Source organism: Salvelinus namaycush, chromosome 8 (genome assembly GCF_016432855.1).
Source record: "Salvelinus namaycush isolate Seneca chromosome 8, SaNama_1.0, whole genome shotgun sequence".
Taxonomy (NCBI): domain Eukaryota; kingdom Metazoa; phylum Chordata; class Actinopteri; order Salmoniformes; family Salmonidae; genus Salvelinus; species Salvelinus namaycush.
In genome coordinates this window covers 28,131,242-28,192,189 of record NC_052314.1, presented here as the reverse complement: position 1 = coordinate 28,192,189, position 60,948 = coordinate 28,131,242, and the positions used below count along the sequence as shown (strand labels likewise).

Sequence of the window (60,948 nt, the reverse complement as noted above, 5' to 3'; positions counted from 1 at the left end):
GGTTGTTAACACGTTTTTTTATATATACATAAATAAATGTGGGACACAAAACAAGGTAGTGTAGAACACCATTGCGCGAAATGCATTGCTCCAATAACTTTCAAAACAATGTTCTGAAGTTTGCCTCCCAAAAATGTGTTTTCCTGTTAATTAAGTCACACAAAAACTTGTGTATTTTCACACAAATTAAGCCGCACAAAAATGCACAAAAAGCATGAAATCAGCTGAAATACTTTTTGTACATAATTGCACGAATTGAGTGGGAGATTGTGTTACATAACCCAAAGTTCCTTCCCTATAGATCTAGCCTTTGACCCTAATTATTTGGGTGGATTTATCCAAGTTTCTTTGAAACAGGTCAGTTAAACTGAGAGATAACGGACCGGGGGCTGAGGAGATGGGGACGCTTGCTCCTCCCTTGCGTTGTCTCACTCCTCTTTCTCCCTCCTCTTTCCGCTACAGCGCGTTTCCACTGCCCGTTCCTATCTGCGCTCCATCCTTCCTCAGAGCGACCCATCAACTCCGCCAAACTGTTGAGCACGACTCACTGTCAGACTGTAGCCTAGTTGCACTGCTGTGAAATAGGATTATTTATTTTATTCAGTTCATTGTGTTTTTGGATCAGCATTTTCTAACATTGTCCAGTGGAATAGACAAATATCGTCAGTGTGCATGAAGAGGTGATGAACGGATAGGATAGCCTTGGATTACTTTCTGGAGTGAACTTTGCGTATTGCGTGTTCATGCGGGGACAATCCATCTCTATTGTCGACGATGGCAAAGGCATTCTCCGTCATTACTTTATATTTCGTGGCCAATCTTCTGGGAGCCAGCAGGGTGATTGGTAAGATGAAACAGAAAGAATATTGATCAAAATGATTACGTTTAATATGTTCAGAAAACATTGGGATCTTAGGCTACCTTTTATGTGTTTCAATTGTGGTTTATTTTGACTTTACTTAAACTAACAACTGTATTTAGATGTTTATAAGAACTTAAAATAATTGTAGGGATTTTTTTGTTTGGTATAAAAGTCTGAACTCGAAAATATTGGTTCTATCTCACTAGGGCAGTAGACAATATAATAGAACATAGTTGAATGATTGACCATCAATTAGTAGAAATTGTGTAATAATTGGTAACATCAACAAGTGCAGTTGCCAAGTATAAAATGTGACGCATTACATAATTACAATGTGTTAACAGTGGCTTTGATTATTCTTATGTGCATAGGGCAGTTACAATTCCTTTTGGCCCCACATTCAGTTGTGGCCCTCATTACTCCTGGCCCTCGGCCCTCAATCCTTTTAACAATCCATTTTGAAAATTCATTTGTGGCAGTACAGCAAATGACCATTGAGACAACACATGTTCCTCTCCTCAATACTCCGGTGCTACACTTCATTTTCATATTCTTTGGATCAGTATGCTAATCAAAGACATAAGTAATATTGAACTGTTCCATAAATGTTGGATAATTTGGGGCTAAATATTCCACATTTCTGAATGTATAGTATGTGTCCATTCCCTCTCTGGGAGGCCGTATCCTCTGGAACAGGAACCCCACCTTAGGCGACACAGAGCTGGGCTATTCAGCCTGACCCGTCCCATCTGCCCTGGCTTCCTGTTTTGACACAGCTCCGCTCCGCCATTTGCTACAGGAGTGGAAAAATAGCGACAGAGTCCAGAGTCCACGCCATGGATGCAAAACATTTCTCCCATCTGTGCGATCCACTGTTGGAATGATTCATGAAACTTCATTTTATCATTGATTTACAAATGTGTTATGATGTGTTCTAGCTATCAGTATTCTAGTTGCAGAGAATAAACTAGTGTGTTGGAGGAGTCTGGTGTGGATTCTGAGAGAGCATAACCATAGTTGGGATAGGAACCATTACCCATCTGATTTCATGTTCAGACATCACTCGCACTCTACACTCCGGGAGTCTCCCAGTCTACATGTTTCTATAAACATGATTTAAGGTTGGTTTGACATGAGAGTGAGCAGTCTCATATTGATCTCCACTGTGTGCTAATGCTGACCGAACTGTTGAGATAAGTCAATCATCAGGGTGATTGACTGACTGTTTACCTCTCCATTCCTACAGCATTAGAACTCCGGTTCATGCCTGACCCGCCAACACTGAGCATCCAGGAGAAAGTCCTCAGGATCAACACCTCAGACACACTGGCGATCACCTGCAGGTGAGACATACTGGAACCTGATGGGCCTCTCTTCTCCAGAAGCCTGGCAAATATGGCCGCAAACATAACTATAAATGGTCTTAAAACTGATATCAACTACCTCTGATACCTCACATAATGAATCTCCATATAAGTCATCCATCCATCCATCCATCCATCCATCCATCAACATTTTCCCCAACATCATTCTCACTCTGTTCTTTTGATCTGCAGTGGCCGTCAGAACCTGGTATGGACCACATCCTATAATCTCAGCCGTGCTGGCAGTCGTCTCTCCATAGTAGACTGCAGTGGGTCAGGATTCTTCTGCATCAAATTACACATTTCCTCGGCCACCGTCAATGAGACTGGGAAGTATCAGTGCTCCTACAGAGACCTGGCGGTGGAGGATAGAAAAACCTCTGTAGCCGTTTATGTCTATATCCAAGGTGTGCATCATCATTACCTCACTTTGGAATGACAAGTAGGCTTACCGAATCCCTCAAGCGTGACCCAATGGGTAATCTTTACTATCTGACCCAAGAGCTGCTTAGAGCTGCCCTAATAATGAGCCTACCTGATCTGATGAATGTACAGTATGGATTACATACAGTGTATGCTGTTGACTCTCATGATGTCTCATGACTCCGTTATGTATTTGTGTTTTATTTCAGACTATAAAGTACCATTTGTGCCCTCTGACAAGGACATTGACGTTGTGTTCATCCGTGAGGGAGTGCAGGTGGTCATCCCATGCCGTGGGTCCGTGGAAAATCTCAATGTCACGCTACATACCGTAAGGACAGATCCACTGACTTTATTGCAGACAACACCATTATGTATACTTCTGGCCCTTCAGCTCTCGCTGCTGGTGATTCTTTGATCCACCTCTACGCAGACCACACCATTCTGTATACCTCTGGCCCTTCTTTGGACACTGTGTTAACTAACCTCCAGATGAGGTTCAATGCCATACAACTCTCCTTCCGTGGCCTCCAATTGCTCTTAAATACAGGTAAAACTAAATGCATGCTCTTTAACCGATCGCTGCCTGCACCTGCCCGCCCGTCCAACATCACTACTCTGGACGGTTCTGACTTAGAATATGTGGATGACTACAAATACCTAGGTGTCTGGTTAGACTGTAAACTCTCCTTCCAGACTCACATCAAACATCTCCAATCCAAAGTTAAATCTAGAATTGGCTTCCTATTTCGCAACAAAGCATCCTTCACTCATGCTGCCAAACATACCCTTGTAAAACTGACCATCCTACCGATCCTCGACTTCGGCGATGTCATTTACAAAATAGCCTCCAATACCCTACTCAATAAATTGGATGCAGTCTATCACAGTGCCATCCGTTTTGTCACCAAAGCCCCATATACTACCCACCACTGCGACCTGTACGCTCTCGTTGGCTGGCCCTCGCTTCATACTCGTCGCCAAACCAACTGGCTCCAGGTCATCTACAAAACCCTGCTAGGTAAAGTCCCCCCTTATCTCAGCTCGTTGGTCACCATAGCAGCACCCACCTGTAGCATGCGCTCCAGCAGGTATATCTCTCTGGTCACCCCCAAAGCCAATTCTTCCTTTGGCCGCCTCTTCTTCCAGTTCTCTGCTGCCAATGACTGGAACGAACTACAAAAATCTCTGAAACTGGAAACACTTATCTTCCTCACTAGCTTCAAGCACCAGCTGTCAGAGCAGCTCACAGATTACTGCACCTGTACATAGCCCATCTATAATTTAGCCCAAACAACTACCTCTCCCCCTACTGTATTTATTTATTTATTTTGCTCCTTTGCACCCCATTATTTCTATCTCTACTTTGCACATTCTTCCACTGCAAATCTACCATTCCAGTGTTTTACTTGCTATATTGTATTTACTTCGCCACCATGGCCTTTTTTTGCCTTTACCTCCCTTATCTCACCTCATTTGCTCACATTGTATATAGACTTATTTTTCTACTGTATTATTGACTGTATGTTTGTTTTACTCCATGTGTAACTCTGTGTTGTTGTATGTGTCGAACTGCTTTGCTTTATCTTGGCCAGGTCACAATTGTAAATGAGAACTTGTTCTCAACTTGCCTACCTGGTTAAATAAAGGTGAAATAAATAAATAAATGAAATTGTTCATTTGGGCGGACATTTTAAGGCATACTAAAGTAGACCTCACCAGCCAAAAGTGGCCCCCAAAAATTGCTCGCTGTGTCACATACTGTATTCGCAGATATGTGCCCTACATCATTGCTCTCTCTCGCTCTGCTGTGTGTGCATCTTGCTAGCTGTCACTCAAATGGCAGGGACTGAAGCTCATTGGTTAGAACTAAAAAATGCTAGGGGGCTTACCCAAGTGGGGGAAAATGTAGGGAAAATTGCACAGCACAGCTTCCAGAAAAACAGTCGCTTTAGGGATTCCGTGGCTAATTGAGGCAAGACAGTAATTCTGCTAATAGATTATGCATGTATGAACTACACATTGACATATCCAGCCCAAAGAGGCAGGTTTAAAAACGATTTAGTAGTTGCCAATGTTCTGGAGAATGTCTTTAAAGACATTAAAACACAGAACAGTATGTACAGTATGGGATACATGCAATATATTCTGTTCAGAATGGAGTCAAAATTCCAGAAGTTATTCTATCGTGTCTTATTTTGTCTAAAGTTGACAACTACGACTGCTTCACCTCATACCTGCCTTTCCTCTAGTCTAACTACATGAAATGGCCTACATTTGTGCTTCTACTCTGTCAACAAAGCCAGTTGGTAAAGACCTTGCTCTCTCAGGTATGTTTTGTTAGACTGCAGGCTTTGTGGGCGGCAGATAATGTCAGTTGAGATTCTGAGTCTGTTGCATTGTTTTCATGTCAGTTCAAGGGAACACTAAACTGAGTTTCCATTTCCTGTCTGGGTTGTCCCCACCTTCAGTCAGTATTACAACTCTGGGACCTCGTATATGGTCTGTATGGTTCATAGGACATTTTACTGAAAATGAGTGTTGGAAAAACCACAATGCCCTCTGACCTAGCCAGTGCTGATCAAATGGTAAAACATCACTCATCATTTCCATGTGAGGGTTGGTCGGACAGCACCACTAGCAGAGAACCTGCTTTACTCCGTTTTGTCAAGTCGATGCAATGTTGTGATGTATCTGTAATTAGTTTTTCTTCTTTTATTCTGTGTCCTTTTTCGTCAGAACTATCCCACGAAAGAACTTTATCCGAACGGGAAGGATATTTTTTGGGATAGCATGAAGGGTGTCTCAGTCCCCAGTCACCTGATCAGCTACGCTGGATTGATCTTCTGTCAGACACGCATACACAATGAGACCTACAGGTCACCTCTCTACATTCTTACAGTTGTTGGTAAGTGGGTTAGGTTTTAGTTTAGTGTATGAATCCTATTTGATCCACTGTATGTATGACTTACCAAGGTGTCATTGAAACTGTCAATCTAAGTTTGTGTTCATTTAACTTAAAAACTTCTTCTGGCTGCAAGCCCGAGGTCGGTACACTTATGACAACAGCCAGCTCAAGTGCAGGGCGCAAAATTCAAAATATATTTTTTAGAAATATTTAACTTTCACACATTAACAAGTCCAATACAGCATTTGAAAGATAAACATCTTGTGAATCCAGCCAACATGTCCGATTTTTAAAATGTTTTACAGCGAAAACACCACGTATATTTATGTTAGCTCACCACCAAATACAAAAAAGGACAGACATTTTTCACAGCACAGGTAGCATGCACAAAACCAACCTAACTAACCAAGAACCAACCAAACTAACCAAGAAACAACTTCATCAGATGACAGTCTTATAACATGTTATTCAATAAATCTATGTTTTGTTCGAAAAATGTGCATATTTGAGCTATAAATCAGTTTTACATTGCAGCTACCATCACAGCTACTGTCAGAAATAGCACCGAAGCAGCCAGAGTAATTACAGACACCAACGTCAAATACCTAAATACTCATCATAAAACATTTCTGAAAAATACATGGTGTACAGCAAATGAAAGACAGGCATCTTGTGATTCCAGCCAATATTTCCGATTTCTTAAGTGTTTTACAGCGAAAACACAATATAGCATTATATTAGCTTACCACAATAGCCAGAAACACAAGCCATTCCCCAGCAGCAAAAGTTAGCGATCGTAACAAACCAGCAAAAGATATATAATTTTTGACTAACCTTGATAAGCTTCATCAGATGACAGTCCTATAACATCAGGTTATACATACACTTATGTTTTGTTCGAAAATGTGCATATTTAGAGCTGAAATCAGTGGTTATACATTGTGCTAACGTAGCATCTTTTTCCCACAACGTCCGGATATTTTTCTGACACTCACATATTCTGACCAAATAACTATTCATAAACATAACTAAAAAATACATGTTGTATAGGAAATGATAGATACACTAGTTCTTAATGCAATCGCCGTGTTAGAATTCTAAAAATAACTTCATTACGATATGCAGTTTACGTTATGGCGAGAGCATGCCCAAAACCTGGCCGCAAACTACTAGTACACATGTACGACAGATATATGAAATAACATCATAAAATGGGTCCTACTTTTGATGATCTTCCATCAGAATGTTGTACAAGGGGTCCTTTGTCCAGAACAATCGTTGTTTGGATTTAGAATGTCCTCTTCTCCAGTCAATTAGCACGGAAAGCTAGCAAAGTGGCGCGAAGCTCTCCTTCCTGAACATACGCAGACAAAGCAACACGCCTAACGTCCCGAAAAATTTTCAATAATCTAATAAAACTATATTGAAAAAACATACTTTACGATGATATTGTCACATGTATCAAATAAAAACAAAGCCGGAGATATTAGTCTTCTATAACGACAGCTTTACAGAAGGCAATACCAGGTCCCTTCTCGCGCGCTCCAGAAAACAGGAAACTGGTGACACGTCATACAAAGAGCTTTTATTCGACCCCAGATCAAGTTATACACTCCATTTCTTCTCTCACTGCCTGTCGACATCTAGTGGAAGACGTATGAAGTGCATGTATACTGATATATATCAAGGACATTTATAGGCAGGCCCTAGAACAGAGCATCGATTTCAGATTTTCCACTTCCTATCAGGAAGTTTGCTGCAAAATGAGTTCTGTTTTACTCACAGATATAATTCAAACGGTTTTAGAAACTAGAGAGTGTTTTCTATCCAATAGTAATAATAATATGCATATTATACGAGCAAGAATTGAGTACGAGGCCGTTTGAAATGGGCACCTTTTATCCAGGCTACTCAATACTGCCCCTGCAGCCCAAACAGGTTAAATGCATGTGTGTGTGTTTGTGAGTCTCAGGAGAACAATAGCCTGCTCACCACACCGCTGTGTCTCCCCTCCCTTTTCCGCAGGATATAAGATCTATGACCTCACCCTGACCCCGGCACATGAGAGGCTGTCTGTGGGAGAGAAATTGGTGCTAAACTGCACTGCCTACACAGAGCTCAGCGTGGCCATCGACTTCACCTGGACACACCCGATCAGCCTGGTCAGTACCCTGCATGGCCCACTCTTATAGACAGACTGTGATTACTAAATGCACGTGAAATCACTGACTCAGGCTTTATTGACTGACATGTTACTCATCACATTCCACCAAACACGGAACTCATAGACATGGTGATGATATTGACACTAAACTGACTCACCATAGACATATTCCATTCAAGAGAGAGATACCATATGATATATCCCTTCCTCTTCCTCCCAAGGTTTCCTCCTTACTTCCTGCTTTCAGGAATGTTTTTAAACACGACTTCAGTTCAATGCTGCCCTTATATAATTTATGGTGTTGTCTTCTCACTTATACCAGTCTTTAGGTTGATTTACAGGGCTTTTATCCCCTCACTCTTCTTTCTGCCCCACTTGCAGGCCCCAGTGAATGGCTCTGGTCGGACCTACACCACGTCACACAAGAAGAAGCTGTGGAGCTCTCTGGAACTGTCCGACACACTCACAGTGGAGAACGTGACCGGCAACTACACAGGAAAGTATACCTGCACAGCCTCCAGTGGAAAAATGGTCAAAACTGCATCTGCATCTCTTGTGGTCTTTGGTAGGTACACTGTGGTTTAAGCCACATCTATTGTCCAAGGTACATAGTTTGGAGGTTTTTACACTTTTTTGCAGATATCCTATTATTGTCTTATATTAATAATGACCCCTGGTCTGGATTTATTGCACAATAATCCGTTATGTTGTGACATTGAATTGTTTTGATGACAATGGTAGCTGACAATGTTTATGTTGTTTTTGTTGTCATTAGAAAAGCCTTTTATTGATTTTGATGACCACAAGTGGGTTAAGGTTCTGGGGGTGAACGCTAGTGCCCAGAACATTAAGATCCCAGTCAAGTTCGACGCCTACCCAGAACCTACAGTCAGATGGTATGTTGATCATGTACAGTAATGATATACTGTATATGCTTGCAGTAGTTTGTATTGTATTCTATGTAGACTAGGTATTTGTGTAAATATAACCTGTCCTTATTTCTACAGGTATAAGAATGGCCGGCCTATTTATAAGGATGACTATAGATTTAAACCTGCCAGGGACTCTCTCATGATCCTTGGCCTAGCTGAAAAGGATGCTGGGAATTACACCGTGGTCTTGATCAATAAGATAACAAAAGAAGAGCAGAGACGCTCCGTCCAGCTCTTGGTCAATGGTATGTACCTCCTCCCCTCCTCTCTCCAGTCTTCTCCTCCTCTCCCCTCTTGCTCCTCCCTCCAATTTGTCTTATAATTCCCCCCTTTCTCTTTCTCCTTTATGCTGTACCTCTGTTTTAGACTTAAACTGTGATGTGACCATTGCCGCGTTCACACTGCACTTAGCCTAGGCCAAATGGAGTTTGCACCTGTCAAGTCATGGTTCATGTCTCCTCAGTCCCTCCCCATATCATTGAGAAGGAGGTTGCCGTGGACACTGATGTTCACATGTACGGCAGCAGCCCCACCCTCAGGTGCACTGCCCGTGGAATCCCCACCCCTACACGCATCCAATGGCAGTGGATGTCCAGAGAGGACTGCCCACTCCTCTTTCAGTAAGTCTCACGTTCACTATGCGTGTGTGTGTGCGTACGTGCGTGCGTGTCTGCATGATGCATGCGCATGTGTGTGTAACCTCACCCTGCTGCTCCTCAGACGGTCATTGTTAACAGGTTGTTGAATCTGTGGAGGAACATCAGCATTCTGGATGTTGATGAAAGCATTAACAGAGACAATGAGTGTGCCCTGTGACCTGCATCAGATTGTAGGATGTGATTCATACTTCTCACAATAAGTTGCGTGCATAATTTAAAAACACCAGGGAGCTTTAGACTGAGAAAACATGAAGACCAATCTTATCTTTGTATGGTTTTGTATGGATTTTTATATGATCCCAGTATTCTCTATGGATTATGGCCTTGTATTCCAGAGAACTTTGATGATTGAGTCTCTTAGGAAAATTGTGATTGGGTAGAGCTGGTGCTTCATAATGGGTTGTGATTAGTGAATGGGCCCCTCAGGTATGCAGTAATGTGGGGATTGTTGATAGAGTGGTTGGAGTGTATGGTCCAGTCTACTGTACAGACCAACAGTAAGGTCTTATCTTCACCCTGCACATCCTAGCACTTCCTCAGCCCTGGTCAGGGTTTCCTGTTGTTCCCAGTGCACTACTCTGTCTAAAGGCTTCTTCCTGTGCAACCCTGTCTCTACCTCCTTGTCTTCCCTCCATCCTTCACTACCACCATCACTCCATTCATCTCTGGCTCCCCATTTCACAGATCATTTTTGTGTTCTCTCTCTCTCTCTCTCTCTCTCTCTCTCTCTCTCTCTCTCTCTCTCTCTCTCTCTCTCTCTCTCTCTCTCTCTCTCTCTCGATCTGTCTATTTCTATGCGTCTCTGTTCTCTTGCTTTCCTGTTTGAGTTCTGGTCTCTACTGTAGTGGTGTGTCTTTGTTGACAATCCCACCCACTCCAGTCTGTAAACAAATGACGTAACCTCTCCTGAAATCACCATTTCCCAGCTGAGAACAGGGACCAATAGATCAGGGACATGTTGTATTTATAAAGGTCATAGTCTTCTATTTATATTTGTGTGTGCGTGTGTATGTTTATTTGTTTTTGTGTATCTACGGTGATGTGCTTATATGGATTTTTTTGTGTCTGACAATAGCAGTGTGTCAATGGAGTGATTTTGGTTTTGTCCTGCAGGTCAGGAGTGGTGAGCTCTGGGGTCAAGTTGGAGGACTGTACCAAATGGAGGGACATCAGCAATTCCACAGGGCCAAATCCTATCACCCAAAGTAGCAGTGACACAGGTCATTTACACAAGGTAAAGACCATTCCTTCCTCTCTAAATGATCTCAGTCATTTATTATATCAATGAATTGGTAAAATAATAGTCAAGATAATTTTTGTCTGCAGACTGTGAGTTCTCTGAAGATCCAGAAAGCCAAGGTCCACACCCTCTACAAATGCCTGACTTCTAACAAAGCGGGACAAGATTCACGCATTATCGTCTTCCATGTGACACGTAAGCTTCTTTTTATGCTTCTTCTGTTCTTTCTGTTTGTGTTCATTGGTGCATCGTCCATGAGAACACCTCATGATTAAGTGTGTGTGTGTGTGTGATTGTCTACTCTACAGGTGGTCTGGAGCTGAGTGTGTCTCCGTCCCGTGAGCCCATTGAGCAGGACCAGGTGGTTCTGAGGTGTAAGGCAGACAGGCTGATCTATGGAAATCTGGCCTGGTTCCGTGTGGAGAATAAGTTTGACCCAGAGCAGGTCCCTGCCGTGCAGTCCTGTCGAGGCCTGTCCCTGTCCAAGCAGCCCTTGTCCCAGGCTGTCCTCTCTGGGCTGCAGGGCACCAACGTTACCCTGGAGCTGCCCCTGACCAACGTGTCTCGGGGGGACCAGGGGGTGTACGCCTGCCAGGTGGAGAACATCAAGACTGGGGAGAGGACCTGTCTCCTCCGACACCTCACCCTCAGAGGTACAAATCTGTACCTGGACCATATTTATCTGTTATCTCCACAATCACTTGGGCCACTCTCACAGGTCTTTAACCAAGGTCCTCTCATGGGTACCGCAGGTTTCTAGATCTAGTCTAGTGTTTGGCAAAATATTTAGAGTCCTGTCTTCTTGTTTTTTTTTTAGCACTTGAAGCCGCGAGGATCTTGAACAATTTGACAGACCAGAGAGTGAACGTCAGTGCGACGACCATGCTAATATGTGAGGTGACCGGTACACCCACCCCGACCGTGATGTGGACCAAACACAACCAAACAGTGGTGGAGGGCTCTGGTAATGGCATGACCCAATGGTTACTAATACACTTCTGCTGCTACCATTTCTACTTTATGTTACATACAGTACAATATTGGTATTAATGCCATGGACTTTTTTTGCCACAGGTGTGATTCTGAGCCGATTGAACCAGACCCTGACAATCCAGCGTGTGAAGAAGGAGGACGGTGGTCTGTATACCTGTACTGCCTGTAACAGCCGGGGCTGCGACACATCTCAGAGCAACCTTATCACTGAAGGTCAGTCTCTCCCACTACGGGAAACTGGACCACTGCATAGGAAACAGCAAGCACTAATCACGCTACAGACATAATGCAGTATGACAAAATGCCTGTATTTCCTGTTCTCTGGTGGTGTATCCATAAACAAAAGAAGGTACAGGCATAACCAAAGAGGGATTCATACCACAATGAATTTGTTCAGTTTTACTCATGATATCTTACCCATAAACTACCATATAGACCATTCATTCATTTATAGATTTTTTTTTATAGCTGGCCTCAAGGTTCCCCTGATTCACCTCCCACTTAAGACATTCTGCTATATCAAAGATGAAGTGTATAAATAACTGTTCCCCCACGGAGCAGGAAGCGGGCCCTGTTAGAGCACATCCTCCTGGGAGTTTCAGAATACCAAACAATAAGAAGCCCAGCAAGGACAAAGGGAGAGGCCGGCCTAGAACACTGAGACACAGCAACAAACAAACAAACAGACGTACAGAGAGTGACCAGTTACAGATGTAGGATCTTAATTTGATCACTCTTTTGTTGCTAAGAATTTCCTGGCACAGCAGAAAATGCAAACTTGCTGTGTTTAATTTCTACTTTAAAATGTCAGACTCGATTTGCCCTAACAAAAAATGTATCAACCCTTACAAAAAATGTCCATTAATTATAATCCACACAATAATTCACATTTAATGTTGCTCCAGAATTATTTTCCTTCTGTAGAAAACTGTCTCAAATTAAGATCCTGCATCTGTAGGGCCTACGTGACCCAGCCCCCATCACAGGCCTCTGGCCACCGGCCCGTCACCCAGTTAGAGCTCAGGGTCTCTCAGGCGCCAGTGAGCCTCACTAACGAGGCAGGACAGAGGACAGAGGCTGCCTCAGCTCACTAACGAGAAGTTCCTCTTATATGTGGGCGGAGGACAAGAGAGGGATATTGGGAAAAAGAGAGAAAAGGGGATATAGATGGAAAGAGAGAGAAGGAGTAGGGTGGAAACATTAACGATGAGGGTAGATCAATAGGGTCCCACAGCTTGTAGTCACAGACTTATGGTGTGATGGCAGTTTTTTTCCAGGTTGACTTTGGCCAGAGTGATGCTGACCCCAGAACATTTGTTATGACTAGATAGAATATCAGGTCTGCTCACAGCCTGAATTCCAACAGTGCCCTTCCTCCAATACAAACACACACACACACACACACACACACACACACACAGGTTTCCTGAAACCGTGTTCCTCCTAGCTTGGTACTGATTTATAGCCAAAGCACATTGTAATTGGCAAATTCCAAACTGACAGAGAAAATCTATTTCAAATTATTTTTTTGTTTATTTAACAGAAGAGATTTGATGTGTGCAAAAATATGTGAACCCCTTGTGTCATCTCCATCAGCAGCGATAACTTGGGAGTAAACGTCTCCTATAGCCAGTAATCAGTCTCTGACATCTGTTTTGAGGGATTTTTGCCCACTCCTCCTTACAGAACTCAGCCAATTGAGTGAAGTTTGAGGGGTGTCTGGCATGAACTGCCCGCTTCAGGTCCTGCCACAGCGTCTTGATTGGATTTAGGTCAGGACTTTGACTTGGCCAATTCAAAACGCAAATCTTCTTTCTCCTGAGCCATTCTTTGGTAGATTTGCTTGAATGCTTTGGGTCATTGTCTTGTTGGAAGACCCATTTTAAGGCCAGCTTTAGCTCCTTGACCGATGGCCTGACGTTCTGTTTAAGAATCTCCTGGTACACCTCAGAATTCATGGTTCCCTTAATGATGTGGAGTCGTCCAGGTCCAGAGAAGGAAAAGTAGCCCCAGATCTTGACATTCCCACCACCAAGCTGACTTTTCTGATAAGGATATTTTGGTGGTAGGCAGTGTTGGGTTTTCGCCAAACATAGCAGTGTTGATTGTGACCAAAAAGGTCAATTCTGGACTCCTCGGTCCAGAGAATGGACTTCCAGAAACCTTCAGGTTTGTCCAGGTGGTCTCTGGCAAAGTTAAGACGGGCAGTTTGGTTCTTTTTTGACAGCAGAGGCTTCACCCTAGCAAACCTCCCATGAATGTCATTTCGATTCAGTGTTCATCTTATTGTTGAAGCATGCAGTCACCTGAGATGCAGCAAGGAAGGTCTGCAAATCTCTAGATGTTATGTTAGGGTTGGCTTTCACCTGATTTCTAGTGGCTCTTGGGGATATTTTGGAAGGGCGTCTACTTCTAGGCTGAGTTGCTGTCATGTTAAATGCTCTCCATTTGTAAGTTATTTGCCTCACAGTGGACTGATGGAGCTCAAATCTTCTTGAGATGATTTTATAGCCTTCCCCAGGCTGACGTGCTCTCACTACCCTCGTCCTGATGTCCTCTGAGATCTCCTTTCCTCTTGGCATGGTGCGCTTTGCATTCACCTGGATGGGTAACACCAAACTGACCAGGTTTCTTATCTCTATTTATCAGAGTCCCGCCCAAACTCTTTCCTAACGATCTCTCCTTTGATTGGTTAATTTGGTACCCAATTATTTACCCACCTGATTCTACTTACCTACTTGATTTAACCAATGCAACTTGGCTTTCACTTATTTTTGCACCTGCACTAATTCCTTTTTAATTTTGTTTTTCTACTATACGCATGATTTTCTCTACACCAACATACGGTATTGGTAAATATAAACCTGCTATGTCAGATCAAAACGACTGGTTCTGATCCAATTAAGATTTCATGGTAAAAACTAAAACAATCTGTAATTTCAACAAGGGGTTCACATACTTTCAAGCAGCACTGTATAATGATTGAGAAATGAAGAGGTAAATACCCTTGTACAGTTTACTGTAGTTCATACTACTTCATACTCACTCTGGTTATTGTTTTGGTTGTAGGAGCAGAGGAGAAGACTAATGTAGAGCTGATTGTTCCTATTGGCTCTGTAGTCATCGCCATGTTCTTCTGGCTACTCATCGTCTTCGTCATCCGCAGCAGAAAAAGAGTAAGACAGACTGCTCTACTCATCCCCTTTCCACACTCCTCTGCACAGGCCCACACACACACACACACACACACACACACACACACACACACACACACACACACACACACACACACACACACACACACACACACACACACACACACACACACACACACACACACACACACACACACAGCCATACACACACAGCCACACAAACAGATGGATGGGTCTGACAGATGAGAAGTGACTGGTCTAGCGGTCAGTGTCTACACTCCTTTGTGTTGGGGAACAACAGAGCCACATTCTGCTGCCAGTCCCTCCGTCACTGGCTGGGCCTGGCATGGCATCTAACTGATGAACCAGCAAAGAGGGGACTAACACATGACAAACTCTCATAGACAAACTTCCACATGACAAACTCTCACAGACAAACTTCCACATGACAAACTCTCACAGACAAACTTCCATAAATAAATATAAAAGGGGGCTTTCCATCCATCAGGGGACATGTCTGAAGACACTGTATCTGTAGGTCATTATAGAAAATATGGAATATATATAAAAAATATATACATTTCTCTCTCTCTCTTTCGTTCTCTCTCATCCCCCCATTCCATCTCTAGCCAAATAATGGGGACATGAAGACAGGGTACCTGTCCATCATCCTTGACTCTGAGGACATGCCCATGGACGAGCACTGTGAGAGGCTCACATACGACGCCAACAAGTGGGAGTTCCCTCGTGACAGGCTGAAGCTAGGTGAGACTTTCAGATCCTTATGGGCACATTTTTGGGGAGAAAGAGACGCTATACACAGGCGAGATGAAAGTTTTAAATCCACTGTCTGAAATGATATTTGGTGTGTTTTGAAGGTGACCAATTGGGGCGTGGAGCTTTTGGACAGGTAGTAGAGGCAGCAGCCTTTGGCATAGAGAAAGCCACTACCTGTACAACAGTGGCAGTCAAGATGCTGAAAGGTGGGTACACCTCCTTCTCATCCCCTGGCATATGTATATACAGGGTATATACACTGTATATATATATATTCTCTCTCTTCTCTCTCTCTCTCTCTCTGTCTCTCAGGCTACAGGGAGCCAGGTTTTCCTGTGTCTACCCTTCTCAATGGCAAGGCTGTGCTCACTGAGCCTGTACTTTGTCAAGGTTTTTCTAAGGTTTTGATCAGTAACCATGGTCAAATATTTAGCCACGGTGTACTGTCGATTTAGGGCCAGATAGCACTGCATTTTGCTTTGTGCTTGTGTTTCCCAATAAGCAATGTAGTTTTGTTTTGACTGTGTTGTAATTTGGTTTATTCTGATTGATTGGAAGTTCTGGTCCTGAGGCTTCAGTGTGTTAGTAGAACAGGTTTGTGAACTCAGCCCCAGGACCAGCTGGATGAGGGGACTCTTTTCTTTGCTCAGCTCTTGGCATTGCAGGGCTTGGTAATGATATGAGTGTATGAGTGTATGACTGTATTTTAGATGTTTCCAAAACTTAATTGCTCTTTTTTGAGTTTTTATTATTAGTGGATATTAGCCTAATTCTGCCCTGCATGCATTGTTTGTAGTTTTCCTCTGGACATGTAGGAGAATCTTACAGAACTCTGCATGCAGGGTTTCAATGGGGTGTTTGTCCCATTTGATGAAATCTTGTTTTGCAAGTGGACCCCACACCTCGCTGCCATAAAGTGCAATTGGTTCAATGACATATTCAATTAGTTTAAGCCAAATTTGAATAGGTATTTCAATTTGAATTTGCTTTTTAATGGCATAGAATGCCCTGCGTGCTTTCTCTCTCAGTTCATTCACTGCCTCATTAAGGTGTCCAGTTGAGCTTATTTTTAAACCTAAGTAATTGTAGTGTGTACAGTACTCTATATGTTTTGTACCAATTGAGAACTTTGGTCTAATTCCCTGAGATCTGGATCTTCTCTGGAAAATCATTATTTTAGTATTTTTGGGGTTTACTGCCAGGGCCCAGGTCTGGCAGTACTGCTCTAGCAGGTCCAGGCTCTGCTGTAGGCCATGTGCTGTGAGTGACAGCAGGCATAGGCCATCTGCGAAGAGTAGGCATTTAACTTCTGAATTGTGGAGACTAACACCAGGGGCTGAGGATTTTTCTAGAATAGTGGCCAATTCGTTAATGTAAATATTGAAGAGTGCAGGGCTCAGATTGCAACCCTGGCGAAGGCCCCGCCCCTGGTTAAAGAATTCTGTTATTTTCTTACCAATTTTAATGCTGCACGTATTGCCAGTATACATTGATTTAATTATGTCATATGTTTTACCCCCTACACCACTTTCAATAACTTTGTAGAACAGTCCTGTATGCCAAATAAAATCAAATGCTTTTTGGAAGTCGATAAAGCAAGCGTATATTTTGGTATTATTTTGGTGGGCATGTTTATCTATCAGGGTGTGTAGGGTGTAAATATGATCAGTTGTGCGATGTTTTGGTATAAATCCAATTGGGCTTTTACTCAAGACATTGTGCTTATTAAGGAAGTTTAAAACTCTTACATTGATAATACTACAGAAAACCTTCCCCAGGTTACTGTTCACACAAATGCCTCTGTAATTGTTCGGGTCAAATTTGTCTCCGTTCTTAAAGATTGGGGTTATGAGTCCTTGATTCCAGATGTCAGGGAAATAACCTACACTCAGGATCAAATTAAACATCTCATTTAGTATGCCATCACGTCCGCATGCCTTTGTAAATTTGAGAGCCTGAAGTTTCTTATAGAGCTCCTGGTCAGTAATTGAGGAGTCCAGTGGATTTTGATTGTCCTTTATAGCTTTTTCTAATCCATTCAACTTCTCATGAATTTGGCGTTGTTCTGCGTTTGTGTCAATTTGAACGGTGTTGTAGAGTGTTTTAAAATGGGTTGTCCATATGTCACCATTTTGTATCGCTAATTCCTCTTGTTTAGAGTTTTTTAGTTTTTCCCAATTTTGCCAGAAGGTGTGTGTGTTTATGGACTCCTCAATTAGTGTCAGCTGCTTGCTGTTGTACTGTGCTTTTTTGGTTCTGAGTGTACGTTTATAGAGTTTTAAAGTCTCACAGTAATGAAGGCGTAATTCACCATTATTTGGGTCTGTGCTTTTGGTTGGATTGTGTTCTAAGTTTTTTCCTTATAATTTTACAATCTGCATCAAACCAGTTGTCATCTGTGATCTTTTTTGTTTAGTTTTTTATCAATTTCAATTGTGCTTCTTTTGCCATTTGCCTGAATATATAGTTGATGTTTTGTACTGCTAGATTGATGCCTTCTTTACTGTGAGTGAATGTGGTATCCAGAAAGTTATCTAAGAGTGTTTGGATATTTTGGTTCCAGGTTGCTTTCTGGTATTCTTCTGTGCTGTTTTGGGCCAATCTGTATGAATTTCTAATGTTGTACAGCTTACTGGGCTGTGAATGTGTGGTTGTTTCCATGTCTGTTCTTTTGAGGAACAACGTAATTTGGCTGTGATCAGACAGAGGTGTTAGTGGCTTGACAGTGAATGAGCTGAGAGAGAAAGGGTCAATGTCTGTGATCATATAGTCTACTGTACTGTGGCCAAGAGGTGAGCAGTAGGTGAATCTCCCCAAAGAGTCCCCCCGTAACCTACCATTGACAAAGTACAGACCCAGGCTTCTACAGAGCTGCAAAAGATCCCTTCCGTTTTTGTTGACGGTGCTGTCACTGTTGTTTCTATGGGGGAGATTAAGACAGTTAGAAACAGTATGGCCTGTAATAAAGCTGTCTCCTCGTGTGCTCGTTAGATCAGGTAGTGTTCCTGTGCGCGCATTTGTGTCCCCACAGATGAGCACATTTCCCTGGGCCTGGAAATGGCACGTCTCTTCCTCAAGGGTGGGGAAGATCTCCTCTGAGTAATATGGGGATTCTGAGGGGGGGATATATATTGCGCAAAGGAACACATCTTTTTCTGTCAGTACAAGTTCTTTTTTCAGTTTTAACCAAATGTGATATTTGCCAATTTTGAGGGGATCAATTAGATGTTGTAGTTTGGATTTGTACCAAATGATCAGTCCTCCAGAGTCTCTGCCTCTATTGACAGAGCTGTGTTTTTGTGATGGCACAATTACCTCTCTGTAGCCTGTGGGGCAGTGAGTGACAATGTCAGCCTTACACCATGTCTCCTGCAGAATGATGACGTCAACATCTTTAAGATTTTTGTTGAACTCCAGTGCTAAACTCTTCAGTCCAAAGGTTGATGAGTTTAGGCCCTGAATGTTCCACATGCTAACTGATAGTGATTTCATGTTCCAAAAGAAAGAATAGCAGTCAGAAATACAGTAACTACTAACTAATAAGTTGTTAAGAGTGAGATAAACAGGATAACAGCTAACATTTTTTCCGTTATATATATAAATATTCCTATTCATTGAACAAGTAAATTCTAGTACAGTGTGTGTGTGTGTGTGTGTGTGTGTGTGTGTGTGTGTGTGTGTGTGTGTGTGTGTGTGTGTGTGTGTGTGTGGACGTGTTTAACTATTCTTGTGGGGACCAGAAAGTCCCTACAAGAATAGAAAAAGAACAAAAAGTTGACCAGCTGGGGACATTTTGTTAGTCCCCACAAGGTCAAATGCTATTTCTAGGGGGTTTAGGGTTAAGGTTAGAATTAGTGTTAGTGTTAGGGTTAGAATTAAGTTAAATATTAAGGTTAGTTGTAGGGTTAGGGTTAGGAGCTAGGGTTAGGTTTAGGGTTAGGATAAAGTTTAGGTTTTTGGGTTAGGGTTAGGGTAAGAGTACGGGTTAGGATTAGGGTTAGGTTTAGGGTTAGGGGTTAGGGAAATAGGATTTTGAATGGGACTGAATTGTATGTCCCCACAAGGTTAGCTGTACAAGACTGTGTGTGTGTGTGTGTGTGTGCGTGCGTGCGTGCATGCGTCTGTGTGTGTGTAACAGTATAACTTTAGTACGTCCCCTCGCCCCGACCTCGGGCGCGAACCAGGGACCCTCTGCACACATCAACAACAGTCACCCACGAAGCATCGTTACCCATCGCTCCACAAAGGCCGCGGCCCTTGCAGAGCAAGGGGCAACACTACATCTAGGTTTCAGAGCAAGTGACGTAACTGATTGAAACGCTACTAGCGCGTACCCGCTAACTAGCTAGCCATTTCACATCCGTTACATGTGTTTAGTGCAAATGTATTGGAGGAGCTGTTTAATCTCACTTAATCCTACAGGGTTCCCCTGTCCTCTGACGACCTCCGCGTAGCTGCGCTGGTCCTGCTGTTGGGCCCTGTGGAGTGGAGGAGGGCCAGTTCTGGGCCGTGGGGCTTCCTCTCTGGTCTGGTAGGGGTGGTGGTCTGGTGCGGGGTAGTAGGCTGGGCCCGGTCCGGTCTGGCTAAGCCAATGGAAGTGGTGATGCTCTGGTGGTGGGTGGGGCCTGTGGGGTGCGCTGGGTCTGGTGTGGCGTTGAAAGGGCCTGGGGCTCCTTGGTGGTGCAGTGGTCTGGTAGGGGTCTCTGGGTGGTCCTCTGTCCAGTGCGACATGGGGTGTTTGTCTACCAAGTGCCACGTCCTTTAGAGACTTGGCAAACATCCCTACTGTCTGCTTCCTCAGGTGGGAGTGGTTGTGCAGATGCTCTGGGGTGATTGTTGGGTGGTGAGCAACGTGTACGTTCGGGAGTAGGCCACACCTTCTGGTGATGTCAGCGTTGACTTTCTGAATGGTACGGGGATGAAAGTCTTTGCGGGGCAGCAGAGTGGAGATGGTGATGTGGAGTTGGGGAACCGCTCAGAGGCCCTCTCTGCTACTCTGTTGACCAGGCTGCCTACTCTCTCCTGCTCCTCTCGCAGGTTGTTGGTGCCGGTGTGAATAATAATGTGGCCTGGTGTGCCAAAGTCAGGCTGGGACAGGATGTGGAGCGCATCCTGTGTTTTTGTGCACCATATTTTGCACACCTTGTGTTGGGGGAAGAGTTTATCTTCTTGGATTAATTTCCCATTTGAGTCAATGAGGATGGCCACCTCAGTGGGTTTTACCAGATTAGTGCGTTTACGGTCTGGGGCTGGAGTACACAGGGCCTGTGTACATGGAGGGGTGTGTGGGGGTGTGTCAGGATGGGCCAGAGAGCTTCTCTCTGTAGTAGGTGTCTCCATGTGAGCCTCCTTGTTGACTGGGGGTGTGGGTAAAGTGTTGTCGGTATGGGGGGGTTGTGGGTAAAGGTGGGTCAGTGGGGTTGTTAGGGGTGGTGATGGGCTGCAGCTTCTCTCTGGGAGTCTCTACAGTCTGTTCTCTGTGCTGTAGCACCCTCTTGATGACAGACAACTCCTTTGCCATCTCCTCCTTTACCTGCACCAGCTCTCTCCTCATGGTGGCCTTTACCTCCTCAGGCGCTGTGGTAAGGCTCTCGCTCAGCTCCTGGACAGAGTTCTTCAGCTGGGTCCTGCACTGGTTGATCTGGTCCTGTAGAAGCTCTGTGTCTGGGCTGGTGGTGGTGTAGCTGGGGAGCTGCTCCTTCAGCTCAGTAACCCATACCTCTATCACAGCCAGCCTGTCTCTCAACAGGCTGATGGTAGTGGGGTCTTGGCTCTGGTGGTTGTAGGCAGGCAGGGGGGAGGATAGTCCTGCTGTTGGGGTGCCTGAGGTGAGGGGAGAGGTCGTGGTGCTTTCCTTTTCTTTTTTGCTTTCCACTGTCTTCGTTAGGGTGGGGAAGTCCTGCACAACAGAGCTGAGTGCAGCCTCACTGCCCTGGACTATGACAGTGCCGTTCTGATACATGTTTACCGTCAGAAACCTGTTTTCCTGGTCCTTCTCGCTGTCCTCAAAAATGTGGATTTGCCTTCCCTTGCAGATGCCTTTCTTTGTGGTATAGCTGAAATGCCTGGCTATAGCTGAAATGCCTGGCTACAGCTGTATGCCAGGCAGTAGTGTGGTCTGTGTAAAATAACAGGTTTGTAACAGTCCTGTTTTGTGAGCAGTCGGCAAACAAAGTTTATGGGTTCTCCCTCAGAATTCCAGTGTTTAAAATTGATTCTTCCCTTCTCTGATTTGATTTCTGCTGGGTATTCAAAAAGGGGGGGAAGTCTCTGTCTCTGCTGCTGCTAGCGCTGCCTCAGTGGCCATGTTGCTATGGTTACCACCAGTAAACAGTCAGAGCTAGACGGTAAGCTAGCTGACAGATTTGAATTTGGCTAGCTACCACGATGAAGATTGGTCTTTTAACTCACTCTCTGTCAATCTTTTCCTCCTGTGTTGATCTTCAGTTGTACATTTTGATTACCTATACATTTTTTTGCTAATTTAATCGTGTCAATCTCGCTCTTAACAACCAAAAAGTTATAACAAGTCAGGAGCTGTTCTTCTGCATGACTTCCCTCTCTCTCTCTCTCTCTCTCCCTCCTCAAACAAAAGTATTGTTTGTGTCTGCACTTAGAACAGTCCCATAACAGCATCAGACAGCTCAAGAGTGCTCAGAATCTCTCTCTCTCTCTCTAAAAATGAGCTGACTGAGTTTTTATCTCTGCCCACCACAGAGGGAGCCACCTCCAGTGAGTACCGTGCACTGATGTCAGAGCTGAAGATCCTCATCCACATCGGCCACCATCTCAATGTGGTCAACCTGCTGGGGGCCTGCACCAAACCAGGGAGTGAGTCTTCACATTATCAACTCACACATTTCATATTTCACGTATTCCCTTTCCTATTTTCTTTTCCCCCTCTTTTTCTCTCGCACCATTTCTTGGCACCCCTTTCTCCCCCTCTTCCATTTGTGTTCTGCACATTGTGTTCATCAAGAAATGTCTGCTTTATTAGTGGTGAGAGGCAGAGAATAACAAGCATGCTCTATCTGTCCTAATTGTATATCTGCTCAAACCGCAGAGAGGAAGCCATGTTCTGGGAACGGGGAAGAGGGCCTCTGTTTCCATGTCCTCTCTCTCTTTCTCACTCCTATGCTTTCCCTTACTTTACTACACATTCCCATTCTACAGTGCTCTAGTGAAGTGATGATCTTCCTCTGATATTGAACCTTTTCTCCCTCCCTCCCCCCTCAGGTCCATTGATGGTGATTGTGGAGTACTGTAAACACGGCAACCTCTCCAGCTATTTAAAGAGCAAGCGTGGAGAGTACAGCCCCTTCAAGGTAAATGAGCCATGCCCCAGCAACAGCGGTCTGTAAAGCTCAGCCAGCCTCTGATGTGGTTACACTGATCCCAGACCATTACACAAGTGTTCTCCGTGATGCTCTCACATTGTCTGCCTGCCTGAGCCGCTGGAAACTACCAGCTTCCATTTCATGTTGTATTGCTTGGGCCAGGAGTTTTCCAGTCCAGTTTTTCTATTAGACATTTGGTCCTTGATCCTTTGACATGCCATTTCTCCATGGTTACAGAGGAGGCGGCCTCGGTCAGGTCAGTGGGAGCGGATGGAGGAGGACGTGACTGAAGGGGACCTGGGTTTGGGGACCAGCACCCACTTGGACATTTGCACTGGGACAGCAGTCTGCTCCAGACTGGGAGAGGAGAGCTCTGTTAGCCACGTAGAGGAGGAGGATGGTACTGCAGCTCTATACCTCCATACTCACCTCATGCAAATACTGTACATATCACCAATAGGATTTATATATTTAATTTGAGCCAGTGTGCTACAGCGGGAAAATAATCATGCAGCAACAGGACATTTGAATTATTATGTGGGGTATATTTAATATACATTTTTGTAGGTGTTGATACATTTTTCGTTAGGGCAAATCAAGTCTGAAATTAATTTCAAAGTGGGAATTACAAACTTTAGAAGCCTTTTTAAAACTCAAATACACTATTTGCAGGAAAATTCTAAGCAACAAAAGATTGATCAAATTAAGATCCTTCGTTTGTATGCACCACTTCACTCATCACAATGTATAATGTATGACGTGATAATGTGATAATTTAACCTCTTTGCTATTATTAAATGCCCAATTTGAACCCAAGCAGAGAGTTGTGAGTGGGAGGAGCACCTGACCATGGAGGACCTGATCAGCTACAGCTTCCAGGTGTCCAAGGGTATGGAGTTCCTATCCTCTCGCAAGTGCATCCATCGGGACCTAGCAGCTAGGAACATCTTGCTCTCAGAAAACAACATTGTGAAGATCTGTGACTTTGGTCTGGCCAGAGACGTCTACAAAGACCCTGACTACGTCCGCAAGGGAGACGTAAGCTACTAAGAACACGCCGTACCTCAGTCACTAGCAGTGGTTATTACGACGTCTCATAAACTGTGATTCTCTCTACAGGCGCGGCTCCCTCTGAAATGGATGGCTCCTGAGACCATCTTTGACCGGGTCTATACCACACAGAGCGACGTGTGGTCCTTTGGCATTCTGCTCTGGGAGATCTTCTCTCTGGGTGAGCCAAGTGACAGTACCTCTTCAAACACAACCTGACCACTTAGTGGCCGCACCATGACCACACTGTGACTGTATTATAACGGTTGTTCTCTCCACCACAGGGGCATCTCCATACCCTGGTGTTGGCATTGATGAGGCCTTCTGCAGGAGGCTGAAGGAAGGGACCAGGATGAGAGCACCAGACTACGCCACCACTGAGATGTGAGTGGACTACTGAAATACAGCATATCACACGACATGACATACTGAAGCCTGCTCAATTCCATTATGACTGTGAAATACAATTATCTGCCAATAGAATCTGACACGTGAAGCCATAGGCAACAATGTGACACCATTGCAGTGTGTTGCAGTGATGAATTTACAAATGACCAGGTAATGATTGTTCTGCTAGATATCAAACCATGTTGGACTGCTGGCTGGACAAACCTACCGACAGACCAAATTTCACCGAGCTCGTAGAACATCTGGGGAACCTGCTACAGGCCAGCGCTCATCAGGTCTGTTTGTGTACATACATGTTACATGTATGTATGTAACTAGCACTAGCACACATGTGCTATGTGTGCTAGTTTATTTATGAGGGTATTGGTGCACGGTATGTGAGTTTGTTCATCTTATTGTGTGTGTATGAGGTGAGAGTGTGAGGTCTGAGAGTGTAATCGTGTGTGTTTACCTTCAGGATGGGAAGGACTACATCCCTCTGACAGCAGTGGAGGTGGAGGGGGGCTCACTCAGCCCTGAACCCAGGAACCCCTTCACCAGGATCATCAGAGAGGAAACCCATGTCCCCCAGATACACTGCGACAACACACCCGCCATCTCCCTCGGGTCAGCAACATGCACACTGACTCAAATTAACACCAAGCATCGCATTGATCCGTCACAAATGAAACCCCAATATAGTGGACTACCTTTGTGCAGTTTGTATGAACACTTGCTAGTTGCTAGTGTAACTTGTGATGCCCCTCCTCACTGCTCCTTATAGGCTCTCCCAGCAGAGTGACAGGTGCAGTCGACCACTCAGTGTGAAGACTTTTGATGACGTCCCTGTGGGGCATAGCAGCGTCATGGTGAGTGCCTCCATGGTTACACACAGTGTCACTTCCCCTTACATATCAACAGCCAATAATCTGAGTCCATGTGGGTGTTCCCTACAGGAGGGTCAGACGGACAGCGGTATGTGCCTATCACCAGAGGAGATGAAGAGTCTGGACCATCAGCGTCACCGCACGTCCAACTTCAGGTGAGAAAACAGGAGGCCCATAACCCCCAACCCAATGGTTATGTATTACACTCTGGACTCTCACAGTATTTGTGTGATTGTTACTGTATTTGTTTATTGGATTATAAATGGTTCCTGTCCTCCTATAGTCACATCCAGCGATGTAAGAGTAAGGAGTCTCTGGCCTCCGAGTCGTCCAATCAGACGAGTGGGTACCAGTCAGGCTACCACTCAGACGACACTGACGCACCCATTTATGCTAATGAGGAGATGATCATGAAGAGAAGCATTGTAAAGAAGCCACGGCCGCCCAAAACAGCAGACAAGTTCAGTGTTGAGGTGCGCTACAGTGCACCCCCTGTTTAGCCCCTAATGGTCACCACCATCATCACTAGCACTGTTCCCCTAACTGCCCACAAAATATACCCCTCGCCTTGAGCCTGTTTTTGCAGCACACAGCAGTACCCTCAGGTGACCATCAGGAACAATGTCATCACATGTAGTAGTGGCTTATCCATTGCATTGTTTATTCAGTCAAAGTATTTTGTTATGAGATAAATGTAATATATTCAATGGGATTGATGAAGGTTGTATGAGGTAAAGACCCCTGTTTTAGCAAACCCTTGGAATGCAATCATGTTTACACAGTAGATGGAAGGTCAGCGGAGCCACAGGGACACACCCAGTTCCTGAGAAGCAATCCGCCCACTTCCTCTATTGCAGGAAATGGCAACTGGAATTTGACAATTGAATTAGCAAATGTTTTCATTCTTTTTTCTTTCTTTTTCTGTCAATTGTGTTTTCTTGGAAAAAGCCAGTCTACATCTCACACAAGTGGTTTTATCAAATGCAACACCTTAATCTTTTGTACGGACAAGTTTCTATCAGATGTTTTGCTTTTTCTAGATTGTTCTTGCCTCAATTGTACAGTTTATTATAATAACTTACCTTATTTGATCGAAACCGATATCTACTGTACTAAACTTGTAATAAATGTAACTAGTTTTATAAAATAAATATTTACTTGTAGACCTGTGTGTGTGTGTATTTTCCTATCTTTGTCAAATTGAACTTGAGACAATACTTTCCCACCCATAGTCCGTGTTTTGATTTAAACCCTTCTCAGTAGTTGGTATTTACACTTACCTTATGCATGTGCGTAACAGGCTTTGCAGGTGTGACTCCCTGATGTGCATTGAAAACATTTAATTAAACAGCTAAAAACCCTCCCATTTGCTGGCCAACAGATGTTCTCATGGAGTTGTCATTCAACAGGGTTTTCAGTACATTTATCTAAAGCCATATCTTTACATACGATTTACATTTAATTAGAATTTTCTCAGACTCACTGACTAGAATATACTGTATATCGAGAGAACAAGTTCAGAATAGGAATTATGAAAGCAAGCCATCTTAAATAATACACATATATTCGTATCCTTTATTTGTTGTTGCACCAATTAGTAGATTAAAAAATACTTGGATTTTGTTGATTATTTAGGGTTAGGAAAGTATTTATGAGTCGTACATAAACAGGGTTTGAGAGCCTTTGGTGAGTATATTGGTGAATAAATAATACAGTGGTTTGAATCCTCCTGAAATTTGCCATATTCAATTGTCTAATCCATAAAATATTGGACGGTAAGAAATAGTGGTTGAACAATAATCCTATAAATCTACTCTAATTCTCACTAATCACAGAACTGTGATGACAATGACCCGTGGGCCAGTCTTCATGTTTAAACTGCTATGTATGGTCTGCGTTCCATAATGATTCAGATAGGCTACATGTCCCAAATTATTGCACAACTTGTAATACATTAGCCTATTAGGATCCACTATTGCAGCACACAGCAGTACCCTCAGTTGACCATCAGGAACAATGACATCCAGCCTGTATTACAACCGGCCTATAGTCCTATAGTGTGGCGCACAATTGGGAACAAAATGGAAAAGTCTGGGCATATACAGTGCATTTGGAATGTATTCAGAACCGTTCACTTTTTCCACATTTTGTTATGTTACAGCCTTATTGCTGCTTTTGATACCATCGATCACCACATTCACCACAAATTGGTCTACACGGACAAGTTCTGGCCTGGTTTAGATCTCATCTGTCGGGAAAGATATCAGTTTGTCTCTGTGGATGGTTTGTCCTCTGACAAATCAACTGTTAATTTCAGTGTTCTTCAAGGTTCCGTTTTAGGACCACTATTGTTTTCACTATATATTTGACCTCTTGGTGATGTCATTCAGAAACATAATGTTAACTTTCACTGGTATGCGGATGATACACAGCTGTACATTTCAATGAAACATGGTGAAGCTCGAAAATTTCCCTCCATGGAAGCCTGTGTTTCAGACATAAGGAAGTGGATGGTGGCAAATGTTTTACTTTTAAACTCGGGCCAAAACAGAGATGCTAGTTCTAGGTCCCAAGAAACAAAGATCTTCTGTTGGATCTGACAATTAATCTTGATGGTTGTACAGTCGTCTCAAAACTGTGAAGGACCTCTGCATTAATCTAGACCCTGATCTCTCTGATCTTTTGACAAACATATTAAGACTGTTTCAAGGACAGCTTTTTTCCAACTATGTAACATAGCAAAAATCTGTAAACTTTCTGTCCAAAAATAATGCAGAAAAATGTATCCATGCTTTTGTCACTTCTACATTAGACTACGGCAATGCTCTACTTTCCAGCTACCCAGATAAATCACAAAATAAACTTAAGTTAGTGCTAAACACGGCTGCTAGAATCTTGACCAAAACATTTGATCATATTACTCCAGTGCTAGCCTCTACACTGGCTTCCTGTTTAGGCTAGGGCTGATATCAAGGTTTTACTGCTAACCTTACAAAGCGTTACTGTCACGATCGCTTGTAGAATTAACGGACCAAGGTGCAGCGTGCGTAGAGTTCCACATGTTTAATTAAAGAAACTCACCTAAATAATACAGAAAAAAACGAAACGTGAAGTCAAATGCAGTGCTCACAGGCAACTACACACATACAAGATCCCACAAAAACCCAGTGGGAAAAAGGCAACCTAAATATGATCCCAAATCAGAGACAACGATAAACAGCTGCCTCTGATTGGGAACCATACCAGGCCAACATAGACAAATAATAACCTAGATAACCCACCCTAGTCACACCCCGACCTAACCAACATAGAGAATAAAAGGATCTCTATGGTCAGGGTGTGACAGTTACATGGGTTTGCTCCTACCCATCTTTCTGATTTGATCCTGCCGTACATACCTACACGTACACTATGGTCACAAGACGCAGGCCTCCTTATTGTCCCTAGAATTTCTAAGCAAACAGCTGGAGGCAGGGCTTTCTCCTATAGAGCTCAATTTTTATGGAATGGTCTGCTTATCCATGTGAGAGACGCAGACTCGATCTCGACATTTAAGTCTTTTTTGAAGACTCATCTCTTCAGTAGGTCCTATGATTGAGTGTAGTCTGGCCCAGGGGTGTGAAGGTGAATGGAAAGGCACTGGAGTAACGAACCGCCCTTGCTGTCTCTGCCTGGCCGGTTCCCACCTCTCCACTGGGTATCTCTCTCTCTAACCCTATTACAGGGGCTGAGTTACTAGCTTACTGGTGCTGTTCCATGCCATCCCTAGGAGGGGTGTATCATTTGAGTGGGTTGAGTCACTGACGTGATCTTCCTGTCCTGGTTGGCGCTCCCCTCGGGTTCGTGCCGTGGGGGAGATCTTCGTGGGCTATACTTGGCCTTGTCTCAGGGTAGTAAGTTGGTGGTTGAAGATATCCTTCTTTTGGTGTGGGGACTGTGCTTTGGCAAAGTGGGTGGGGTTATATCCTGCCTGGTTGGCCCTGTCCGGGGTTATTGTTGGACGGGGTCACAGTGTTTCCCGGGGAGTTTCTCCCGTCTCTGCAGATTCTCTCAAGCTCTGTCAGGTTGGATGGGGAGCGTCGCTGCACAGCTATTTTCAGGTCTCTCCAGAGATGATCGATCGGGTTCAAGTCCGGGCTCTGGTTGGGCAACTCAAGGACATTCAGAGACTTATTCCGAAGCCACTCCTGCATTGCATTGGCCGTGTGCTTAGGGTCGTTGTCCTGTTGGAAGGTGAACCTTTGCCCCAGTCTGAGGTCCTGAGCACTCTGGAGCAGGTTTTCATCAAGGATCTCTCTGTACTTTGCTCCATCCATCTTTCCCTTGATCCTGACTAGTCTCCCAGTCCCTGCCTCTGAAAAACATTCTGTGGGGATGATGCTGCCACCACCATGCTTCACCGTAGGGATGGTGCCAGGTTTCCTCCAGACGTGACGCTTGGCAATCAGGCCAACAAGTTCAATCTTGGTTTCATCAGACCAGAGGATCTTATTTCTCATGGTCTGAGAGTTCTTTAGGTGCCTTTTGGCAAACTCCAAGCGGACAGTCATGTACCTTTTACTGAGAAGTGGCTTCCGTCTGCCACTCTACCATAAAGGCCTGATTGGTGGAGTGCTGCAGAGATGGTTGTCCTTCTGGAAGGTTCTCATATCTCCACAGAGGAACTCTGGAGCTCAGTTTGGCAGGGCAGCCAGCTCTAGGAAGAGTCTTGGTAGTTCCAAACTTCTTCCATTTAAGAATCATGTAGGCTGCTGTGTTCTTGGGGACCTTCAATGCTGCAGAAATGTTTTGCTTGCCCTTCCCCAGATCTGTGCCTTGACACAATCTTCTCTCTGAGCTCTATGTACAATTCCTTCGACCTCGTGGCTTGTTTTTTGCTCTGACATGCACTGTCAACTTTGGGACCTTATATAGACAGGTGGGTGCTTTCCAAATCATGTCCAATCAATTTAATTTACCACAGGTGGACTCCAATCAAGTTGTAGAAACATCTCAAGGATGATCAATGGAAACAGGATGCACCTGAGCTCAATTTCGAATATCATAGTAAAGGGTCTAAATAGTTATGTAAATAAGGTATTTCTGTTAATAAGATTTAATATATTTGCTAACATTTCTAATGTTTCTAACCTGTTTTCACTTTGTCATTATGGGGTATTGTGTGTAGACTGATGAGATTTTTTTTTTTTTAAATCCATTTTAGAATAAGGCTGTGACAACAGAATGTGGAAAAAGTCAAGTGGGTTGAATACTTTCCAAACGCACTGTAAGTAAAACATTCTAGAGCACATAAATCCACTCAGTAGGATCGGTGCTCCTGTCAGTGCGCACACGTTTCCATAGGCTACATCCTCGGTTTGGGTCTCCAAATTTAGGCCTACAATTAAAATAATGACAGCCATTTATACTTCACTGTGGAAAAGAGACCGAAATATATGTCATGTTGATATGCTTTTCAATTTGCTAAAATATGACTGGTTTCACATTATAAGGTCAAATAGGTCTAAAACAATTGTCATTTATATTTACAATCCCCTTACACAAATGGATTACCCATTTACCTGAGTCTTATCAATAGCTCTAATTCATTTATTAATTACAGTGCTTGGAGATCGGTGTTATTTCTATTGGGAAAAAGACAGTCTGGAAGACACGTGGAACTGACAGGTTGCTCTACCTTATTCATGGTTTCTTCACGTGTAAAGGTGATGGAATTATGAGGGAATTAAGTCAAGGACACACCTCTGCCACACCTCCATTTGTGTGATCTCCACCCCAAATGAATAACTGGCTGGCGCATGCGTTTCCCCATGTTAAAATTAAAGGTCAGAATCCCCGTAGAGAGAAAAGTGCATAAAAAGGGAATTAAGTCAATTCCATTTACGTGGGAATAACCAAGGTCTGAGTTCCCCTGTTCGTGTGTGTGTTTGTGTGTATGAGATCTCTGTGGAAACAATACGTCCACCAGCCTTGGGTATTTTCTTATGTATATCCAGCCTTCAACAGATGCCCAGAATAGCCCAGATAAGGCCAGTGTGAACTTGGTGACCTAATGGGTGTTTTTAAGCTGGGGGTACACTGCTGGCATGACTCTGAATGTTGAGGGCAATGTAAAAAACAAAACAACATCCATGCAGATACAATACTTGTAAAACTACTTTTGAGCTTTATCCTGGGTGACACCGACAGATTGTAACTGTTTTGTGTCAAGGTATTGGTTTGGAGTTGGCATCTTTACTGGGTTCTGTTGAATTAATGTATTTTTATCTCTGACCCCCACTGTACCAGGAAGTAAAGCTGAACATTTTTTCCCACTTCTACAATAAATATAGAGGAGTAAATATAGAACACCAAAACTCTCCACTGTCCGTTCGTCGGAACTCTGAGCCGTGGTTCTGCAGCATCTGGTAGTTCTAATGGGTTTCAGGAAATTATATGAAGTTCCACTCACTGACTGTAGATACCTCTGTCTTCTGTGCCTTGTTTGTACTCAAAAGATAGCAGAGCTACAGGGCCCTATGCTGTTTTAATGATGTAGATACAGCATCTACATGTCTTACACTGGTCGGTCCTGTGGGGAACATGTTAGTGCACATGCATGTGTGCTTGTCTGTGTGTCTGTGTATGCATGCGTGTCTGTTTGTGTGCGTGTTTGTGTGTGTCTGTGTGTGTCTGTCGGTCTGTGATTAGGTCCAAATTCCGGTAATGTCTCTTGTTTGGTAAAATAAAACAATGTTAAAAGAAAGGCTGCAAATGTGTCGATACAAATGTGTTTGTTGGTGAAGAGAGTAGAGACACACAGACACTCATATGAAACAGAACATTAAAGGGTAGAACAGCCCATCCTTCTCTGCTTCAGGAACTCAGTGTAATTTCCTCTGGAATGGACAAACGGGCCCTGGGCATAGTTCTGTACCACCAGGAAATACCTTGGTATATACACAGACACAGGCCTAGAGCCTGACACAACACACATACACGCATGCACGCATACACACACTCATGCGCGCATGCACGCATACACACACACACACACACACATACGACAGACTTGACTGGACATGAGACTTATGGGAAGTAGGGTATAAGATGCACCCCCACCCCCAGCACAAACACACTCAGCCATAAGGTTGTTTAGAGAGTATATTAGAGAGTATACTATAACCTACATTATGGTGTGAATGTCCATGCAGCACTGATACCATTGAGTATTGGAAAAACGTGAGTGTAACTTAGTATTTCGCCTTTCATGAGCTCTCTCTTGGTGTGTTACAGACGTGCACTGTTTAAACGGACAATGCGATATTAAGACAATGCTATAGCGCCCTCTGGTATGTGACTTTGGAGTTTATTTTCACTGCATTACATCCAAACCCACTGGTCTAACAATAGACAGTAGACAATGTTTACGTTGTTTTATCTGAGGAATTGATTTCAACGATTTGTCTCTCTCTTAAATGTATCGCCAATAGATGGTTTAAAGGTAGGCCTATAGAGATGTAGGATCTTAATTTGAGCCAGCCTCCTACGGCAGGGAAATAATCCTGCAGCAACAGGAAATGTGAATTATTATGTGGATGAGGAACTCTTCCCATGACATAGACTGACCAGGTGAATCCAGGTGAAAGAGTTGATCCCTTATTGATGTCACTTGTTTAATCCACTCCAATCCGTGTGGATGAAGGGGAGAATACAGGTTAAATAAGGATTTTTAAGCCTTGAAACAATTGAGACATGAATTGTGTATGTGTTTCATTCAGAGGGTGAATCGGCAAGACAAAAGATTCAAGCTGGGTTATTCACGCTCAACAGTGTCCGTGTTAATCAAGAATGGTCCACCACCCAAAGGACATCCAGCCAGCTTGACACAACTGTGGGAAGCTTTGGAGTCAACATGGGCCAGCATCTCTGTGGAATGCTTTCGACACCTTGTAGAATCCATGCCCTGACGAATTGAGGCTGTTCTGAGGGCAAAAGCGGGTGCAACTCAATACTAGAAAGGTGTTCCTAATGTTTTTTTAGAGTCAGTGTAATTGATGGACATTTTTGTAGCGGTTGATACATTTTTCATAAGGGAAAATCAAGTCTGAAATTTCACTGTGTAAATTACACACTTTAGAAGCCTTTTTAAACCTCACTACAAGTTAAACAGGGGCATCAAATTCTACATCTGTAGGTATACTAAACTGACTCATTCTGGAGTCTGAGTAACCAGGAAACACTACCTACTGGGCAAAAACTGGTTTAAATAATGTTGTTTCGACATCATTTCAACAAACAAATTCAATGTGATGAGTTGCAAAAGGTCATCACAATGAAATGGTGACATTTTTTGTTGATTCTACGTTGAAGTCACATTGGTTGACAGCTGAACCAAATGTAAATCAAAACTAGACGTTGAACTGACGTCTGTGCCCAGTCCCTACATTACAAATAACACACACAGTGAGCAGAGAAATAGGCTTGTCTTTCTGACTGGAATCTGACTGGGATCTGACAGCTTTATAATTGATGGCCTTCCTTTATCAGATACGCTCATCAATTGCCACACACCTCTAAAGGCTGGTTTATAAAGACCTGTCCCTCACTCCTCTGTAGTCAAGATTGACTCTGGGATTCTCTGTCAATCCGGAAAGAAATCAGCATGGGAACTGCTGTAGGAGTGGGAAGAGTCTGTGTCCTATAAAGGAATAATGTGTGTGTCTCTGCATGTGGCGGAGGGAGAGGTTGACTTATCTTTCAATTGCAGCATTCGAAACATATTCTGTTTAAAATGATAGCTCAAAATATTATGCTGTATTTGTCAAACATTTCAGTCAATATTATCGTATTCAAAAGAGCACATCATTATCAGAATCCACATTTAACTGTGCATATTGTATTAGCACGTTAAAGAAGGTGCTCTGAAATATTTACTGAAATATTCACAGATCTCATCGTTAGTAAAAAATCCCTGAGATATGTCAGCAGCAAACAGCCTCTAGCTGATAACTATGGACAACATTTAGTTGGAACCTTGCTGCAATATTGTATTATTTAGTCACGCCTATTGAAAAACAATATGACATGATCATAACGGCAGATTCGTTCCATCGTCATTGTGGAAACGAAAGCATGTATGCTCAGAACAGCAGAGCATCATCATAACTCATAACTGTGCTTATGATGGAACAAACAGGTGGGGCATAATGAATGATTCACAGGTGCTATCAGAGGCCTGAGGTGGGACTGTGTCAGTTGGGGTAGGGTGGGTAGGTGTGTGGGCCTTGGCAGCAGGGTGTGATGGGTAGTTCTCCTGCTGCCCCTGGGAAACAGACACACAGCTCTGTTCGCATACCTCCACCCCCACTGTTATCAGCCTGTCAATCTCTCTCTTACCTGCTCCTCCCTCCCTCAGCCAAGCAGTCTATTACTAAACAATGTGTGTGTATGTGTGTGTGTGCTTGTGTCGTGTGTCCGGATGCAGGTTTGTCTAGTGCTAGATATAACCCACTCATTTCTTCAAACACACTTATTTGTAAATAACGTCTGCATGCAGGGTGACTGGTCATGATATTTCAGAGGAATTTGTTGGGTTTTGGTTTGATCCTGGGGGCTGTCAGTTTGAAGAGACGTTGCTGTATGTAGATAACTGCAGTTCATGTAATTACTAATTCATCTCTCATCTTTGCTTGTCAGGTTAAGAGAGTATGATAAGTACTGAAATGTACCCTTAGGGGGCATCATAGACCTTGGTTCATGAGTCATGACCACCGCTTCTTTGAAGGCCCGTGTTGCTCCTTACTCACTCTCTCACTCTGTTACAGACCAGAGCCCAGGTTCCCAAAAGCATCTTAAGGCTAAATTCATTGTTAGAACCACAATGGTTACAATCGGTTCTAACAATTAACTTAACCTTCAGATGCTTTTGGGAAACAGTGCCCAAGCTATTCTAACAGAGCAATAGAACCTATTTCAACAGGAGCTATCACAATCCATCCTATTGTGTCTGAGCAGATGACCAAGGGGGTCAAAGGTGATGAAAGTGCTGTGTCATCTTTGATGCCAGATCCTAATGTCCTTGTTTATCAATCATCTCTATGTGTGGCAGGGGTTGGCCAGGATGTTGAGAGCAGCGGTGCCACTCATCCATCTATCAGTGTCAGCTCCCAATCAGTCAGCTGTGTTAAAGAGACATTACACATCAATCCTCAGGTGTGATACTGGCACCACGCACGCCCCACACTGACTGATCCGTATCTACAGTATAACCTCACACTCACAGGAAGAAATGTGTCTGGAAGAACCTGCAGGTTTAGCTAGGAGGTCAGACCCCGACTCTCTATGTCAACTGATCAATCTCAGTTAAAATGTATGTGGAGATAAAGTAATCGGCAGGTGTTACATTCTGTTGGTTGGTTGTTCTTCTGCTGTCATTTAAAACATCATTATTTAAATGTTTTACTGTATTGTGTCTCCAAAAGCAAGATAGTGGTATTCCAATTCACTCCATTCACTTACGATGGGACAAATGGGTTTAATTTACCCTGCACTGCACCTTTAATAAAAACACCAGCCAATCACGAGTCCCTTACAGATAATAAGTTTGGTTATTTGTTTAAAATAGTCAAGGCAACATAACAATGGAGTGTGTATTATAATAGGACGTCCTATCAAGATGTCCTATATCCCCATATAAGGAATAGAAGATGCTGGTGCCACTATTCTGTTCTCCTAAGGAAATAGTTTGGTTTAATGAATTAATGCAGATTTTGACCCACATGTTTCCCCCCGCTGGTATTAGATTTGATCATTCAGATGGATCATTAGTTCACAGATATTACTATACTGGAATATAGATTTGATCCAATGAAAAGCAAAAGATGACCGGGACATCAAGAAGAACAAGATCCTTATTACATCAAGGAGCCATTCAGGAAATATGGAAAAGAGATACATTTCACATCATTTAGAAGCAATGTGATTATATTGCAGAGAAAAAGACCACAAGGAAACCATAACTTAATATGTGAGCCTATCCACAAGCAGCAGTGAAATGAGTTTGAAAAATACCAATAAAGATGGATAGTAAGAAATGGTTCCTATGTGATTATGTTGATTCTGATATTGAGTTTACTTTAGCATTCATTTATGGATAATGGTGATACAAAGTTCTTGTTGATCAAACTATGCACAAAAAAATCTACGTAGCCAAGAGCCTCTCAAACTTTGCATGTTCATTCTTAATGTACAGTGGCCCTTTCTTTGAATGAATTTGGGTACTTGGCATGTAAATTATATTCCCCCACAGTGTGACCTATCAGGTACCCCAATTAGCCCGGTTAAACAGCACAATGATAGTGTGAACACAAACACCCACGTGAGGCTCTCTATGACTGTCCAGCCAACCTGCATTCTGGACCAAAGACAGCTATCGCCAGCTGTTATCAGGAAATGTTTTATTTTTATGGTTTCATTTATTCGCACCAAAGAAAACAAGTAAAGACAAAACAGTACAGATTTTAAAAACTGTGCAGGTGAGGTTGGAAACCCAAAAGGGTGTGAGAGTTAAGCTACATGGAGGAGACTACTGGGTAGTTTGATTCATCAGGCTGATCCCTGGTGTACGCTTGAAGTTATTGAAGGATGATGAAGTTTTGGCATTGTGAAGATAGAAATGTGAGAATATGAAACCTCTGTATCTGATAGAGAATTGACTATGTGAGGTGTGGCAGTGGAGAGGATGTATGTTATCGCAGTCTTGTGTTGCATGTTGTTGGATTTGGGAATTAACCTGGAAGAATCCATTGAAGGGTTTCGGTAGGCTGTCTGGGAGGTATGTGTATTTGTACACTGAACAAAAATATAAACACTACATCTAAAGTGTTGGTCCCATGTTTCATGAGCTGAAATAAAAGATCCCAGAAATGTTCCATACGCACAACAAGCTTATTTCTCTCAAATCTTGTGCACAAATGTGTTTACATCTGTTAGGGAGAATTTCTCCTTTGCCAAGATAATCCACCTGACTGGTGTGGCATATCAAGAAGTTGATTAAACAGCATGATCATTACACAGGTGCAGCTTGTGCTGGGGACAATAAAAGACCACTCTAAAATGTGCAGTTAACCACGCCAGCCCAGGACCTACACAACCGGCCTTTTCACCTGTGGGATTGTCTGAGACCAGCCAGTTGGACAGCTGATGAAACTGTGGGTTTGCACAACTGAAGAATTTCTGCACGAACCCTCTCAAACGTCTCAGGGAAGCTTATCTGCGTGCTCATCGTCCTCATCAGGGTCTTGACCTGACTGCAGTTCGGCATCATAACCGACTTCAGTGAGAAAATGCTCACCTTCGATGGCCACTGGCATGCTGGATGAGTGTGCTCTACACGGATGAATCCCGGTTTCAACTGTACCCGTAAGATGGCAGACAGCATGTATGGCGTCGTTGTGGGCGAGCGGTTTGCTGATGTCAACGTTGTGAACAGAGTGCCCCATGGTGGCGGTGGGGTTATGGTATGGGCAGGCATAAGCTACAGACAACGAACATAATTGCATCTTATCAATGGCAATTTGAATGCAAAGAGATACCGTGACGAGATCCTGAGGCCCATTGTCGTGCCATTCATCCACTGCCACCACCTCATGTTTCAGCATGATAATGAACGGCCCCATGCCGCAAGGATCTGTACACCATTCCTGGAAGCTGAAAATGTCTCAGTTCTTCCATGGCCTGCATACTCACTAGACATGTCACCCATTGAGCATGTTTGGGATGCTCTGGATCGATGTGTATGACAGCGTGTTCCAGTTCCCTATGACAGCGTGTTCCAGTTCCCAACTATAAAGTATAGTTGTTATAGCCACATTATTCAAAGAATTAGTAAACAAATGATCAATAAGGGTGGCAGATGATCTGGTCACTCTTGTCTGTTTGTAAAGTATTCAAAAAGTCAGATGTTAGTGAGTGGTTCTCACTTTTAAATAAATTCATGCCGTAGTCACCCAATAGAAAACCCCTTTTATCTTAGTTATTAATCAAATCCAAGGTTGATGCAAGGACGTCAATAAAACTACCAATGGCAGTATCGGATGGCCGATAGACAAATCCAATTACCATTTTTTTTTACCACAAACATTTTTCAAGGAGGGAATTTACAGGACAAGCGATTCAACATCAATGTTATCAGAAGTAAGCGCAAGGTCCTCTCTTACAAAGAAATTCAGACTTTTATGAACAAAAATGGACACACCTCCCCACACTCTTGATGTTCTACGGTGGTGAACAGTATTATAAGGAGACATATCATAATGCATTGTTGTCGCTTCAATTAACCATGTTTCTGAAAGGGCAATCATGGAAAATTCATGGTTGAGAGAAGACAGATAATGAACAAGGTGGGCATGATTTTTAGGAAGACTCCAAACATTCAAATAAAAGATAGACTGCTATACAGGTTGCTAAATTGATATGATAGCCTCATCTCTGGTGAATTTCAGGAAATTTGAATCTGGATTAACACAGTCATTATATTTATTATTAGCTTCATTAATATTAAATGGATTAAAGACCAGGTTATCATGGTTGACATCCTGCCCAAATAGATTAAGTAATGTCAAAGCAATTATACTGAATTCAAAACAAAATTTCAATGCACAATTAACCATTATGCATTGAGGCGGACAGGATGGGTTGTCTCACTGTTATTGTGTGTCTCCTGGGCCTACGGAGGGGGGTGAAATCTGTTGCGGCTGATAAGACTGAATGACCAGGCACTCTCAATTCACAAAATGTCTAATGATGTAATTAAGCTGTTTAAGATTGAAAACAGGGGTGGGGGCTGGGGCAGAGAGGGGTGCAGAACAGGGATCTTTATTTGGATAACCTCAGGATGTTTTTCTCTCTCGTCGTCTCTTCCTTCTGCAAAAACAAATGACAAATAGGAAGGAATATCAAGGAAAAACACCGAATGGCAGTAGTGTCCTGTCCTCTGCTAGAATCTATGTCTTCGCGTGTATGTGCACTTGAGAGAGAGTTTTTCATACTTCACGTACGTAAAGTGTGTGTGTTCCGGTGTGTGTGTGTGTTCTGGTGTGTCTTTCTGTGAATGATTCACCAGTGAGTGTTTTGTAGCTGGAGTGGTCCAGCTGTACAGGAAGTCGACCCTGTCAGGTTATCAGGACTCTCACCGGGGACATGGACGTCACTCTCAATCCCAGCTACGCTGCAGACGTCCCAGTGTTTTCTGTGCTCTGTCTTCGTGAAAACCCACAGTAGCAGGAGAAATGCAGCAGGGACAGGGACAGGGACACCATAGTTGAGAGAACTCCACATCAACCCTTATACAGACCACATAGGTACCAATGCCATCACACACAACCCAACAAAACCAGGCTAAACACCTAACACCCCTCACGAGCTCCACGGCCCTTCTCAATAAACCATCACCACACTGGCTATTTCTTTAGATTGCCATAAAGGAACATACAGAGTTGGCTAGCTAACACGTCAACACAATTCTACATTGAGAGATCAGAAAAAACTTTCCCTTCAGACACTCATATCGAAAGCCATCTACAGTAGTGAGTGCATACATTTTCATACTGGTCCACCGTGGGAATCGAACCCACAACCCTGGCGTTGCAAGCGCCATGCTCTACCAACTGAGCCACACAACACGACGGTAAAACTTGTCTTATTGGTATCGTCCCTAGCCAAAGTCACACCATGAGGTTAATCTGTTATTCAAACTACCGTGTGGATAGGGAAAGCATCACCTACACTCAAGTTCACGTAGTGTGTGTTTATTTAGCTAGTGTAAACATAGATACAGAAGGCTGAGAGGGCAGGAAGAGTGACTATACTGGTAAGACAGGATGTTTGGATGATACGGTGATACTGGGTTGAGAGAGATGTATGTACTGTATGATAACATGCTGCCGGATGTGTGTGTGTGTGTCACTGGCGCACCACACAACACAGCAGCCCCCCCCCCCCCCCCCCCCACCCTATTTGTTTTTGTATAGCAGAAAATCAGCTAATTAAACATGTTTCTCTCTGTCCCCATGGCAAAATGTGTAGAATAGCAAGAAGTTAGCTGTTTTTCCAAACAATCTGTTTTCCTAAAACTCCTCGCTCAAACTTTGCAAGGTGGTCTCGCAAAACTGCTGTATGCCACTGGTGCAGTGTTAATTTTGGCACTCTTTTTTAGATTTAGTCTAGTCTTAGTCAGTGGTGTAAAGAAAGTAAGTAAAAATACTTTGAAGTACTACTTAAGTAGTTTTTTTCTGTATCTGTACTTTACTATTTATATTTTTGACAATTTTTACTGTTACTCCACTACATTCCTAAAGACAATATGTACTTTGTAAATACATTTTCCCAGACAAAAGTACTCATTAAATAAATTGATTTGTCACATGTGCCGAATACAACATGTGTAGTAAACCTTACCGTGAAATGCTTACTTACAAGCCCTTAAACAACAATACAGTTAAGAAAAATAACAGTTAAGAAAAATATTTACCAATAAAAAATAAAAATAAAAGAGCAACAATAAAATAACAATTACAAGGCTGTATACAGTGGGTACCGGTACCGAGTCAATGTGCAGGGGTACAGGTTAGTCGAGGTAATTGAGGTATGTACATGTAGGTTGGGGTAAAGTGAGATTTCATTTCAAATGCCCAGGCAGGACAGCAATTATGGTCCAATTCGCGCACCTATCAATATAAAACGTGTTGTCATCCCTACTGCCTCTGCTATGGCAGCCTCACTACACAACAATCCAGTTGCATTGCGACGTCCCTCTAAGGTCCTTATGCTAGCTTGCTAACCCCGGCCTGCTAACTGCTAGCTTGCTAGCCCCGGCCTGCTAACTGTCTGAATCGCCGTGTCCCCAGCCAGCCCAACCCCTCATTGGACCCATATGTTCACTTGGCTATGCATGCCTCTCCCTAATATCAATATGCCTCATCCATTACTGTCCTGGTTAGTGATTACTGTCTTATTTCACTGTAGAGCCTCTAGCCCTGCTCAATATACCTTTAACCAACCATGTTGTTCCACTTCCCACATATGCGATGACATCACCTGGTTTAAACATCTCTAGAGACTATATCTCTCTCATCATTACTCATTGTCTAGGTTTACCTCCAATGTACTCCCTTCCCACCATACCTTTGTCTGTACATTATGCCTTGAATCTATGCTATTGTGCCCAGAAACCTGCTCCCTTTACTCTCTGTTCCGAACGTGCTAGACGGACAGCTCTTATAGCCTTAAGCCGTACCCTTATCCTACTTCTCCTCTGTTCTTCTGGTGATGTTAATCCAGGACCTGCAGTGCCTAGCTCCACTCCTACTCCCCAGGTGCTCTCATTTGTTGACTTCTGTAACTGTAAAAGCCTTGGTTTCATGCATGTTAACATTAGAAGCCTACTCCTTAAGTTTGCTTTATTCACTGCTTTAGCACATTCTGCCAACCCGGATGTCTTAGCCGTGTCTGAATCCTGGCTTAGGAAAACCACCAGAAACCCTGAAATTTCCATCCCTAACTATAACATTTTCCGCCAAGATAGAACTGCCAAAGGGGGCGGTGTTGCAATCTACTGCAGAGATAGCCTGCAGAGTTCTATCTTACTATCCAGGTCTGTACCAAAACAATTCGAGCTTCTACTTCTAAAAATTCACCTTTCCAGAAACAAGTCTCTCACCGTTGCCGCTTGCTATAGACCACCCTCTGGCCCCAGCTGTGCCCTGGACACCATATGTGAATTGATTGCCCCCATCTATCTTCTGAGCTAGTGCTGCTAGGTGACCTAAACTGGGACATGCTTAACACCCCGGCCATCCTACAATCTAAGCTTGATGCCCTCAATCTCACACAAGTTATCTATGAACCTACCAGGTACAACCCTAAATCCGTAAACAAGGGCACCCTCATAGATATCACCCTAACTAACTCGCCCTCCAAATACACCTCTGCTGTTTTCATCCAAGATCTCAGCGATCACTGCCTCATTGCCTGCATCCGTAATGGGTCTGCGGTCAAACGACCACCCCTCATCAATGTCAACCGCTCCCTAAAATACTTAAGCGAACAGGCCTTTCTATTCGACCTGGCTGGGGTATGCTGGAATGACATTGACCTCATCCCCAGTCAGTAGAGGATGCCTGGTTATTCTTTAAAAGTGCCTTCCTCACCATCTTAAATAAGCATGCTCCATTCAAAAAATTTAGAACCAGGAATAGATATAGCCCTTGGTTCACTCCAGACCTGTCTGCCCTTGACCAGCACAAAAACATTCTGTGGCGTTCTGCATTAGCATCGAATAGCCCCCGTGATATGCAACTTTTCAGGGAAGTTAAGAACCAATATACACAGGCAGTTAGGAAAGCTAAGGCTAGCTTTTTCAAACAGAAATTTGCATCCTGTAGTACAAACTCAAAAAAGTTCTGGGACACTGTAAAGTCCATGGAGAATAAGAGCACCTCCTCCCAGCTGCCCACTGCACTGAGGCTAGGAAACACTTTTCTACGCATTTTTCTACGGCTGGCCATGCTTACCCCTACCCTGTCAACAGCCCTGCGCTCCCCACAGCAACTCACCCAAACCTCCAGCACTTCTCCTTTAACCAAATCCAGATTGCTGATGTTCTGAAAGAGCTGCAAAATCTGGACCCCTACAAAATTCATACCCCTCTTCAAAGGGGAGACACTCTAGACCCAAACTGCTACAGACCTATATCTATTCTACCCTGCCTTTCTAAGGTCTTTGAAAGCCAAGTTAACAAAGAGATTACAGACCATTTCGAATCTCACCGTACCTTCTCCGCTATGCAATCTGGTTTCAGAGCTGGTCATGGGTGCACCTCAGCCACGCTCAAGGTCCTAAATGATATCATAACCGCCATTGATAAGAGACATTACTGTGCAGCCGTATTCATCGACCTGGCTAAGGCTTTCGACTCTGTCAATCACCACATTCTTATTGGCAGACTCAACAGCCTTGGTTTCTCAAATGATTGCCTCGCTTGGTTCACCAACTACTTCTCAGATAGAGTTCAGAATGTCAAATCGGAGGGTCTGTTGTCCGGACCTCTGGCAGTCTCTATGGGGGTGCCACAGGGTTCAATTCTCGGGCCGACTCTCTTCTCTGTATACATCAATGATGTTGCTCTCGCTGCTGGTGATTCTTTGATCTACCTCTACGCAGACAACACCATTCTGTATACCTCTGGCCCTTCTTTGGACACTGTGTTAACTAACCTCCAGATGAGGTTCAATGCCATACAACTCTCCTTCCGTGGCCTCCAACTGCTCTTAAATGCAAGTAAACCTAAATGCATGCTCTTCAACAGTTCGCTGCCCGCACCTGCCCACCCGTCCAGCATCACTACTCTGGACGGTTCTGACTTAGAATATGTGGACAACTACAAATACCTAGGTGTCTGGTTAGACTATAAACTCTCCTTCCAGACTCACATTAAACATCTCCAATCCAAAATTAAATCTAGAATCAGCTTCCTATTTCACAACAAAGCATCCTTCACTCATGCTGCCAAACATACCCTTGTAAAACTGGCCATCCTACCGATCCTTGATTTCGGCGATGTCATTTACAAAATAGCCTCCAACACTCTACTCAACAAATTGGATGCAGTCTATCACAGTGCCATCCGTTTGTCACCAAAGCCCCATATACTACCCACCACTGCGACCTGTATGCTCTCGTTCGCTGGCCATCGCTTCATACTCGTCGCCAAACCCACTGGCTCCAGGTCATCTACAAGCCTCTGCTAGGTAAAGCCCCGCCTTATCTCAGCTCACTGGTCACCATAGCAGCACCCACCCGTAGCACGCGCTCCAGCAGGTATATCTCACTGGTCACCACCAAAGCCAATTCTTCCTTTGGCCACCTCTCCTTCCAGTTCTCTGCTGCCAATGACTGGAACGGACTGCAAAAATCTCTGAAGCTGGAGACTCTTACCTCCCTCACTAGCTTTAAGCACCAGCTGTCAGAGCAGCTCACAGATCACTGCACCTGTACATAGCCCATCCAATCTACCTCATCCCCATACTGTATTTATTTATTTATCTTGCTCCTTTGCACCCCAGTATCTCTACTTGCACATTCATCTTCTGCACACCCTACCATTCCAGTGTTGAATTGCTATATTGTAATTACTTCGCCACCATGGCCTATTTATTGCCTTACCTCCCTTATCCTACCTCATTTGCACATGCTGTATATAGAGTTTTCTACTGTATTCTTGATTGTATGTTTGTTTATTCCATGTGTAACTCTGTGTTGTTGTATGTGCCGAACTGCTTTGCTTTACCTGGGCCAGGTCGCATAAATAAAGGTGAAATTAAAAATGTAATTAAAAAACACAAATAATGCGTTTGTAAATGATGTCTGAGTGTTGGAGTGTGCCCCTGACTGTCCGTAAATCAATAAAAACAACAAAATTGTGCCCTCTGTGCCTTCTGCTTAAGTATGACAAATGGGTACATTTTCCACCACTGTACTTGGCATTTAAAACCAGATACTTTTACTCAAGTAATATTTTACTGGGTGACTGACTTTTACTTTAGTCATTTTCTATTAAGGTATCTTTAATTTTACTCAAGTATGAAAATGGAGTAATTTTTCCACCACTGATCTTAGTCATTTTGACAAAAATATAATTAAGTCACATTTTTGTCATTTGAATAATGATTTAGTCTAGTTATTGTCAAAATGTCGAAAACAATGGGCCATTCTAGTCAACTAAATTCCCTTTAATTTTTGTCACATCACATCGGTCGTGTCATTGCCATTGTTATCAACATTCCAAAGATGTTGCAGCCACATTGTTGTCCAGAGTAGAACGGGGACTAATAACTTTGAGCGGGAGCTAATGACTGTTTCGCTCAATGATGTAGTTCAGTTACTAAACCTTGAGTCTGAATCGAGTCCCAGGTCCCCTGTGCTTGAGTCCGAGTCCAAGCCCGAGTCAGCAATGGACTAGTCACGAGTCGAGTCACAAGTCCCTATGGCTGAAGTCCGAGTCCCAGTTCTCAAGTCCTTGTCCAAGTGCTCAAGTCTGAGTCACTGGGTCCACATGAATTCAATATAAAGTTCTTTACCTAGTCAAATATAGTGTAGTGCCAAGAGGAATTTAGTCAATCAATTGTTTGCAATCCATTTTTCTTTCTTTCTGTGTCAACAAATGTTTGCATATAGGCTTCTGGTAATGTTCTCAAACATTGCAGATTTAAATCCCATGAATAGAGCCGCCGTTATTCCTTATTCAAAATATCAGAAAGGCATGTTTGTTCTACATAGCATATTTCTATCTGAACATTCCAAAACTTGGCGTCCTGCTGAACCTGCCCCATTTTCTTAGCTTTAGCTAGCTAATGCGGTAACATGACTAAACAAGGTGTAGCCTAAACAAACGGTTAACGATTCGGTCCGCAAGTTGCCTAGTTTTAGAACGGCCCACGATATGCGGCCCTTCAATGTACGTTAAAAAGAGCGCCGGTATCATGGGGCATATCTTTTAAACGGCAAGGGCTAGAATCAAACCGTTTTCTCTGAGGAAAATAGGGAGACTTTACATTGGCTACAGAACATGGCTATGAAATGCAGTGGGTAAAATGGGAGGGTTGAGCGAGATTACAAATTCAAAGACTTTTCTATACTCAAGGGAGATAAAAACATAGCTAGACTGTTGTTTTACTATTAAACTAAATTCTGCTTTTGTTTTAATTTAGTAAAGCAGTTTGTATTTCTTAACAAGGCAAAGGGTAGCTAACTAGACTGGTGGTGACTGGTTAGCTACAGGGAAGCAAGAGAGTCGCCTGCAGAATGTGTATAATCGGAGCCGGAGCGGAGCGAAGCTTGCTCCCCCGCATCTCACCAGCAGTGGTGGAAAAAGTACCCAATTGTCAGTAAAAAGTAAAGATACCTAAATAGAAAATGACTGAAGTAAAAGTGAAATTCACCCAGTAAAATATAACTTTTTTTACCCCTTTTTTCTCCCCAATTTCATGGTATCCAATTGGTAGTAGTTACAGTCTTGTCTCATCGCTGCAACTCCCGCACAGACTCAGGAGAGGCAAAGATCAAGAGCCATGCATCCTCTGACACACAACCCAACCTAGCCACACTGCACATCCAACGCGTCAGAGGAAACACCATACACCTGGTCAGCATGCACTGCACCCAGCCCAACATAGGAGTCGCTAGCGCGCAATGAGACAAGGAAATCCCTGCTGGCCAAACCCTCCCTAACCCAGACTACGCTGGGCCAATTATGCACCACCCCATGGGCCTCCCGGTCACGGCTGGCTGCGACAGAGCCTTGGCTCAAACCTAGAGTCTCTGGTGGCACAGCTAGCACTGCCTTAGACCACTGCGCCACCCGGGAGGCCATGTAAATACTACTTGAGTAAAAGTCTAAAAGTATTTCATTTTAAATATACTTAAGTATCAAAAGTAAATGTAATTGTTCAAATATACTTAAGTATCAAAAGTAAAAGTAAGGGTATAAATCATTTAAAATTCCTTTTATTGACAGTACGATTTTATTGTTTTAATTTACCGATAGCCAGGGGCACACTCCAGCATAATTTACAAACTAAGCATTTGTGTTAAGTGAGTCCTCCAGATCAGAGGCAGCAGGCATGATCAGGGATGTTCTCTTGATAAGTTCATGAATTTGAACATTTTCCTGTCCTGCTAAACACTCAAAATGTAAGGAGTACTTTTGGGTGTCAGTGAAAATGTATAGAGTAAAAAGTATATTATTTTCTTTAGGAATGTAGTGGAGAAAAAGTCAAAGTTGTCAAAAATATAAATAGTAAAGTAAAGTACAGATACACAAAAAAACAACTAAAGTAGTACTTTAAAGAATTTGTATCTAGAGTAAGAGCTTTACACCACTCCTCACCGGCTGATGTAGGCTGTGTGTGCCGGGTGTGGCACGTCCTTCCCGCTGCTGAACAGAACAGCACTGTGCATCTGTGCTGCTAATATTAATAATGCTTATCACTGAAAAGCTCTCAATCTCTCCAAAAACTCTTGTCCAGTTCACTTAGTAGTCAGATTTTAGTCACAGAGATAAATGAATCTAGTCTCGTTTTAGTGAACATAAAAATATATTTTGTTTAGTTATAGTTTTTTCTGGGTCTAAATAGTCGGTTATTCTGTAGTCTCATCAATTGGCACTGAAAAATAGGTGTTTGACGAATATTTGTCACTATTTTTGTTGACGAAATTAACACTGCACTGGTGTGTGTGTGCGTGCGTGCGTGCATCTGGGCCAAATATTAAAAAAATAAGTATTGGTAATTTTATCTGTAGCCTACATCAGATCAGCCCCGCTTCGTCTTATACTAAGATTCTGTGGCTTACCTAATTATAGATACATGAAGATAAGAGCACAGCAACAACACAAGTGAAACTATATTGAGGAACCTAGATTCACACATTGATTAACCATTTGACCAAATAGAGCAAGAAAATATTATTTCTATAGATATCACAATGGCGTAATATACATGTACCTACGTCATAGCATTTGTGTAAAATAAGAGGCGTAAAATAGACAAAGAAAGAGAATGGGGTGTTTGCAGGCAGGTCTCTGTAGGTGAAATGTCACATTTTTAATGGTCATCATTTGACCAATAACCTCAGTTTAACGTCTATTTTCCTATGTGCAAATCTGCTCCCATGCAGTTTTTAAGCCTCATTATATCAGAACGCAAATAAATCCTCCACCATGGTCCGGGTAGAAAACTGAACGAAAGACATTGAAATAAAATATGAATATGATCATTTGAATATTATTAGCTAGGTCTACAAGACTGCCCAAACATATCGCTGAGCGATCCTGGAACAGCCTAGAGCACAGATACAGCTCAAACATGACATGGAAAAACATTGAGCATCAGATCCCAAGAGCAGTGACATCAAATCAAATTGTATTTGTCAAATGCGTCGAATACATCAGGTGTAGACCTTACAGTGAAATGCTTACTTATAAGCCCTTAACCAACGATGCAGTTTTAAGAAAAAATTATAATATATAACAGATAATTACGGAGCAACAATAAAATAACAGTAGCGAGGCTATATACACGAGGTTCCTGTACAGGGTCAATGTGCGGGGGCACCGGTTAGTTGAGGTAATTGATGTAATATGTACATGTACTGTAGGTAGCGGTAAAGTGACTTTGCATGGATAATAAACAGAGAGTAGCAGCAGCGTAAAAATGGGGGATGGGGTGGGAACAATTCAAACTGTCCGGTTAGATCTTTTGCCAAATCTTTTCAGTCTCCTGTGGGGGAATAGGCATTGTCGGGCCCTCTTCATGACTGTCTTGGTGTGTTTGGACCATGATAGTTTGTTGGTGATGTGGACACCAAGGAACTTGAAGCTCTCAACCTGCTCCACTACCGCCCCATCGATGAGATTGGGGGTGTGCTCGGTCCTACTTTTTCTGTAGTCCACAACCATAATTATAGTAATAATAATAATTGTAATAGTAAAAGTGACAGCTAAAACACCTTGCTGTTTCCTCATATCTAAGGTATCTCTGTTCCCTCTGTAAGCCATCCAAACATCAGTTTTTTCCAGCCAGACTGTTAGTATGCTTCACTGACTTTCAATTTGAGCTCAGACAGGGCCATGTTTAATTATGGTGACCCCCATAATTAAATAACAGTAATGAATAAAGGTACAATGTCCTGGGATAAGAGCAATAGAGACATATCAGATATGACTGGGGAGAAGTTATGAAGAGCAGGTGCTGTGCAGTCAGGAGGAGATGTGGGTAAGAGAGCTGTCTTTGATGTTCTTAGGCTGTAATAACCGAACGTGGGAAAAAAAGAAACGGTATCGTACTGTTCTTGGATTCATAAATTTTTTTAATAACCAGAGTACAGTGAGACATTCAAGTGTGACTTATTAAACAGTTCGGGGTTTATGTCTGCAGGCTAGTGGTAGTGGGACACACCAGACACGCCAAACAGGAGCTTCAAAGGTTAATATACTTTCCAATATTGATTCAGAGGGTTTGTATTTCTCAGTTATAAAGGGTGTCTAAGTTGAACACACACACACACACACGCACACACACACACACACACACACACACACACACACACACACACACACACACACACACACACACACACACACACACACACACACACACACACACACACACACACACACACACACTTCTATGCCCTAGGGCCCATGGGTCCTCCCAGACATGTAATGGCCTGTTGGGATGCACAGGTCTCAGCACAAATTAGATCTGCTTTTCGCTGTTATTCAACAGCTAACCGTGCTAGTTTGAGTGACTACTCTCTCTGAGTGGCAGTGGTTAACTAGCAGCCTTAACCCATAGCCCAGGATCAATGAGGGTCAGACAGCTCTTCAGTATTGGAGTCATTCAATACAACCAAAAAGGTATGGCTGATTAATACAAATCTTTCTAGATATGATTGTATAACATTTATTGAAACTGATAATACATTTCCCTGTCGTCCAAAAAGTTTTACAGACACCACATTAAAGACTAATGACTGATCTGACACATGTCTATATCAATTAACAGCCACTTATCTTGAGTGTGTTCAGCCAAACATACTGCCTGCCCAGTGCCCAGGGGCTAGCTAGCATTTGCTGCTCAGGCCACATCTGCTTCAGTACAGTAATATGTTGAGTTCTGTCTAAAGAGAGGAAGAGAGGCATGTTACACAAACTAATCTGGATGTGTCTGCACCTTTCTACCAAAGTGAGTGAGGCCTAAAATGACAAGGGGCAGACAGGTCATTACTGCTCACAGACTTCTGGCTTATTTGACTTCACTGACAGCAATCTAACAGTCTAACCGAACAGGACAGTGAAGCATGAAAGCCAATCCTATTGACATCTGAATGACACGTACGTAGCCTGCAGCAGGTCTGATTTCATTTCAGTCCCTAGCTCCATTTCCTAGACACAACTCCATATGTGTTGACGGATCTGAAAGAACGGGAATGGGGTAATCAGTATTGTGATGGCCTTTGTGTAGCCCTCCCTTAGGTGAAGTGGAGCTTATAGCAAATTGCTTTCACCTATCCAGTCCTTTCAGATCTGTGAGTATTGAAGGGTTAGGGGAAAGAAGCTAGGGGGTGGGACTAGTGACTGGAATAGAACTGGGCCTGATGTGGTGTTATATCACTTGCTTATCGATCACAATTTTCTCTGAGATGACAGGGAGCATGCCCCCTCCACAAATAAATGTGTTCTCAGTTCAAATCAAGCTGATCCATCATTTCTCTTGAATGACTCAATCTACAATCTTGTATAAGTCTCCTGTGCTTTAGGTTACGCTTATGTATGACTGTGCCAGCTGGCCAGCCAGGACAAGAACATAGGTTTTCATTTAACCCCTGACCATCCAGTCAGTCACACTCCATTGGGTCTATCTCCCTGTGAGTTTGCTCTCATTAGCACCATATGTAAAAGGGCAGAGGGACCATCAGGAACAGATTTTTTGAATTCCAGTCCAGTGGACTCCTTACTGGATCCATTGCACTGTGAAAACACACATGCTAGTGACAGCCCTTCACAGCACTTATTTAGACAGCAAAGATTTACAGCAGAAATGTGTATGATGGAAGGATGTTACATAGATCATACAATATATAAAAGGGTTATCCAACATTATCAGACACTGTTATCTAATATAAAAATGAAGTTGATTCAAATTAATTCATTTATTGATCACAGACAGGGTAAAGGTCACCAGACAAACATTCACGGGATACTTCAAACATTCCCATTGGGCAACAATTGGTTGATTCAATGTTGTTCCAAACAGAAACAGAAAATTCAATGTGCTGAAACTGAATCAACATGGAAAACTTTGGATTTGATTTGGATTTGAAAAAAGTAATCAATATTTTTTCCCACCCAACTTTTAAAAGTGCCCAAACAAACACAATCCCTTGCTAGAGCCAACATGAGACTCTCATTCCTCTGTATAAAAAAAAACTAAACGAAAACATCCTGCACTCTAAAGTTCCTAGGAAATTACAGGGAGAAACAGGAGGCGTTGACAAACATTTCTGTTCAATGGTAGCGAAAACTGGAGTCCGCAGCTCTCAGCAGCTCACCAGTTCCTTGATTTTTTATTTTAAGAATTTTTGTGGATTGTTTTATATGAAACATTGTTTTTATGAATGTTGTTTTTATGAATGTTGCTAGCTAAAACAGAATCCCACCCTGGATACCATTTTTATGTATATGCGTCCAGTATGAAGGAAGTTAGAGGTATTTTCCTGAGCCAATGCTGACTAGCATTAGCGCAATGACTGCAAGTCTACAGGAACAGTTAGCATGCTAGCTGTTTCTATTCATCCGACTCTGGGGAAGTAGATAAATGGCTTCATGGCCAAAATCTTGAACTATCCCTTTAACCCCCTGGATTCTCAGCGGGGGGTTCTACTAAGCTAACATATGATTTGTTTTAAGATGGTCATATCAAGGATCATTAGCTATTTGATTTTGAATTTGAAGACCCCTTTAGATATAAAAAATACTATTCTATATACAGTTGAAGTCGGAAGTTTACATACACTTAGGTTGGAGTCATTAAAACTCGTTTTTCAACCACTCCACAAATTTCTTGTTAACAAACTATAGTTTTGGCAAGTCGGTTAGGACATCTACTTTGTGCATGACACAAGTAATTTTTCCAACAATTGTTTACAGACAGATTATTTCACTTATAATTCACTGTATCACTATTCCAGTGGGTCAGAAGTTGACACTAAGTTGACTGTGCCTTTAAACAGCTTGGAAAATGGTGCTTTGCTGCAGGAGGGACTAGTGCACTTCACAAAATAGATGGCATCAAGAGGGGGGAACATTATGTGGATATATTGAAGCAACATCTCAAGACATCAGTCAGGAAGTTAAAGCTTGGTCACAAATGGGTCTTCCAAATGGACAATGACCCCAAGCATACTTCCAAAGTTGTGGCAAAATGGCTTAAGGACAACAAAGTCAAGGTATTGGAGTGGCCATCACAAAGCCCTGACCTCAATCCCATAGAAAATTTGTGGGCAGAACTGAAAAAGTGTGTGCGAGCAAGGAGGCCTATAAAACCTGACTCAGTTACACCAGCTCTGTCTGGAGGAATGGGTCAAAATTCACCCAACTTATTGTGGGAAGCTTGTGGAAGGTTACCGAAACGTTTGACCCAAGTGAAACAATTTAAAGGCAATGCTATCAAATACGAATTGAGCGTATGTAAACGTCTGACCCACTGGGAATGTGATGAAAGAAATAAAAGCTGAAATAATAATTCTGACATTTCACATTCTTAAAATAAAGTGGTGATCCTAACTGACCTAAGACAGGGAATTTATACTAGGACTAAATGTCAGGAATTGTGAAAACTGAGTTTAAATGTATTTGGCTAAGGTGTATGTAAACTTCCGACTTCAACTGTATATACAGTACCAGTCAAAAGTTGACACACTCATTCAAGGGTTTTTCTTAATTTTTGTACTATTTTCTATATTGTAGAATGATAGTGAAGACATCAAAACTATGAAATAACACATGGAATCATGTAGTAACCAAAAAAGTGTCAAACAAATCTAAAAATGTCTTCAAAGTAGCCTCCCTTTGCCTTGATGACAGCTTTGCACACTCTTGGCATTCTCTCAACCAGCTTCACCTGGAATGCTTTTCCAGCAGTCTTGAAGGAGTTCCTACATATGCTGAGCACTTGTTGGTTGCTTTTTCTTCACTCTGCGGTCCAACTCATCCCATACCATCTCAATTAGGTTGAGGTCGAGTGATTGTGGAGGTCAGGTCATCTGATGCAGCACTCCATCCCTCTCCTTCTTGATCAAATAGCCCTTACACAGCCTGAAGGTGTGTTGGGTCATTGTCCTGTTGAAAAACAAATAATAGTCCCACAAAGAGCAAACCAGTTGGGATGGTGTATCACCGCCAATGCTGTGGTAGCCATGCTGGTTAAGTGTGCCTTGAATTTTAAATAAATCACAGACAGTGTCACCAGCAAAGCACGCCCACACCATCACACCTCCTCCTCCATGCTTCACGGTGGGAACCACACATGCCGAGATCATCCGTTCACCTACTCTGCGTCTCACAAAGACATGGCGGTTGAAACCAAAAATAGCAAATTTGGAATCATCAGACCAAAGGACATATTTTCACCTGTCTAATGTCCATTGCTCGTGTTTCTTGGCCCAAGCAAGTCTCTTATTATTATTGGTGTCCTTGAGAAGTGGTTTCTTTGCATCAATTCAACCATGAAGGCCTGATTCACACCGTCTCCTCTGAACAATTGATGTTGAGATGTGTCTATTACTTAACCTCTGTGAAACATTTGTTTGGGCTGCAATTTCTGTGGAAAGTAACTCTAATGAACTTATCCTCTGCAGCAGAGGTAACTCTGGGTCTTCCTTTCCTGTGGCGGTCCTCATGAGAGCCAGTTTCATCATAGCGCTTGATGGTTTTTGCGACTACAATTTTCGTCATTGACTGATCTTCATGTCTTAAAGTAATGATGGACTGTCGTTTCTCTTTGCTGATTTGAGCTGTTCTTGCAATAATATGGACTTGGACTTTTACCAAATAGGGCTATCTTCTGTATACCACCCCTACCTTGTCACAACACAACTGATTGGCTCAAACGTATTAAGGAGGAAAGAAATTCCACAAATTGACTTTTAACAAGGCACACTTGTTAATTGAAATGCATTCCAGGTGACTACATCATGAAGCTGGTTGAGAGAATACCAAGAGTGTGCAAAACTGTCATTAAGGCAAAGGGTGGCTACTTTGAAGAATCTCAAATATAAAATATATTTTGACAATGTATTTGTTTTAACACTTTTTGGGTTACTACATGATTCCATATGTGTTATTTCATAGTTTTGATGTCTTTACTATTATTCTACAATGTAGAAAATAGTAAAAATAAATAAAACCCCTTAAACGAGTAGGTGTGTCCAAACTTTTGACTGGTACTGTATATATATTTTTGGTGTACTTTTACCGCTTTTTCTCCCCAATTGGTAGTTACAGTCTTGTCCCATCGATGCAACTCTCCTACGGACTCGGGAGAGGCGAAGGTCGAGAGCGACACAGCCTGGGATCATATCCAGGGCTGTAGTGACACCTCAAGCACTCGGGAGGCCCAAAATATGAAAACATTGAATTTGGGCTTACTGCTATTAGCCCATAGAAATGCAGAAACAGATACATATATATTTTTGACACATACACTACATGGTCAAAATTATGTGGACACCAGTTCATCGAACGTCTCATTCCAAAATCATGGGCATTAATGTGGAGTTGGTCCTCCCTTTGCTGCTATAAATGCCTCCACTCTTCTGGGAAGGGTTTCCACAAAATATTGGAACATTGAGCATTAGTGAGGTCAGGCACTGATGTTTAGCAATTAGGCCTGGCTTGCAGTCGCTGTTCCAACTCATCCCAAAGGTGTTCGATGGGGTTGAGATTAGGGCTCTGTGCAAGTCAGTCAAGTTCTTCCACACCAATCTCGACAAAAAATGTCTGTATGGACATCGCTTTGTGAACAGGGGCATTGTTATGTTGAAACAGGAAAGGGCCTCACAGAAACTTTTGCCACAAAGTTGGAAGCACAGAATTGTCTAGAATGCCATTGTATGCTGTAGCATTAAGATGTCCCTTTACCGGAAAGAAGAGGCCTAGCTCGAACCATGAAAAACAGCCCCAGACCATTATTCATCCACCAAACTTTACAGTTGGCACTATGTATTGGGGCAGGTAGCGTTCTCCTGGCATCCGCCAAACCAAGATTCGTCCGTCGGACTGCCAGATGGTGAAGTGTAATTCATCACTCCAGAAAACCACTGCTCCAGAGTCCACTGCTCCAGAGTTTCCACTGCTCCAGAGTCCAATGGTGGCGAGCTTTGTACCACATCAGGCGATGCTTGGCATTGAGCATGGTGTTCTTAGGTTTGTGTCTGGCTGCCATGGCCATGGAAACCAATTTCATGAAGCTCCCGACGAACAGTTATTGTACTGACGTTGCTACCACAGGCAGTTTGGAAATCGGTAGTGAGAGTTGCAACCGAGGACAGAGGACTTTTACAAGCTAAGCACACCGCAGCGGTCCCGTTCTCTGAGCTTGTGTGACCTACCACTTCGCAGGTGAGCCGTTGTTGCTCCTAGATGTTTCCCCTTCACAATAACAGCACTTACAGTTGACCGGGGCAGCTCTAGCAGGGCAGGGATTTAAGGAACAGACTTGTTGGAAAGGTGGCATCCTATGACGGTGCCACGTTGAAAGTCACTGAGCTCTTCAGTACGGGCCATTCTACTGCCAATGTTTGTCTATGGAGATTGCATGGCTGTGTGTCCGATTTCTTACGCCTGTCAGCAATGAATGTGGCTGAAATCGTCGAATACACAAATTTGAACTTTTGGCCATGTAGTGGATTTATCTCCTTTTTTAGGCACGAAACTACTTTCATACATACTTCCATATTTTTTTCTACTGGTACCGTTCTACCTTCAGAAGAGTCTTGTGAAGCTTGTATGTGTTCGTAAGAGTCTCACCTTTCCAGAGAGGGGTCATATTAGTGTGTAGCCCAAACTCTTCGGACACTACAGACAGAAATTGGCAGATCGGCGGTACCCACTTCAGACTAGTCCCATGACGCTTGTGGAGAACACCATCATGTTCATGAGAGTTTCATCTTTCATGGAGGGATCATAAGTTTGTAGGCCAAACAGTTTAGACGCTACAGACGTTTTCCTGAGAAGACCGATTTTCGGGATGTCTCATGGTCTGACAAACTCCACTGTAGCTCTGCCACAGATGTGGATGACCAACATCAGCAGATGTGGTGGATTGAGACGCAACCCACAAAAAAACAGATACGGTGCATTTGGAAAGTATTCAGACCTCTTGACTTTTCCCACATTTTTTTATGTTACAGCCTTATTCTAAAATGGATTAAAAAAATAATAATCCTCAGCAATCTACACACAATACCTCATAATGACAAAGCAAAGAGGTTTTGAAATTGTTGCTAATTTATTACAAATAAAAAACGGAATACCTTGTATTCAGACCCTTTGCTATAAGACTCGAAGTGTGCATCAGGTGCATCCTGTTTCCATTGATCATCCTTGAGATGTTTCTACAACTTGGAGTCCACCTGTGGTAATTCAATTGATTGGACACACCTGTCTATATAAGGTCCCACAGTTGACAGTGCATGTCAGAGCCAAAACCAAGCCATGAGGTTGAAGAAATTGTCTGTAGAGCTCAGAGACAGGATTGTGTCAAGGCAGAGATCTGGGGAAGGGTACCAAAACATTCCTGCAGCATTGAAGGTCCCCAAGAACACAGTGGCCTCCATCATTCTTAAAACGGAAGAAGTTTGAAACCACCAAGATTCTTCCTAGAGCTGGCCACCCAGCCAAACTGAGCAATCGGGGAAGAAGGGCCTTGGTCAGGAGGTGACCAAGAACCCGATGGTCACTCTGACAGAGCTCTAGAGTTCCTCTGTGGAGATGGGAGAACCTTCCAGAAGGACAACCATCTCTGCAGCACTCCACCAATCAGGCCTTCATGGTAGAGTGGCCAGACTGAAGCCACTCCTCAGTAAAAGGCACATGACAGCCTGCTTGGAGTTTGCCAAAAGGCACCTAAAGAATCTCAGACCATGAGAAACAATATTCTCTGGTCTGATGAAACCAAGAATTAACTCTTTGGCCTGAATGCCAAGCGTCACGTCTGGAGGAAACCTGGCACCATCCCTGCGGTGAAGCATGCAGGTATGGGGATGTGGGGATGTTTTTCAGTGGCAGGGACTGGGAGACTTGTCAGGATCGAGGCAAAGATGAACGCAGCAAAGTACAGAGAGATCCTTAATGAAAACCTGCTCCAGAGCGCCCAGGAACTCAGACTGGGGCGAAGGTTCACCTTCCAAAAGGACAACAACCCTAAGCACTCAGCCGTAGCGTCATACCCAAGAAGACTCGAGGCTGTAATCGTTGCCAAAGGTACTTCAACAAAGTACTGAGTAAAGGGTCTGAAAACTTATTTAAATGTGATATTTCAGTCTTTTATGTTTAATAAATCAGCAAAATGTCAGAAAAACTGTTTTTGCTTTGTCATTGTGGGGTATTGAGTGTATTTTTATGATTTTTTTTATTTTTATTAAATCAGTTTTAGAATTAGGCTGCCACCTAAGAAAATGTGGAAAAAGTCAAGAGGTCTGAATAATTTCCGAAGGCACTGTATCTGTTGCTTAAAAAGACGGCTTTCTAAGGCGATTTTTGTATTATGCTAATTCGAATCTAGGGGGTTAATATGGATGAAATTACAGTCATTGGAGCAAATGACATGTTTTTTTCTTTATAGAAAACTCTTAGACCGGCCATCTAAGAGGTAAGTGGTAATTTTAGGAATGGAAAAACAGTTTCAGTGTAAACTTAAACGACCAAAACCAGATAGAAAGCAGAAAAGATATTGCCTTCAGAAAGTATTAATACGCCTTGACTTATTCCACATTTTGTTGTATTACAGCCTGAATTCAAAGTGGATTAAAAACACTCACCTATCTACACACAATAATCTATAATGACAAAGTGAAAACATGTTTTGACATTTTTGCAAATTTCTTGAAAATGAAATACAGAAATATTAAATTTACGTAAGTACTCACACCCCTGAGTCAATACATGTTAGAATCACCTTTTGCAGCGATTACAGCTGTGAGTCTTTCTGGGTAAGTCTCTAGAGCTTTGCACACCTGGAAGGTACAATATTTACACATTATTCTTTTATTGATTTTTTTAGAGCTCTGTCAAGTTGGTTGTTAATCATTGCTTGAAAGACATTTTCAAGTCTTGCCATAGATTTTCATGCCAATTTAAGTCAAAACTAACTAGGCCACTCAGGAACATTCAATGCTGTCTTTGTAAGCAACTCCAGTGTATATTTGGCCTTGTGTTTAGGTTATTGTCCTGCTGAAATGTGAATTTGTCTCCCAGTGTCTGTTGGAAAGCAGACTGAACCAGGTTTTCCGGTAGGATTATGCCTGTGCTTAGCTCTATTCCGTTTCTTTTTATCCCCAAAAACGTCCTTGTCCTTGCCGATGACAAGCATAACATGATGCAGCCACCACCTTGCTTGAAAATATGAAAAGTGGTACTGAATGATGTGTTGTGTTTGATTTGCCCCAAACATAACGCTTTGTATTCAGGACATAAATTTCATTTCTTTACCACATTTTTTTGCAGTTTCACTTTAGTGCCTTATTGCAAACAGGATGCATGTTTTGTATTCTGTACAGGTTTCCTTCTTTTCACTCTGTCATTTAGGTTAGTACTGTAGAGTAACGACAATGTTATTGATCCATCCTCAGTTTTCCACTATCACTCCCATTAAACTCTGTAAATGTTTTAAAGTCACCATTGGCCTCATGGTGAAATCCCTGAGCGGTTTCCTTCCTCTACGGCAATTTAGGAAGGAAGTCTGTATTTTTGTAGTGACTGGGTGTATTGATTCACCATCCAAAGTGTAATTAATAACATCACCATGCTCAAAGGGATAGTCAATGTCTGCTTTTTTTTGTATTACCCATCTACCAATAGGTGCCGTTCTTTGCGAGGCATTGGAAAACGTCCCTGGTGTTTGTGGTTGAATCTGTGTTTGAAATTCACTACTCGACGGAGGGAGCCTTCAAATAATTGTATGTGTGGGCTACAGAGATGAGGTAGTCATTAAGAAATACTATTATTGCACAGAGTCCATCCATGCAACGTATTATGTGACTTGTTAAGCACAATTTTGCTCCTGAACTTATTTAGGCTTGCCATAACAAAGGGGTTGAATACTTATTGACTCAAGACATTTCAGCTTTTTATTTTTTATTAATTAAACAAAAATTCTAAAAACATAATTCCACTTATGGGGTATCGTGTGTAGGCCAGTGAAACAAAATCTCAACTTAATCAATTTTAAATTCAGGCTGTAACAACAAAATGTGGAAAAAGTCAAGGGGTGTGAATACTTTCTGAAGGCACTGCATACATAGCCGCGTGAAGTAGGGGTGCTGAGGGAGCTGCAGCACCACCTGAAAAATCGGAATAATAAAAACTTAATATATATCAATTGTAAAAATAAAATAAAAAACACTAAAGTTGTGCACTGCGCCTTAACTAGTCCTCTATTAGCAGACCTATATAGTCTACCACTATTTTAATACTTTCTGAAGGCACGGGAAGTAGGGCTGATGTCCCTGAAAAATCGGAATAATACAAATGTAAAAAAGTTTTTTTGGGGGTGCAAAATATATATTTTTAAATAAAGTAGTGCACTGGGCCTTTACTAGTCCTGTATTAGCTGACCTAAATAGAGTACCACAGTATGAGTCATAATACCCATCAAACCTAGTGGTCAAACAGGGAAATGGTTCGAATAATTTCCCACCATTAATTTTTCACATAGGGGATTTTAGAAACACTTCAAATAAGGGCTGGGTTTCGTGTAGGCTTACCCTGCCATGACATTTTGATAACCGTGTAAATCTCTCTAGGACAAGGTGACATTTATCAACATATTCACTTGTATTTGACACCCAAAAATGAAATGCTAATTAGCTGCTAATGTGGTATCATGAAGAACTACAAATGCCACGATGATCTGGACGAGAATGCCGAAAAGAGGCAAAAGTAAGAATCTCTGGATTATCTAACTAATGTTAGCCAGGGCCGGCGTTATGGGCAGGCCTTAGGGGGGCTTAGGCCGCCCTACTGTACCTCCTTGCCCGTCCAAATAAAATATTGAAATATTGATCATATATTTAACCGAGATGCGCCAACAGAAAGATGCATCAATCTCAGTTAAAGAATTAGAGCGCGCGAAACAGTGCCCCTCTGTCTAAGTATGTGGAGACCATTTATCTGATGCTGTCTGGACCAAAATAGTATGGCATGTCATATTATTTCAGTCCAGACAGCACATATAGAGGGGCGCTGTTTCGCTCGCTCAAATGCTTTCTCCGGTCATATAGTTTTAGCATAGAGGAAGAGGCAAAGCGAAAGGGCTCACTCTCGCTAAAATCTGTCCAGTATAAACCATTGCGTTTCTATGGGAATAATATGCAGACCTAAACTTGTCGCCTGCCTTGCCGTCTTTATTCAAAGACTCCAATTATTAGTGCGGAGACATGAGCATCTCGTCATTTTACAGATCTCTGGTTTCAGTCTCTTGCGAATTGTAAAGGATGGTTGGCCGGTGTACAGTGCCGGATTGCCCTAAAGTAAATTGATATTTCGGTAAAATAATATAATTACTCCTGCGTCTAAATAAAAGCATTCAAAATACCTCACCGGGGAGCATAACTTTGTCACATCCTGATCTGTTTCACCTGTCTTTGTGCTTGTCTCCACCCCCTCCAGGTGTCGCCCATTTGCCCCATTATCCCCTGTATACCTGTATACCTGTATACCTGTATACCTGTATACCTGTGTTCTCTGTTTGTCTGTTTGTCTGTTTGTCTGTTTGTCTGTTCGTCTTGTTAAGCCTACCAGCGGTTTTCCTGTACTCCTGTTTTCACTCTAGTCCCTGTTTTCTTGTTTTTCCGGTTTTGACCATTCTGCCTGCCCTGAGCCTGCCTGCCGTTCTGTACCTTTCAGACTCTGCTCTGGATTTACTGACCTCTGCCTGCCCTTCACCTGTCACTTGTCTGCCCCCTGTTTTTGTAATAACCTTTTGTTACTTAGA

At 42.8% G+C, this 60,948-nt stretch overlaps 1 protein-coding gene across 2 annotated transcripts; it reads left to right on the top strand.

The window, feature by feature from the left end:
- The first annotated feature begins 514 nt into the window (after nucleotides 1–514).
- Nucleotides 515–26,301, top strand: kdr (kinase insert domain receptor (a type III receptor tyrosine kinase)). Of its 2 annotated transcripts, none has more exons than XM_038999580.1 (29): nucleotides 515–844; nucleotides 2,109–2,205; nucleotides 2,419–2,633; nucleotides 2,859–2,980; nucleotides 5,389–5,557; nucleotides 7,583–7,719; nucleotides 8,103–8,286; nucleotides 8,497–8,617; nucleotides 8,729–8,898; nucleotides 9,117–9,273; nucleotides 10,426–10,546; nucleotides 10,639–10,747; nucleotides 10,861–11,205; nucleotides 11,370–11,516; nucleotides 11,627–11,758; nucleotides 14,615–14,721; nucleotides 15,330–15,465; nucleotides 15,579–15,683; nucleotides 22,195–22,308; nucleotides 22,714–22,802; nucleotides 23,052–23,214; nucleotides 23,635–23,852; nucleotides 23,934–24,045; nucleotides 24,149–24,248; nucleotides 24,442–24,547; nucleotides 24,730–24,878; nucleotides 25,036–25,120; nucleotides 25,208–25,293; nucleotides 25,422–26,301. In XM_038999580.1, exons 1-29 carry the CDS (start codon nucleotides 775–777, stop codon nucleotides 25,636–25,638), a joined length of 4,083 nt encoding a protein of 1,360 aa, XP_038855508.1. In that variant the 5' UTR covers nucleotides 515–774; the 3' UTR covers nucleotides 25,639–26,301. The 2 variants fall into 2 exon arrangements, with proteins under 2 accessions (XP_038855508.1, XP_038855507.1); XM_038999579.1 differs by having other exon boundaries at nucleotides 23,632–23,852.
- Nucleotides 26,302–60,948: the final 34,647 nt, after the last annotated feature.

Excerpts from the sequence above, each read along its gene's own strand:
- kdr (XM_038999579.1), top strand. The coding sequence starts at position 775 with ATGGCAAAGGCATTCTCCGTCATTACTTTATATTTCGTGGCCAATCTT. Across the intron at positions 5,558-7,582 it reads CTACATTCTTACAGTTGTTG|GATATAAGATCTATGACCTC; the intron begins GTAAGTGGGTTA and ends CCTTTTCCGCAG. Across the intron at positions 8,287-8,496 it reads TGCATCTCTTGTGGTCTTTG|AAAAGCCTTTTATTGATTTT; the intron begins GTAGGTACACTG and ends TGTTGTCATTAG.